Here is a 59670-nt window from a genome sequence, read left to right as displayed (position 1 = left end):
ATGTTCCGCCAGAAAGGAAGGAATTAGCTCGTGAACTTCACCAGCTAGCTAGTTTGGGAGTTCGTTTAATGGAATCGGGCGATACCAGAGTTAATGTGCTTAACCTAGTTGTTTCATCCTTGGACACAGAAATAAAAGAGCGTCAATACGGGGATCCCAAATTGAAGCATTATAAGGGTGTGCAGTTCCCAAAAGAGAAGTCACCATTCTAAGTCTCTGCAGATGGGGTTCTCAAGTATCAAAACAGGTTATGTGTTCCGGATATTGCGGGACTTCGTCGTCAGATTCTGGAAGAAGCTCATTATTCTCGTTATTCCATCCATCCGGGAGCGATGAAGATGTACCATGACCTCAAATTGATGTATTGGTAGGACGGAATGAAAAGGGATATAGCCAAGTTTATAGCTCAATGCCTGAACTGTCAACAGGTAAAAATTGAGCACCAAAAACCAGCAGGACTCTTGCAAAAAATGGAAATTCCAACCTGGAAATGGGAGGCGATCAACATGGATTTTGTTGTTGGATTACCTCGTTCTCGACATAAGTACGACTCCATTTGGGTGATTGTTGATAGGCTCACAAAATCAGCACATTTTCTCCCGGTCAGATCCACATATTCAGCAGAAGATTATGTTAGATTGTATCTCAAAGAGATAGTGCGGCTTCATGGTATCCCTATATCTATCATTACGGACAGAGGAGCACAATTTATAGCTAAATTCTGGAAATCCTTCCAAGAAGGATTGGGCACTCAAGTGAAATTCAGCACGGCGTTTCATCCGCAGACTGACGGGCAAGCTGAACGCACTATTCAGACCTTAGAAGACATGTTACGAGCTTGTGCGTTGGACTTTGGCGGAAATTGGGAGGATCATGTCACACCCCAATCTTGATCAGGGTGTGATGGGCACCCGACCCTTACCTAGGGCCGAGCGAACCCTCTGACTCTTATCCCATACGTAAATTTTTTTTTTTTTCCTAAGTCAATACACATGACAAAGCTCACTAAAAATATTCTTTCTGTTGCTTTCCGAGCAAGTCGAATTTATAACTGTATAAAACTTATATCATAATACAAACCGACACATCGGCCTGTAAGTTCGGCCGATGATCGACTTCGGTACCCACGACTCGTCTCGCAAAGTCTCTCGTAATCGGAACCCCGGCACGTATACTCGACTCGGCTACACTCCGAGCCAAATGGAGCTTGCCAACTTCGCCGGAACACCTTCTATATTAACTTCGATCCGTACGGGTGTACCTACGTGGTGAACGCGCCCACGAAGAGGGGTCGGTACGAGTAATGTACCGAGTATGCAAGACATGAACAAGTAACAACATAGTAAGAGTTGTAGAGCATATCACGTATAAACGGTAACTTTTGTGCGAGTAATAACTATATGGAAACATAGACAAGGTATCATAGGATAAAGGAGTAACTTTGTGCGTGAGTGCCACTCGGGCGGAGGCCATGCATGCCTAGCTTTTTCCTTTTTCTGAACACGGTGTTTTTATTCTTTTGTGCATAGAAAACAGATACTTTTCGGAAAACGGTACTTTTTACTCACCGTTACAGACGCCGAATTCATCGGCTCTCCCACCCCCCCCCCCCCACCCCGACGTTGTCCCAAATATATCATATTATATATATCAAATATCAAATATCAAATATCAAATAACAGACGCCGCGTACGGCTCTCCCATATCCCGCGTCCGGGCATCCCGCGTCCGGGATGATAAGCCAGCTGAATCAGGTGGACACAGTTGCCCTCCCCATTCCCCCACATATACAGTGTATACACATACATTCATTAGGATCAGGTATTATATGCATTATCATATACTCAGCATGCATGGGAGCCCAAGGAAGGTCATGTGTCTATCGGAGTGACGTAAGGTCGGTGACCTCCGATTACATTATGGATTGACCGGGATCGCTTTGTCTCACCTTGAAGGAACGAGTATTTTAAGGCGAGACTATCAATGAAAAGCAACATCATGAACAACGTAGAATAGGGTCGTAAGAGACGATTTCGTGTACTTTGGAATCTTAGGAAAACAAATCATCATACTTTTTCTCATCTCTAGCATCATCATTATCATTATTGCCATGTAAGTATTCTCATTGAATAGGTACAATACTTGTCCGTTGATAACAGAATAAAGATCAAAGGTTTCTTTTGGATTCAGCTTCAAAGTCCGTCAAACAGAACAATAAGGAAAATCCGGGAAGCAATGGGCCCACCTCGGGTCAAATGAGGCGGCGTACCAAATTCACATATGTTACATGTCATGGCATCTCTTGTGAGGGTTTTAGGTTAGTCGGGTCCTATTTATGCGAGTTCTAGAGGTTTAGGAGGTTCTTCCCACATTTTGTACCATTTCTATTTCAATTCTACTGAATGAATAGTGACTAATTTCAATCTTGGATTTCTAGGATCAGAGTAGTCCCCGAGACACGTTTTCAAGCCTAGTATATCTAAGACATGCCAAAGAAGAAAGATGAAGTCTTACATACCTTTTCCGCCTTGTACGCCGCTCCAAATTCAGCTTCCAATTTCACCAAAATCTACAAATTGGTCACATATGCCAAATAGTAATTAGAACCTTTAGAGGTTAAATCTTGAATTGACACTTGTCAACAGAAATTTCGACAAAGATCTCCCCCCGTAAATACGCTATCCCACCAAGTTCAACTTCAATCAATAACAACCCCGGAATTCAACCCGCCAAACTATCAACAATAATGTCAACAATTATTCTAACAACACCATAATTTCTCATAACAATCCAAGGCTACCCGAATCCTCCAACTTCAACAAGAGACATTCATAACACATTTTCTACTTTCAAATTCATAGACTTATGTCAACAATTCCATATGTTTTCAACAATATTTTTATAAATTCAAGAAACTATATTAACATCACATTAAGCTCCAAATCAGCCCACAACACCACAACTTCAACATAAGACATCAATTATTCATTTTACACCATGAAATTCACAACCACGACAAGCAAAATACTAAATGACATTGGTTCATCTCTTGCATACCAAACGCCCCCCTATTCGGCTAAACATCAACATACTCTTCTTGAGTTTCATTCATTTTTATACACATTACAACAACACCTAAACATATTGAATTCACTTAATTTCTTACTCTAACACAACACACACTACACGGCCCAACATGCAAGTTTTCCAACTTCATCCCATTTTCATTCAACTTTCATTCCCAATACAATTCCCATAATAACCACAACTAGAATACAACATAAAATCCAACACACTTCACCTATGTATTGGCACATACAAACGGCCACACACACACACATACAAATACCATGCAACTCCCATAATTCCATGAATTCTATTCATTTCTACGTACTACAACCTCAACAAAGCCTTTATAACCTATAAAGGGATTGAATCATACCTTTTTCTCTCAACTTCTTCACTTGGCTCAAGTGTAACAACGACGAAACGAACGACTTATCCTTCGAAACAATTATACCACGTTGGAGAGGACCCTTGAATTAGTAGGAATACGACAAGAAAATAATTTTTTGGGGACAAATTTTGAAGAGACAAAAATTGAAGACCATGGCCGAATGGCCGTACGGTTATTGCTCTCCTTCTTTCTTTCTTTCTTCACTTAAAAGATGAACTCCTATATATATATAATTCTTCCACCACTTCCACATATTTATACTTAGGTCCCTCAATTAAAAAAAATATGATCACATGTCCCCTTCTCCATTTCTCTAGAATTTTCTTGAAATTAAACAAAGATGACCACTTGGCTTCTTTTATAAGCTTTGGTCCATGTAATTATAATTAGCCCCATTTAATTAAAAATAATAAGGGCATAAGGTGCACGGCCAACATGGCCCTTTCATGAATTTCCTTGAACTTTGTGACATTCCGATTTTACCCCTAACCTTCCACATTATTCCCATGATGCCACTTTGCAAATTTTCCTTTTACCCTTGACCTTTCTCAATATTTCCACCCTAATAATGTTCATAAAATAATATTCGTGGCAACGCGTACATTAAAATAATTCTTGAAAATGATCTTCTCCTCAACTTGCCACGACTACCTTGAAATATCCAGACGTATAAAATACGGGATATAACAGATCATTTGCCACTTATTGAATTTGCTTATAACAACAGTTATCATACCAAAGATTCAGATGGATCCTTACGAGGCCTTATATGGGAGGAAGTGTAGGTCGCCTATTGGATGGTTCGAAGTGGGAAAGGCACAACTAATAGGCCCAGAATTGATCCAACAAGCGGTTGAGAAGATTAAGCTCATCCGAGACAGGTTGATAACAACTCAAAGTCGCCAAAAATCTTATGCCGACAATCGCCGTAGGAATTTGGAATTTTAGGTGAATGACTGGGTATTTTTGAAAGTATCGCCAATGAAGGGGATAATGAGGTTTGGTAAGAAAGGTAAGCTCAGCCCTCGATACATTGGGCCCTACAAGATTGTACGCACAGTGGGCCAAGTAGCGTATGAGTTGGACTTACCCTTAGAACTGAACTCAGTCCATCCAGTCTTCCACGTATCGATGCTTCGCAAGTGTATTGGAGATCCAACCAAAATAGTGCCTGCAAGCGACATTCAAGTCACCGAAAAACTGACCTATGAGGAAGTTCCTGTTGCTATACTAGATAGACAAGTGCGGAAGCTTAGGAATAAAGAGGTCGCTTCTGTCAAAGTCTTATGGAGGAACGACAACAGAGAGGAGATGATGTGGGAAGCAGAAGAAGCTATGAAGATCAAATATCCGCATCTATTTCCACCCCCTACGGAGACCCAAGGTGAAACATCAATGCCCCCAGGTATGAAGTATTCTACTTTATTGCTTTCGGGTCGTGTGTGGCCATATTTCTTATTGTTGATATTGTATCCCCGTGTGGCGATGTTATTTTGGGTTGCTGTGACAGGATGGTAGTGCCAAATTATAGGGGAAACTCTGGCAAAATTTTCACAGGATTCCCGAGAAGTTAACATTCAAGGACGAATGTTCTAAAGGGGGGGAGAATGTTACACCTCGGCCATTTCGTGACGTTGCGTCGCGAATGGACTGGTGACGGTCAAGGCGGACATGAGACCTTCACGACTACAAGAGAGCGATTGACAACCTTAATGTATATGCGATAAGATTCTTAGGCTATCGACTCGCGAAACTAGGCTTGTCGTGAAAGCGGAGTATAAGTTACGTTTGGGAAGGATTTCATGGGCGTCGAGCTAAGGAATGTTTAGCAAGGATTTAAGGACGAGTTATAATGTCCATTAGATCATTAAGAAGGTGTTGCACGAGTACTAAGAAGGTTCCATAAGGATTCGAGATCAAACGAAGCGACGAGAACGAAAGCGGGAAAACTGGGAATTATACGATCAAATGTACGGACCGTATATTTTATACGGCCCGTATGTTTATCCATAGAACTCTTCCAAAGAAAGGGGGAAATTTCTGGAGATTCTGGAAGGAATATACGGTCCAATATACGGACCGTATAAATTATACGGACCGTATATTGTACCGTACATTCCGGGTCGGGACCAAATTTTAATTTTATAAAGGCACGGTTTTCCCTTCTTTTTCTCATTTCCCATGATCCAAACACTCTCCAAACCTCTAGAATTCTCTCCATATCATACTAATACACATCCAAGTAGGGAAGTTAAAGGATCAAACACCAAAAGTTAGGAGAATCAAGGGTGTGAATGCTTCTGAAAGAGTGATAGAGGTTGAAAATCTCCTTGGTAGTCAAGTGGAGTTCTTCTCAAGTGGAGTAATTTTTATCCAAATATCATTCTTACGTAATCAAGGTGAGTATTATAATTATTTTATGATAATAAAGGTGTTGAGTAGTTGAAGAACTTGAATTACAAATAAGTATGAAGTTATATTCTAGCGATGGTTATAGAGATTCGGAAATGAGTTTGAGGTTGAATAATGTTTAACTTGAGGGAAATTTACGTATTATGATATTATGGATGTTGTTGTACTGTTTGGGAGCTGTTTGATTGTATGAGGAAAAGTTGTCGAAACAGACGAAATGCTGCCTAATTTTCGTTAGCTTTATTCACTTTAGCTTAAACTTAAGTATGCCCTCAAAAATCGAACCTTCGTACGAACCCTCTTATATGTAGAAGCGTAAGTCGAAAGAAGAGCTCTTAGTCAACGTCGATAAGGAGGCACAAAGGTATGTGAGTGTCACGACCCAACTAGGGGCCGTGACGGGAACCCGATACTTGTACCGAGCACCCCTTATCTCGCATCCTATTCTCATTATCAAGTAGGCCGTAGGAGCTGTGCCAATTTTTTTTTTTTTGTTACAGAACATTTACATTAGCAACAATATCATAAACATAGACTAGTAAACTTTGCTATCCCGTTATACAAAAGAATACGAACAATCCAAGATACAAACATCTAACTGTACACATCTGTCTACGAACCTCTAATCATAGTACACATATACAGAAGAAGGGCCGAGCGTCGTCGTGCCCGCATATATATATACAAAATAGTACCAAGGGAATGAGGCTCCGGAACAACCGAGCGCCGTGTGCCGTGAGGCTTCTAAGAACCAAAACCGTCCGTCCGCCGACTCGCGTGGCATGAAACGCAACATCCACAAGAAGGGACGCGCACGAATAATGTACCGAGTATGTAAGGCATAAATGATAACATAGTAAATGAATATGTATATAAGTCATAACAGAATAGATATACAGAGCTTATCCCGGTGCGAAGTAACCCGTATACGTGTATGCCCCGTAGGCGTACCACGCAAGCTAGCCCATTTTTCGAACACGCGTGTCCCGTATCCCCGTATACGTAAACGCACATTTCCCGCAAACGTATTTCTTTCTTACACTCACGTACGCCGAATACACGCTCTCCCACCCCCTCCCCAACAGTTGTCCCAATACAACATGTCATATATATCATACATCGCATATACGTACGCCGCGTACGGCTCTCCCATATCCCGTGTCCGGCATCCCGCGTCCGGATGGAATCCACCGAATCGTGGTGATAAAACAAATTGCCCTTCCCCCTTTTCCCCATGTACATTTACATATACATGTACATATACATATACATATCCATGCACATATACGTGTATCATAAGGCGAGGTTACCAATGAAAAGTGTCATTATGAGAAAACATCAAATAGGGTCATAAGGTATAGCTTCATCTACTTAGAACCTTTATAGCAACTATTCCCTATGATAAAGTGGAGATATCAAGAAATCGTTTAACATTTTCATATTTTCATTTTTATAGCAGAATATATCGTCAATATGTCTATCGTAGGCATTTTCTCATTTTCAACTCCATCGTTATCATTATAAGATCATATTCTTCACCTTAGTCAAGGAATCATGGACGTATGTTCTTTCTTAGCATTATCGTTGTCACGGTCATCGTAGACATATTTACATTAAGATAGTGCTGTACATATCGTTTGATATTCGGGATAAGGATCAAAAGTTTCCTTAGGACTCTACTCCAAACAAGTCAAACGGAGCGATAGAGAAAATCCGGGAACAATGGGCCCACCTCGGGTCACATGAGGCGGCGCACACAATTTACGTGTAATACGTTTCATGACATTTCTTATGAGAGTTTTAGAGTGATCGGTCTCATTTATGCAAGTTCTAAAGGTCTAAGAAGTTTTTCCAACATTTTGCACCATTTCTAGTTCAATTCTACTGAATGAATAGTAGCGAATTTCAATCTTGGATTTCGAGAAAAGGAATGGTCCCCGAGGCCCGTATCCAACTTAGTACGTCTAAGACATGCCATAGAAAGAGGAATGAAGCCTTACATACCTCTTTCCGCTCCTTTTGCTATTCCAAATTCACGTCGCAATCTCGTCAAAATCTGCAAATTGGTCATGTTTACCAAAACTCTTATTAGGATTCTTAGTTAGAATCTTAAGGAAACACTTGGCTACCGAAATTTCGGCGCACTTCCTCTCGTAAATATACCATCCTCAACATTCAATATAGCCAAATTTCTCATCAATCACAATCCGGGAATTCAAACCCGGCCAAACTATTAACATAATTCAACAATCACACTAGCAATTCACATATTCCATTCAAAATGCACGATCTCAATTTACTACTTTCTTCAAAACCTTCCGACTTCAATGAACACAATAGCAACCTTATAATATATATTCCAACAACGTCATACTAATACCATTTCTTACTACCCATGCAAGAACGTTGTCTTTCAATATACAAAATCTTCCAATTATCAATATACACCACACGGCCACACACTATAATTTCCAACTTCCACTAATTCATTCAACTTTCACTTCTAATACAAGTTCCACCATAACTACAACTAGATTACCACATAAAATTCAATTCATATTTCCTACACATTGACACATACTCACGGCCAACTTTCAAACAACACACCCACTTCACAAACTTTCATATTTTCATAAATTCTACTCATTTCTACATATCATTTACAACCATAACAACCAAACACTAGACAACATAATTGAATCATGACTCCTACACACATATATATATACACGGCCATGCACTATATTTCTCTCCTTCATGAATTTCATCCATTTTAGCATACCACAACACATATAAACCATATATAACACACAAAACAAGATTAATACTCACCTTTCTTCTTCACTCCTCACTTGGCTACAACTTGGCAACTTGTATGATTGTGAGTTTTTCTTGCTTCAACAACAACTCCACCTTGTTAAGGACCCTCTACTTGGTAGAAAGTAATTTTTGAAGGAATTTTTATCAATTTTCCTTGGAATTTTTATCAATTTTCCTTGGAATTTTTCTCTTGGCCGAATGGCCTATAGATTTTCTCCTTCTTTGTTTTGTTCTTCTTTTCTTGAAAATTCTAGAGGTTATGTGATAAAGATGACTTAGTCATCTTATTTATTGACCAAATTTTGTTCAATGTGGGCTTGGAGCCTATGCATGGCCGGTTGGGCCTTCCATTTTCTTAAAAAAAATGTCAAGCCCACTTTATATTCTTAGCTAGTTCTTGTAATTTATGGAAACAATTTTTCCAACTTCCAACTTTGCCCTTCGTCTTTCTTCCATATTCCCACGAGTCATATTGCGAATTTCCCTTTATGCCCTTGACCTTCCTCATTAATTCCACTTCTAAATTTTCACAAGCAGCTCATATGCCAAACAAAATAAAATGTGGCCTTGCTTATTGTCTTCCCGCGATTGTCTTGAATTATCCGATTGCACAAAATGCGGGATATAACAGTGAGGCTATTCCCTTCTTTTTCCAAAGGCATGATCCCTATACGTTGATTCTGTTTATGTTAGTCTCTATATTTGTACTCCCAGAAATGCCAAAAGCTTATGGTTCCTAAAGAATCTTACAATGACTCCAATCCGAAAGATTTTCAAGTTTAACATTCTAAATGGTTTCCTGACGTGACTGAGTGGGCTATAAAGCATATGGCCACTGCACGTGTCTCAGTGAGCTATATTACATATGGCCCTAGGCTATAAAGCATATGGCTTCAGTTACGTCTGAGCTATATTACATATGGCCGTAGGTTACGTCATGGAGCACAGACACGATCTAATGATGATGATGTCATAATGCACTCGGAGGTTACGACCTTATGTCACTCCGAGAGAGCGCACTTTTATTTGGGCTCTCATGCATGCTACGTATATTATATATATGCTATAGATGCACCGCCACCTGATCAGCTGGCCTATTATGATATTATCCCGAATGCGGGCTATATGGATAATGGATCGGGCCGTACGTTCCACGGAAATATATGGATCGGGCTGCACGTTCCGCAGCAATACATGATATGACATGTTACGCGTATGCATGCATGGCTCCGCCTTAAGAGGCAAGCAGTTACCAGCTATCTTTTCACTTTTGTTTTATCGTCTTGTTCTCCTGTTACTTTATGATATATGCCTTACATACTCAGTACGTTGTTCGTACTGACATCCCTTTCTTTGGATGCTGTGCCCATGCCCACAGGTAGACAGGGAGACGACCCAGCCTCCTAGGAGTCGGACCAGCTTGCACCAGAGCACTTCCATAGACCGGAGGTGCCGTCTTTGATATATTCTTTTGTGTACATATTTGGATATGATGGGGTCCTGTCCCATCGTCATGATCTCAGAGTTTCAGTTAGAGGCTCGTAGATACTTGTATGTGGGTAGCAGTTGTCATGTGCCCTCGATGTATATTTCGTACATTATTCTTTTGCTGCCATGAATGCTGGTATATGTGGACACGTGTACATGTTTATGAAGCTTATATGAGTACAGATTAAGACGATAATGGTATAATGTACGGTGCTCGGTATCTAGCTCCGGGTACCCGTCGCGGCCCTCTAGGCGGGTCGTGACACACTTCTACCTAATTTTTAAAACTTCAAGGACTCACACTCAATTGACAAACTCATTTGTCACTTTTAATTCAATTCCCCAAATAACTCCCTATAGTAAGAGGAAGAGTTATGTGATTCATGAATGAAGTGAGAGTTAAGGAATAAGGGGGGATGAAACTCTTGAATTGAAGTGAAGTTACGAGTTTCAATATTATCCTATAAAAGGGGTGACTTGAGGTCATCCAGAAACAACACAAAAAAAAAAAAAAAAAAAAAAATTGACTGAGTTTCCTTAGATAAAATATTGTAGTTGATGTGGATAATTTACAAGACTCCAATACTGATCGTAAGAAATCGTTCGACAATTGGTGGTAGTAACTCGATCCTAGAGAAGAAGGTATTTATTATTCTGCATAAATCTCTAAGTTTAAATCCTTCATTGGTATTAGAGAATTATGGTTAGATATGTTTATCTTTCACTATTTCATGATTAAGATTTAGTGAAAGACGGATTTTCTCTAATAAAGAAAAATAGCATTTCAATTTTTTTTGAAAGCTAATGTATTGACTTTCTGCTACCTCCTCATATAGACTTCCACGGTGAACTAGCCTTATATCAATGGAAATAAATTCTCTTTTTTTTTTTTTTTACCCCCTCGTGTCTATCCCCAGGAGCTCCTCGTTTTTACTCCCTTGATGACTCGAACCCACAACTTTCGGGTTGGAGTTGGAAGATGTTTACAATCTGAGCAACCCCTCTTATCTACATGGAAAGATATTCTCAATAGCTTTCCAACGATATATTATTTGTAACATTCCGATTTCGCATAAAGGAGATATAAGCGTCAAAAATTGACTGCTTCGAAGAGACAAAAAGCTGAAAGTTTCAGCACAAGTGCCAAGAATTTTGACGAACTTTGTCTCCAACCACTAGCTATATTATAGAGCAAGGCATATATCATTGGAGAGATATTTTCAAGATCTTTCCAATGAGATATATGTAAAATTTTGATATAACACAACGGAGAAATTAACGTCTGAAGTTAGTTCCTTAAAAACGATAGAAAATTGGAATTTCTGAAAATTTCAGATTTCGTAGCAGAATTCATATGCACTTTTGAAGGTGTATCCAAAAGTATTTTTGGTTGTTCTATATATCATTTCAAAGATTTTTTAATGAGCTTTCTTTTGATATTTATATGTGCATTCTTTGGTGCACGTTATGGGTACAAAATTCTGTAATATTCACAAGAAGTAAAATTTCCAGAAATTTGGAAAAAGATTGAAAGAAAAACAAATTGTGATGTTCATGAACATGTTTAATTTTTATTTTTTTTGGTAACTGATTCATGAACATGTTTAACTTTTTAAAATAATAAAGTGTGATGTTAATGATAATAGTTTTAAAAAAATATAAGTCTGCCCATTTTTTTAAATGAATCAGACCCGATCCACCAGAAAAAAAATTATCGCGTGACTTTTAAAAAATAAGTCTACTAAAAAAATGGGAAGACTTATTTTTTAAAGTTATATGACATATTTTTAATTAAAAACAAGCTAAATGATTTAAAAAAAAATTGTCAGCGAACATGTATATTTGCACCATTTGTATAACGGCAGGGTATATATGTACCATTTTTGCTCTTAATCGCAAAGTTGAGGGGGTATATTTGCACCTTTTCTCAATTAAAAATTATATGCATTGCATAATTTATTCAAAGTTGTTTGTTTAGAAAAATACCCTCCACCTTGAGGAATCTCAGGAGTATTTTTGTCATTCTTATTGTTTTATCCCTTGATAACTAATCCTGGTACTATTATTCTATCATCTGGTAGGAATAATTTATCCCGCTATTATTTCTAATCCCGATATAACTTATCCCATGATTATTAGTAACCAACAAGGGATAAGTCAGCACTAAAGTTTTATCTCTGGACTATTTATGCTTCTCCAAAGATACCAAACGACCTCTAAAGGTAGATGGTATAATATTGAGTCGTCTACGGAAACTCCGCAATTACATCGTCACATATTAAAAAAAAAAAAAAAATTGTAGTGAAAATTACAAAGCATGTGCAAGTTTTAATCTCTTAAAATTTTAGGGAAAACAACCATCTTAGTCCCTATGTTATAGTTATATTCTAGTTTTGCTCCTTGTATAATATATATTTAACCTTCAATTAGCATAGACGTGCAAATTTGGTCACTCATGCTAATGGAAATTAAAACTTAATGGAATCATTATTTAAAAACAAATAAAAAGAGAGAAAACAAAATTAAAGATGGGGATTCTTTGGCAACTTCCATCGACATCTTCTTATTGGGAAGTCTTAGATTACATTTTTAAACTTTTTTTTCATTGACGTGATACTTCCAATTTTTTGGTTAAATTATATCTTCTCGGGACTCATGATCTGGCCACAAAAATGTACTCATCCCTCCAGAATGCTAAAGTTAAAATCAATTTTATTGAAAAGTATATATGTCAAATACAGAATTGTAGAAAGTTATTAAAGAAAATTTAGTATTGTTCATTCAAATATGGACAAGAAATACAAGAATAGAGCAAATAGATAAACGGATAGGACCTAACTGTTTATGAGCCAAATACAAAGCTACTTAAGAGCTTAATTGGGTCAATCAACCATGTCATTTTTAGTTTGTAATCAGACAAATGTTCTTGAGAAAAACTTATCTTCAGTGAGGGTATAGCTGCAGGTCCAATTTGGTAGAGCAAGAAGATCAAAGTCTAAAAGAATAAAGATGAAGAAATGTCATAAAACAAAGGTAAATGAAGAGACAAATGAGTTGACAATGAACCAAATCTTCATGGATGCTTGTCAGCTTCGTAACACATTAACCTAGATTTTTTTTTTCTTTAATTCTCAAAATTAATAAAAATAACGATTCCGTTTAGTTTTTAACTTATGTTAGTTTGAGGGACCAAAATTGCATTGAAGGTTAAATAGTCTTAGTCAAATTACACAAGAATCAAAACTCAGATATAGCTATAACACACGGACTAAAATCGCCATTTTCCCTGAAATTTCATTTAGAACTCAATGTAAACTCAAATTATTGGCTTTGATTTCATTCAACCATTTCTTGACTTAGTGATGTGGAGAGATTTATCAAAATTAGCATTAGTGGTTTCCCAAGTGATAATACAAGGCAAGCAATATTTAAAGTTCAATTATATATCAATATACTTGAGATAAAGTTATATGGTTGTATTTCAAGTGAGAAAAACCCGTATAAGTGAAATAATGAAGAAGTCACATAAGCTTGTCTCCAATTTCTTGCGTCTTTCAATTTATTCTGTTCTTCCTCTCTTTTAGTTGAGTCTTACTAGGATACAATTCATGGCGGTCCACAACGACTACAAAGAAGATTCATGAAACTGAAAAGAAAAACAAACTTATTATTTTACAATTCACGAACAGGTTGTGGTGGACAAAATTAGTTAATATTCAAAGCTAGGAATATGTGTCTTTCTACTGACAAATGTCTACTACACGCCCGTTTTAATCGAGAAAATTACTAAAGGAACCAAAGAATACAGCCTATGACGTATATTTAGACCTTCCTATTGTACTTTTCGCAATTGTATCTCTACTTTTGAGTAGCATCCAATATAATTAAATGAAGGCTCTAAAGTACCCTTTTTTGTAAAAGAAGAAAATGAAATTTAACTTTTAAATGATGGGCTCGTTCTTTGCACGGGCTATCGCTCATCTAGTTTAAAAATAACAAGCTAGTATGCCTCATTGGTCTACTATTAAACATCAATATCGATTACTAGTTCAAAGTTTGGTGAGAATTTATAAAAGTTTTAGTATTTTGTTATTATTTTCTTCAAGAAATGACCTGAAAATGGAGAAACTCCTAGTGGGAAGTGCTTTCCCTTTAAATGAGTTCAAGCGGCGCAATTCAAAACATCCTGTCAGCGAATTTCGAATACCAAATGGTTATACCAAAAAAAGAAATGACGTGGTCGGACTTTTTTAAAAATAATTGAACCCAACCGTTGCATCGACACTCATGGTTGTCCCTCAAATTACATGTGTTTGAGAACAAACATTCCAAAACCCATGCCCAGAAATGTGGCAGTGGAAATCCCAAATATCCCAGCAAGAATAGCAGGAACAACCAAAGAGGTCCATCCCTTTGCAGTAGCCATTCCACAAGCTGTTGTAGGACCTCCAACATTAGCATTGGATGCCAAAAGCAACATCTTTAGGTCCATCCCAAATAGCTTTCCTAACCCTAGTGTCACAATAATATGGACAGTTACTTGAACAAAAGCAAACATAAAAATACTAGGTGTTGTATTGATGACATTCCGAATACTCCCGCTGGCTCCCACAACAGCAAAGAAAACCTGTTTCAAAGAAGGAGAATAAGTCCCACAAAAGTTCAATTTATCCAGAAGGTAAAGAGTTAGAAAAACAACTTGTCTAACATGTACAAAAAGGTATTGCCAGTTCTCAAGGTATAAAAATTGGAAGTATGCAAGAAATACATGTCGAGTATAAGACAAAATAATAGTATTTACATACACACTTTATGTGCACAAGATAGAAAAATTTCGGATAGCTCAATTCAAGATGTGTATTTTTTAGTATGCTAAATTGCTTATGTCGTAACACTTAAAGCAAAAGGAAGCTCAGTCATGAAACTTATAAGACTAAAATTCAGTAGAATACACGATCTTACCTATCTAATTGTAAATGATAAGTGTCAGATATGTCGCTCTATTAATCAGAAATGGCCGTTATGAAACTATCTCTGTTGTTTTTTATTTGATTGGTCTCCTAAAATGTGACCTGAGATATGATTTTTGGATTTCTTAAAGAGTAGAATATGCCACAATTACCTGCATCAAGACTATGGCAATTGCATCACCAGCACTGGCAAGGTTTCTAAAATGAGCAGGAAATAATGTCGTTAAAAGAACAACTATTGCTGTAATAGCAGGAAGGTCACATCCTTGAATTCCAAAATATCGACTAATAGAAGTGCCAGCTTTACAAATAGCAAAGGAAACAGCAACTGCTGTAGCAATCTGCAGCACAGGTTTGTTGCTAGGGTCAAACTTCATAACTTGAGTAGCATCTGCAAAATTATTAGAAGAGTAAACTACTCAGCGATCGGACTTGTCTTATTTTTAGGCAACTGAAACATGTTCAAAAAAGCAGATAATATCATAAGAGATAACACAATTAAAGATACAAACATGCCCATATCTTTATAAACTAGGATTTCAAAGAGAAAATAAGAATCTGTCCTTCATATGAGATAGATCTTACAGTGATGGTGCAATACAAAGCATAGAATAAAAAATTCTCACCAGAACAAAGTTGATTACAAGCAGAGCAAAATATCAAAGAAAATGCATACAAATGCGAGGAACACTATATTAGACATCTCATTATATCATTTTTTATGCCCTAAATAGTACTTACCACCACTTGATGCCGAAGCCTCTGAAGGTATTTTGGAGGCCAATGAAAAAAGTGCAATAAAATATACTGCACAAATAACATTATCTGCGGCAACACCTGCAGCCATAACTGATGGAGACACACCAAGTGCCTCACTGATAGCAACATAATTAATGGCTGCAAAAACATACAGAGAACATTATTCAAATAATAACGAAGCAGGAAAAGACATGGACGAAAGTGTAGAACTATATACGATGTAATTCTGCTGAGAGACTATTAATCTTGCACAAACTAGCATTCCCACCCCAACGGAAAGTGATTCCAACATATAATCAGCATAATATACATTAATTTATGTATGTGTGATTGTCTCGGTTATCTTGCATGCAACATCAAATATAAGCACAACATTTCACAAGATTCCTACACCGAATATTTAGAATTAGGAAGAACATTCTGAAAATGTCCAGCTTTGTTTCTAAAAATTAAAGGACTTCGCGATGATCATCTCGGTTTGCAAGAAAGTCTTCAATCAAAAAGCTCTTCTCAAATAGCTCACATAAAACATCAAACAGGAAATTCAGCAATCACAAGTCAAGGTGTAAAAACGTAACCGAAAAATTTCTTAGTTTTCCCAACCAAAACTGGATTTAAAGGGGAAAATTGTACTGAATTTCTAGGGAAGGGCTTCTCATTGCTTTAAGAAATCTATAAATTCTTCAAAAACCTTGTTCAGAAATTTACAAGTTGAATAGCAACAATGAGTTCTTTCATTCCTGGACATCTGTCATTACGGCATCCGAAATCTTTAGTTACTATCCAAATGACATGTGCAACAGTAGGAGAGTTCAGTTAGCTTAAAAATATCAAAACCGCATGTTGCCATTGACCACAAAGTAAGACACCAAAGATTTTGAACCAGAGACCCAAGTTTCCCTTTATTTAGTTCAATTGACCTAATTTTCATCTTGTGTCGTGACCTAGTTTTCCTCTCTGAGATTGGATTCCGGTTAAATGTATATTCATGACCAGAATACAAATGAAACATACAGGAACATGTACCCTCCATGGAGCCCCTAACAAAAGGTCAAGATGATTAGATGTCAGTCCATAAAATATGATATATGATTTCATAAGATTGTCAAGTTTGTAAATTGAGGCTCTAACATCATAAAAAGCCAACGATTGGTTTATCACCTTTCATTCGTTCAAAAAGTAGCAAGAGTTTTTTAACAAAATATATACAAATCCGGTCAAGACATACCACCGGCATACAACTTTTTATTATATAGAATCCGGTCAAAACATACAACTTTGTATGGTATAGAATCCGGTCAAAACACACAGAAAAAAAAGGTTTTTGTTACGCTACTTACTTCCACCAATGTAGCTTCCCATGAGGGCAACAGCTATTTTCCAACTATCTTGACCGAGTGATCTCATAGGCACCATCAGATATGCCACTACAGTCCCAATAATCGTCCCGGCTGTCACATTGGAAGACAAAATATGAAAACAACATAACAACATAAACGCCTGAAAGTTGAAATTAGTAGATTGCCCAGCATATACATAAAAGAAGATGACACAAGCATTAATCTGTCAAACGGTTGCTACAACTCACCATGTTTTAAAAGTTATAGCACATCACCACTGAACTGTAAATATTTATTCATGTTAAGAACTCAAGAATATCTTGATTCTAAAGTCAAAGATGTAGCTTCTCAAAATAAGAGAACCTGAGACATCTTTATCAGATATTAGAAAAACATTTTCATACATCTAACTAAATATGGCATTTCAAAAACTTTAAGAGTTGTGCTTGCTACATTCCTGAAACAATGATAAGTCAAAATCTAGCTATTACTATACTGATAAGATTGATATGTATGTAAGAAGAGCAGTTAATCTTTCTTTTCACTACCTCTCAACTTCTTTGTGCTCCTCTAAATCGCTCAACAGTCAATTCTTCATCAAGAAAAAGGTTCCCCTTTCAGAGGTAATTGTTAGGTAATCATAAAATCTTCTTTTAGTTCCCCTGTAGTGTCTTCGGAAGACCTGTGGGTATATGGATGTCTCTTTTCCCAACGGGCGCTTCTGGTCTATGGTAAATGATGCATTCCTTTTTGTCCTTTGATCCATATATTAATATGTCAATTTGTGCCCATTTATTGGCTAGAACACATCATGAGTCAAAAGTTATTACTCCAACTATATTGGTAAAATTGATCCATGTATCATTCAATATGGTATTTCAAGAAATTAAAGAGTCGTGTTTGTTACATCCCTGAACAGTGATACCTAGAAATTCAGTTATTACTATATTGATAAAATTGATACGCACGTAATTCAATACTCCAAGGTATACAATTCAGACATGTTTCTACATCTCTTAAGGCATTTTTGGATTCCGTCATGTTCGAACCAAGATAATGATGAATCATCAGTCACCTTTAATTGATTGGTCATGTTACACATCGTCCATTCAGAACAATCACTGACTAAGTATTTTTAATGCCATTTTAGCACAACAAAGAAAAGTCACAAATGGTTCACCATCAAAAATTGCAAGAGCCCTTGTGATATACTTGTCACTGTGGAGCGTTATCTTACAGAAACTACTCAAAATACAGTTTTAATGGTTGACCCTTTGCTTCCAAATAAGTAAACAGTAGATATATGCACATCCCTGGTTGAAATACTCACAAGCAGCAATGCTAAGTACTCGCACAAACAACGATCTCACGAAGTAAAAGGACGAAATAATATTTAATTTATCAACTTAATGGATGACCCATATCCAATTAGCTTTCATTCTAAAACATTGTATTTACTGAAAATTCAAGCTCATTTGCCAATGTTTTAATAAATTAACCAAACTAAATCCGGAATCTAGCAATGTTTAGCCCATGATCCCATCAGATAGTGCCTTCACAAGTAGAACTAAAACAAAACAACCACCTGTATTAATTTCAGCAATTCAGGCAAAGGGGTATAAACCAATATTGGATATAAGAGAAAAGAGCAGTACTTTTAGTAAGCAAAAAAGACCTGATCCGAGCAAGAAAGCCAAAAGTAGAGGACCGGTAGAGCGTATCACATGCCGCAAATTTGCTCTGAACAACAGTAGCGGGATTGTCAGTGGCAGCAGGTATTTCAACACAACTGAATATGCCGGCGCTTCATAAGGAATAATCCCCATATTACTTGCAGTCAGCCCCACCAATGTGCTAGCCAATGCAGCACTAACCATACTCCCAAGTTTAGTCTTCTCTGACCTTCAGAGTCCAGTCCATTCTCATACTTCAGAAGTCAAATCAGCATATGTTCTTTGGAATTCCACATAAACGTGTACTAGGCGATATTATCAAAAGCAAAACAAGGGGAAATGGGAGATGTGTGTTGAAACAATTCAAACAGTTAGCTAGATGAGATGGTCATACAATTCAAACCAGGAGCAGATCAGAGTCCCGCTTACAGGTTCACGTACACCCAGTAGCTTTTATTCTTAACTTAAAGTCGTTGCTGGAACTCATAAACTTCAAATCCTAGATTCACCTCTGATTTCAAACATGGTAAGTTCAAACATGACCATCACTCAAAAAGCCAAATGAAGAAACAATCGGGGGTGTTGAGCTGTAACATAATTAAGTAATTAACAAAGTGTGTTATTTCTAAGGACCCGTTTGGCCATGAGAATTATTCATCTTTTTCAGAATAATTTTTTTTACTTTATCTCAGAATCAGTGTTTGGTTATAAAAATTTCAAATCCAACTTCAGATTTGGAAAAGTGCTCCAAACCTGTTTTCCAACTCCATCTTCATAAATTCCAAATAAAGTGTTCTATTCTCTCCTTTACAAAAAGTATAACCAAACACAACTTCACTTCAATTTTAACTTCATAAATTCCAAATAAAGTGAAAAATATTTGGAATCTAGGCCAAACGCCTACTAAAATCCACAAGATATCTATAAATATTTGACTATGGACCCAATTATTATTGTAGGATTAACTTAAAGTCGTTGTTAGAACTCATAAACTTCAAATCCCAGCTGCACATCTGATTCAGCGTGGTAAGTTCAAACATGACCATCACCTAAAAAGGCACATGAAGGAACAATTGAGGGTGTTGAGCTGTAATATAAGTGTCTCAATTTATATGACACTTTCTTTTTTAGTCCGTCCCAAAAAGAATGACCTTTCTATATTTAGTAAGTAAAATTTAACTTTAAAATATCTATTTTACACTTAATGAGATGATATATAGGCACACAAATATTCATCACTTATTTTAGACCACAAGTTTTAAAAATTTTACTCTCTCCATCTCAATTTATATGACACCATTTGACTTGACACAATGTTTAAGAAAGAAAAGACAACTTTTGAATGTGTGGTCTAAAACAAACTTCGAACGTTTAAGTTGTTTATAATTATAAAAACGTGACATTCTTTTTAAGGCAGACTAAAAAAAAGTGTAAAAAAGTGTGCCACATAAATTGAAACAGAGGGAGTACTTTATAATTCTTAAATTCTGTGTTGGAGTAATTAACAATATTGTGTGTTATTTCTAAACGGTCACACAGATTCAACAATATAATCAGAACAATTAATGTTTCTAATATCATGGGAAGTAAAGTATTATTTACCACAAACCAAAAGCGCCAGTTGCGAAAAGTGACATCCATATACCCCAGTGATCATCAGGAGACACAATAGGTGAACTCAAACTCACACATGATTTTACAATTATACAACAATTACCATTTCTTTTTCTGGTTAAAAATTGAGTGTTGAGTGATTTAGGAACGGCCAAACAAGTAGAAAGAATAAATATTCTTCTTGTTCTAGGAATATTAAGAGAAGCCAATGGAGAAGAGTGAAAGGAGGAATGCAATTTTTGAACTACTGTAAATGCCATTAGCTGTTAAAATTAGAGACTTGTGAGTACTATTCGCCGATACGGGACTTATAGATAATGAACTCTCGTTTTCAACTTGAAAGTTTAAAATACAAACAACGACCATAAGAGACAAAAAAAAAAAAAATATATATATATATATATATATGTCACTTGACCTACCTTTGAGAAAACTAATATAAACATATAAAAATTATGTGAGAATAATCTCCCCCTAAATAAGACTCATTAATGACTACATTGTGGATGCTATTGTGTCGTTTACCAGAAGAACGGATCTTCGTTCATCTTTTTCACCAAAAAAACTTTTTTGAAATACAACACAATTATGATAAAATTCAATAAAGATAGAAAATTCAGGACAAACTCTAATAATTCGTAACACCATATCTGTGTATATGTTTCTACTTTTTCTTATTGGTAGTATTAACACTATTTTTATAGTTTTTTGCTTCATTAGAGAAGTCATTTACCTTATTGTTAAGAAATTTTTTTTACTAGAAAAAATATTTTAACCAACTAAACATGAAAACATAAAAAACATTTTTCATCATAAAAATGTTTTCCTCGGTAGCAAACACACCCCATATCTTCACTTTCTTTCTCAACCGAACAGATTTGGATTTGCACATTTGAGGTTTCATCTCGAATTTTTTTCTTCCCATTCTTCATTATTCTTCTTCAATTTTTTGCCAATATTATTGGAAGAACACCCTAGCCTAGCCAAATGAGTTTGCACATTTGGGTTTCATCTCATTTATCCTAAATCTCGTAATGAAAAAAATCAATCACATGGTGAAATCGAAGTTCAGTTGAAATGGAACCTTAGATCTATTTCAAATTCAGCAATTAGAGCTTGGCATGAAAGAAAAATGGAGCAAAGAGATTTAATCTTCCACTTTTTAGATTACTTTTAACCATTCAATTGATTTTTGGTATTAATTACAAGAAGATTTTAATTTTGGGCGGAAGATATAATGCTACGTGTCGTGCTACTTTTGTATTGGAGCGTGACACCACACCTAACTCATATCCAATCGGGTCGATTTTAAACACCTCAAGTCCGGTCGTTGGGTAGACGGTTTAAGGCAGGATATATCGGTATTAAATTTTTGGATTAAATTTATACCATATTTGATTTGAGTTATTAATTAGTCTCGGTATAAAACTATACCATAATCTTGAATAATATTATCCCATCTCCTAGGTGGTATAACTAATACCAAGCATATGCTTTGGATTATACGTGGTATATCCCACCTTTAATCCAATGAACCAAATAAAGAATAAGTACTAAATAATCCAGAGGTTATTTAGTCCCAAGATTATAATCCCAAAGATAACTTTATCCGCGTACCAAACGACCACTACACAGTTTAAGTATGAAACTTAAAAACGGTAAGAACTTAGTGAAAGTCAAATGTATTCACGCTCTTTTTATATAACCCAAAAAATTGCCGAGATCTAGTAGAAGACCAGTGAAATCATCTGCCCTTATTTACCTAAGTACCAAATTTTTATTTCCAACAATATTTGAACTCGTGACATGCGCCTAACTCACAGATCAAGTTTCACATGTACAGTAGCAGGTTTACCCCTCTGCAGCTTTCATTGATCCCCTACAAGAAAAGAAAATTAAAGAAGAGGCTAGTAGAAATCCTCCCTATCTTTTTGCTCTTATTTAACTAACAAATAAAAATGTGGATACATGCATACAAGTATCTGCACTCTTCTGCAGATGAATCTGCACACCTCCTAATTAGGGACATGGCAATGGAAAAATGGGGGCAAAGGCTGGCTATATACTACAAATTCACAAGCAGGCTGGCTACAAATTGAAATCTGAACCTAATAGGAGACAGACTCCCAAATACACCTTACTATCAAGTGCCAAGTTTATAAAATTACAATTGGGCTAAACCATCCTATCCAAAGCTATGCAGCAAGCTAACACGGCGGGGGCTGAAGTTGCTTCAACCGTCTTACTACTTGCTTCATCGTAGGTCTCGTAGAAAGCAAGTCAACTGTGCAGACAACAGCCAAGTGTAGTACCTCAACCAAATCATCATGTGGGCCAGAATCCCATAGACCCGCAGTAAAGAACTCCTTGGCACGCCCCTGGCGTAAAAGCATGCATGCCCACGCAACAATATTGAACCCGTTCCCATAAGGAGAGAACGACGGATCAAGTGCTTTCTTATCCGATATCAACTCAAGCAACACAACCCCATAACTGTACACGTCAGCCTTGTCCGATACGCGACAAGTCATGGCATATTCAGGAGCAACATATCCAAAAGTTCCGGCCACACCAGTAGTGGCATGTGTCTCTGAAGTTCCAAGCAATCTAGCCAAACCAAAATCAGATAAATATGCAGTATGGTCCTCATCCAATAGGATATTGCTTGGCTTTACATCACGATGAAGCACACGTGGCACACACTGATCGTGCAGGTAAGCAAGTGCACGGGCTATGTCCAAAGCAATTTTGTGAAGTACCCTCCAGTCGACAGCCCTCGTAGACCTCTCCTGAATAAACTTTTCCAAATTGCCACCTGGCAAATAGTTATAGATTAGAAACATTTCTGTTTCACTGTTATGATATCCTATCAGAGTTACGAGGTTTGGGTGTCGAAGCCTCCCTAAAGTTCTGATTTCTGCATCAAACTGTTGAATCCCTTGGAAACGTCCTACTGCAAGTCGCTTTACCGCCACTAGGAACCCTGACGCGATTTCCGCTTTGTATGTTGCTCCGAAACCTCCACTGCCTATGCAATTGCTAGCATTGAAGCTCCCTGTAGCCCGCACGACATTCTCAAACGTCAAAGGAACCGCAACTTCTGTAAAAACTGTAACCTCTTTCCTGGTAGATCCAGCAACTCTAGATCTTGGATTCCATTTTCTGGTGTAAAAGAATAGGACTATCAAAGCAAGAAGAACCGACACAATAGCTGCAGCAGATGTTATGGATGCAATCTCTATCGAGTTGAAACGACTACTCCCTCCTTTTTGGGTTGATGAACCTGACGGAGACGCAGCAGAATCTTGTGAGTCCCCTATTCTGCCCTGCTGATCCGTAGGTGTTGATAGAGATAATGCACGGCAAGGTTGCAGAAAGGGGTTACCCTGAATACTATTGCATCTCATCAAATCTTTGTTAAGAGGCAGTGGCCCAGACAGATTATTGAAGGACACGTTAAATGCTGCCAGTGTGGTCACATTGGCCAATCCTGAAGGTATTTTCCCTGACAAGTTGTTGTTGTTGAGAAGAAGGGCAGTCAAATTCCTCAAATTCACCAGATTGTTTGGAATTTCACCAGTCAAAGAATTCGAAGAAAGTTCAAGCGCTTCTAAAGAGTGCAATTGCCCGAAACTTGAGGGGATGGAGCCAACCAGTTTATTGCCAGCTAAAGAGAGGTAATTGAGATCCTTTATCTGGCCAAGACTGCTAGGAATTGGGCCTCGTAGAAGGTTCCAACTTAAATTAAGAGCAACCAAAGAAACCAGATTCCCTATACTCGGAGGAATTGTTCCACCAATCTGATTTTTGGAGCCATCCAACAGCTTAAGAGACCCACAGAGTGCACCAATATCCTCTGGAATTTGACCAGACAATGCGTTATTGCTTACATTAACAATCATACCTTTCAATTCATGACATTTCACGAACAAGTCACCAGGAAAAGGTCCAGTAAACCTGTTACCACCAGCAAGAAATGCGTAAACAATTTGCTTGCCTAACATTTCAGGTGCAATAAGCATGGAAGGCGGTAAATTTCCCGTGAAGTTGTTACCGCCGAAATTATGAAATACTGCATGGTCACCATCACCTCCAAACAATGTAGTAGTGTCCAGAACACTTTTACTGGTAAAATGCGCTAGATATGCAGATGATGTATCAAATGGATCTCCACCACTATGAGCAGCACAACTGTAATTGGAAAAACTTGGAAGTGAACCAGAGAGATAATTCTCACTCACATCGAACACAAACATGCAAGGAACTGGTAGTTTCTCAACAAGCTGTCCAGTCAACCTATTTGAGCTCAAGTCAAGAAAACGCAGCTTCTGACAGCTACCTAATTCCTCAGAGATCTCTCCTGTATAATAATTTTGAGCCAAATTCACCATCTCCAAACTGTCACAAGCACCCCAACTACCAGGAAATTTTCCTGAAAGAGTTGACCTAGGAGCCCATATCATCCTCAAACTAGGAAGCCTTGTAATCTCTGATGGGATTGTGCCTTCAAAAAAGTTGTACTCATCAGTAGTATAAGCCAATCTTTCAGAAGCGTCAGATGCATTTGGAAGAGGATCCCACAAATTTGACAGTACAAGAATGGATAGTTTGGAGCAGTTTCCTAGCTCAGATGGTATCGGCCCACTTAGGCTGTTCCTAGACACATCAAGAATCTTGAGCTCAGTTAATTGACCAAGTTCAGCTGGAATACCCTCTTCCAACAAATTCGAATACAATACAAGCGACTGCAACCGTCTGCAATTCCCTAAACTTTTCGGAACAGCCTCAACTAAGAAATTACCCGCCATCTCTAGAACTTCAAGCTTCTCACAAGAACGCCCAATCTCACCGGGAATAGACCCGGTAAGCTGATTAAACGACAGGTACATTCCCCTCAGATCTCCAAATCCACCAACAAACGCGGGAATGCTCCCGTTCACTCCATTTCCAGCAAGATTCAAGCTTTGCAAAGCAACACAATTCGACAACGAATCAGGAATACCACCAACAATCTTATTAAAGCCCAAGTTCAAAACCCTCAATTTCCTCAACCCCTTAAACTCAGATGGCAAATACCCACTAACCAAATTCCCTTCCAGATCCAAAACTTCAAGATTCTCCATACCCCAAATCCCCAAAGGAATTTCACCACTCAATTCATTAAAAGGCAAAGATAAAACCTTTAGTTGAGTCAATCTTGAAATTGCAACAGGTACTTTACCAACAAGCTTAACACTATTATTATTATTATTATTATTAACACAAACCCTTTTAACCCCAAAACCATATAAAGGAAATTGAGCAATTTTAGCACAAGATAAAGAACCCAAATTACCTCCACTGATGTTCAAAGCAACAACACTTGAGCTACTTCCATCACATGACACACCAAACCAAGAACAGTGATCAGTGTTATTTCTCCAGCTAGAAATCACTCCAAAAGGGTCTAAAAGTGAAGCCTTTAACTCCAAAAGTGCTGATTTATCTGAATCTGATGAAACTACATAACCATGAGCTAAAAAGAAAGCAAAAATAATGGAAAAAAACTGATATCTGTACCACTTGATGACAAAACAACAACGACCCATTACTATAACCCCAAAAGGGTCCTCTAAAATGCAAAAAAAACACAACTTAATTCCACTTATGGAAAATCAAGAATCAAGAAATGGGGTTTTGAGAACCAAAAACCCTAGCCCTAACCCTAATTGTTTTGGGGCAGCTTGAAGAAGAGAGAGAGAGAGTCAAGAAGAGGAGAGAGAAGGCTTAAGTTTAAGACAGACGAGAGAAAACGCGTTGCTGCTGTTTTTTTTTCAATTTTCTATCAACTTCTTAACTCTGTTTTTTTTATTATTATTATTATTTGCTTTTGTGCTTCCTTGTACCTTCTTTTTTTTACCATTTAATTCTTTGCTCCCTACTGTTTTTGTTTTTGTTCTTGTCTGTAAATAATTTTATTTTTTGATTTTTTTTGGTTTTTGGGGGTGTCGTGGGTGAGAGTGATGGTGGGGGTCTGGTCTACGGTTCCGACTCCGGCACCTCTCCATTTATAAATACTTATTAGCATCGGATATTTACATCAAACTCATGTAACTTATTGTAGTTAAGTAGTTTAATGGAGTGCATATATACATTTCTTAACCATGATTGAGTGATTTTATTGTATATTCATACATGGCATACATTTATTGCTTTGATATGAACACCTGATATGGGTAAGTGGAGGAGGAGGAATTTTCACCTAGGGGTGCAAAATTATGAAGAAGTAAATACACGAAAAAGCCAAAGAGGTTTAACATCTACTCTCTCTCTCTCTCTCTCTCTCTCTCTCACTCTATATATATATATATACACATTGTAATTTTGCCTAGCTAGCTCCGCCCCTGGATGTGGGTATGTTTCTATCCTCTCCGTTACACCTTCTCTTTATATCCTCAAGTGGACATTTAGATGAGTGACACATATTCTATTTAAATTTTAAAGGTTCAGGTCATATCACACTAACAAGTATTTTAATCATAGTTAAGAGAATAAAATGTTTTTGTTTTCGTTTTTTTCTGAAATAATATTTCCACTTTTCATTTTTTGATTTTTTTTTTTTTTTTGGGTGTGGGGTCAGTTGAAGAGAGTGTTGGTGGGTTCTATTCTACGGCTCTGGTTCCTTAGATAGGAGGTTGTAAAAGACACAGATTAGGGTAGAAGATTAATAAGTAGTTCAGTGTTGTCTCGCTAGTAGTTGTAATATTACTCATGTAGTTTCTTGTTCATCGATGTTTGTCAAGTATTATCTATTGTTTCTTGTACTTCATGTACTTACTGTTCCTTTTTCATAGGCTATGACATGGCTTCTTCACTTCCGTTATTTATTTTGCTGCCTATTTGGAGTTGCTTTTCTTGAGCTGAATTCAGAAACGGTCTTCAAGGTACGGTAAGGTCTATATAGTGTATGTTGTTGTTGTTTCTTAAGTGCACATTTAGATAAGGGCACGTGTTCTATATAAGTTTTAAAGGTTCATATTATATCACACTAACAAGTATTTTAACCATAGTTAATTGAATAGGTTTTGAAAACTAATCTCCAATTTTGATAAGAAAAAGATATTCCCCACAAATTTGGGTACAAATTAATACATTAATTTCATCATATATTTTAATATTTAAGTTAAATGTTACAACTGTATAACATTCAGCTAAGAGGTTTGTGTTATTCTTTTTTTTTTTTTTTCAATTTCTCAATTTTCAATGAAACTTTTCTCCCTTTTTTTTTCTTTGTTTTTGTACGTTCATTTCCATTAGTAACTCCTTGCTCAAAAAAAAAAAAAAAAAAAATCTTTGCTCAACTGTTTTCATTTTTGTTCTTGTCTGAAAATAATTTTCATTTTTTTTTCTTTTTGAGGCTGTGGGGTCAATTGAAGAGAGTGATGGTGGGGTCAGGTCTACACATACTTTGGGGAGAGAGATGGAGACCATGCCGGTCAATAAATGCATCACCACGTCAATATCTACCTCCTTTGGCCAATCAATATGGAGGACGGTAAAAAAATTAGGAAAATTTTACAAAGATATAGGAAAATAAATTTATATTTATCATAATTAAAAAAATTTGTTCTAATTTATATGATAGTTTTTTTTCAGTAAGTTCCAAAAGGAAAATGATGCAACTATACATTTAGTAACAATTTAATTTAACTTTAAGCTTCTCATTTTACCTTTACTTGAGTCGAAGGTCTATCGGAAACAGTCTTTCTATCATCAAAAAGCAGGGGTAAAGCTGAGTACACACCACCCTCCCAGACCCGACTTATGCGATTTAACTTGGTATGTTGTTGCTGTATTGAGTTGATTTATCGTCTCATAAATATCAATGGCTTGTTTTAGATCAAAGATTTCAAAAGTCTTCCTTTCATTCTTAATATAGACAACATCACATAAACTTAAACGAAAGGAGTAATATTACTTCATTTACTAAAAATAGCAATAATAACTTTACAAAACAGATACACCCTCTGATACGATCCGGCTTGTGGAAGATACAGATTCAACAAATAAATATGCGAAAACAAAAATGACAAGAAATTGGGGGTGAGAATTGAAGAAATTGGGATGAGAATAGAAGGATAGAAGCAAGACCCAACTAGGATTGGATTTATGGGCAAACTTGGATATATGAAATCCAAACCCACCCAATTGAATTCAACCTAAGAGAACCTATACTATTTGAAATCAAGGCAAGAGAAATTCAATTGATATCCACAAATGAACAACTCTTGATGAAATTAATGGAAAATGGTTCATAGCCAACAAAAGAATCTATCTATGATGAACTATAACTATCACTAACTCTATAGCTACCTAGCTAAACAAACTCTCATTCCAAATAATATTCTCAAATCATAATTCATCCAATCTAAGTAATGAAATAAACTAAGTAGAGTATTTATACTACTAGGCTAAAGAAAACTAGACTAACTATTACAAAAATACCCTTAATGAAGTAAAGGCCTTGTTTGGTAGTCTTCTTTAAGGTAAAATAGCCTCTTGCATAGCTAGCCACCATCATGTCCTGCCATCTTATCTTCTCTCCACACGATTAAGCAATCATCTATACATCATATACTTGATTTGGCTCATGTGTGCTCCTCGGGATCGTATCATCCTCCCCTTCTTCAAAAGAATTCGTCCTCAAATCCATACCTTGCAAAATCTAGAAGAGAATGAGTACATATCCTCCCACAAAACAAATAAGGTAATCATCATAAGGCAAATGATAATACCTAAAGTAGGCATAACAAGCAACCAACACACTAAATGGCTCACTCTTATGATATAACCAAGCATCATATGGATCTCGAAAGAACATGTAACAAAATAATGCCAAAGACACTTGCCTATTCAAGGCAATGGAACACAGGAGTAAATCAAAGGAACCAATGCACCTAGAAAAACAATCATGCTAGCTCTCATTGGTCCAAACAATCAAAAGGCCGATATCTCCCATTAAGTCTAGAAACAAGTGAAATATCTCATGGCTAAGTGCAATATCACAAATAAGTCCAACCCAAGTCAAGAGTCTAACTATCACAGTAGCCCACCTAAATAAAGGACTCACTACCAAGTCAACACCGGGGTCAAATACGAAGGTATCCCTCACACTATTTCGCTTACATTCTCTATGCAAACACAAGATGAAATCAAGTAATAACACTAAGAAAGAATCACATATATGGATGTAAGTGCTACTACTGTACTCATCACATAAAGAAGTTACCTCCATGGCTTTAGAAAGCCCAAGAATAAGCATGAGCCACGAATACATACCATCCGTGAAGGAAGTACAAGATGTGACTTCATACTAACTTGTTGTCCAATGAGGTCTCCTCTTCAAGTCTCCTCTTTTGATGAAACTTCACAAACAAGTCAATCAAATAATCAAGATTATCAAAAGAGAGAGTTTTACCATTATGCTCATTCAACCTATGCCAAGCTAATAGTAGCATCTCCTCACCCCTTAGGCTAGAAGATCTAGCATAGTCCTTCCAACATATATTCTCTGTTTCTTTCATATTGCTCCCCTTTTTAAAAGGGCATTATTTATTTTCGAAAGCCTTTTTCAAACACGACATTGGTCCATCAAGTGGGTCACAACCCCTCAAGAAAGACTTTTCGTCATCGGGGATGGTGTCAAGAACTCCACCCACCTCATGCTTGTCATCGATACCAAGCTCATCATCCTCCCATAGTGGATTGCAAAACACATTATTGCCTCCAAAGGTGGCTACATGCTCAATATTGGAATACAATCCACTATGAATATCACCTTCACTAGTCATGTTATCATCGAATAGGACATTATCTTTTAAGAAAGAAGAGTCTATGAACAATGAAGAGTCAAAGCATGCGATTTCACTCTCATAAAGATAAAGGTCATTTCCCAAAACACTTTCATGCACACGAATAGATAAATGACCAATTATATCATTAAGTACACCACAAGGTTCCTCAATTAGTGGATTATCATAACAATCAAATTGATCAACCAAGTATCCACACTAGTTGGACGCAAATCGATCTTGCAAGAAGAATCAATTCGGTCATCGCTAGGATCAACTAGTGGGTGAGCTATCATATCACATGATAATGTACTATCATGCAAATCACAACACTAGGTGGATACAAATTGATCTTATAAGAAAAATGAAGATGGTCATCAATAGGATCAACTAGTGTCGGATCACCCATATCAACTACATTGTCGACCATCAATAAAGATTCACTAAGCACAACACAAGGTAAAGACTCATTAAGCTCAATTACGGACAAACTATCATTCACACTTACTTTAACAACATGGTCACTCACATCATTTAGAGTGTTAATATTAGCTATTTTACCTTGAAGTTCACACACAACATCCTCTTCACCTCGAGTTTCATCTTGGAGGCACATTTGTCCCTTCGGGAAGCCCTCAACTACCTCGTGAACTTTCAAAGTTTGAGGCTCATCATTTGGCTTGCTTACAAGAATGCCTGCACAATTATCAATACAACTACAAAAGAAAGAAAAGTTACAAGGGATAGAATGGGGTTGTGACAACTCCCTCCTATCACTCCTCATAACTTCTCATTTTTCCACTCTAGAGTTGTCACTTTTCACTCCCTTACTCCTCTCAATCTTTTCTCTCTCAATTTTATGGGAGTTGGGACAAGTGCTAAGTACTTCTTTAGAAGGGTTAGGGAAACCCTCCACTTCAATCTTCTCTTTCGCTTCACAAGGGTTGGATTTCTTTTCCTTCATTTGTTGCTTCTTGAGTAAGCGTTCCTTCAATAGGTGGACATGATCTATCATCACTTTGATACATTTGCCTATCCCTTCTCGTTGTAAAGGATCGGGTTCACTCACTATAGAAAGTGGTTCACTGGCGCTTGCTTCTTCTTTAGGGAGTATGGGTGGAAAAAGAAGACTCCACTATTTGTCCACGACATACTTGTACCATTCTTGCCCATATGAAACCTTATGTTCTTGGAACCAAGGATTCCCCAAACACAAGTGACAATTTTCCAGTGGAAGTACATTACACCAAACCTTCTCTTGATATTTGCCATGGGAAAAGGACACTCTTGCGCTCCTATCAACCAAGTACCCTTTTTGATCATAGTAAGGGTCTCATGTCATCACAGACTCTATACCCAATGTCTCAACCACTTGAGGGTCAAGATAGTTGCCGTGGCTACAATCATCAAACACAAGGACATACCCGCACTACCAAGAAGAATTACTTTTGTCTCAAGAATTAGCCTTTTCGGGTCATTTCTTACTTGAAACCTTACATATCCCTTTCTTCTTCTAGGACGACTCCTACTTGATCCAATTTACACACTTATACCATCTTGCTTAGTATAGAAAGTATCACAAAATGATGTGTGTGAATACCCACTAGAAGACTTTTCACAAATTTCATGTTCGAATTCATTATCTCCCCGAGCATATTCACCACAAAGCGCATAGCCATAAGGCTCATTTTCATCACAACTTCCCAATTCATGCAAGTTTTCACCAAGTGATTCGTAACGTAAGTGTGAGGAAGGAATATACCTTAAGTCGCCTCTACGTTCATGGTGTGTAGTATGAGACTCTTCATATCTCTCGTATTCACTATAGGACTCCTCATTATGCTCCTCTACTCCTTCACGGTCTTTATAAAACCCATAAGATCCACTTGTCTCATATTCATCTCCAGAGGTATACTCTTCACCATCATATCGACCATGGTCATAAGTCACATCATCTCCCCCATAGCCTCCTTCACTATCATAGTCATAACCTCCATTGCTAGAGGCATAACTCTCCAAATCATCTCCACAAGATTCTGAAGCTATGGATGACGTCTTTATATCTCCTCTCCTTATGACTTTCCTTCTTGTACCTACAAAATGAGCAAACAAGATTAGTAGTAAAGTTCCTCACATCACTCGTATTTGCACTAAAGCTTACCACTCAATCCTAAAGTTTCTTCCAAAGTTGGCCAAGAACTGCTTATCCAAATCAATTCACAAGGTTGTTAATCTTTGTAGAAGAATAGATTCTTGTTAATTGAAAGACGGACACTCGATTAAACGAAAGGACTTGAGCCAAAGAAGTTTCAATAAGGTTAGAACTATAAAAGCTTGAAAGAATTGGCACGAAATGAAATTCGGACTCAAAAACTAGTTAACAACAAGTAATAATCAATCACTAGTTGTTAATTAGCTAGAAGAATCAAAGAAAAGAAGTTAGGAAAGATTCAAAGCGTTTTGGACACTTAGAATTTTTTTGAAAAATTTCTGAACCTCGTGCGTCGCGGGCCCAACGCACGTCGAACACTTCTCTAAATTTTTTTCTAAAAATTACCAAATATTTGCCCCATGCGCTTTAGGGACGCGTCGAGGGTGTGACGCGCATCTGCTACGCCCGTTGCTCACGAGACGCACGTGCAAGGCACGCATTCTTGTGATGTTTTTCTCGAACTTTGTGTCGGATTTTTTGATTTTTGCTGAACTATTGGGGCCACTCAACCTAGGACCTTTCGTTTTTGGGTTGGAAAAATAACTTTTCACAACTTAGGTTAATTTCTTTGGATGAAACTCCCTTTTTGGTCTTCTTCTTTACTATAAAGATATGAAGATGCTCAAGAACATGAAGAACACTCAATTTTCAAATCAACTCGTTTTTCCTCCAAATTGCAGATCTAGATTCCCCTTGATGAGTAGAACAAAACCCAATACGAATCAAGCCTCAAGTCAACCTCAATCACAAATACCCAATTGGAGTTCTTCAAAAAGCTTGAAGGTCTTAAATGGTGATTTCTTCAAACACTTCCAAATGCTCCCAAATTCGAGATCTAGCTAGATTTGATATCAAGGAACTCAAATCTAACATCAATTTCCCACAAATCAACACACAAAACCAATTTTTCTGGTTTTCAATTTTTTTTTTCGTCCAAGGATTGAAGAATTGATAGAACAACACCTCAACCTTGCTTTGATACCAAATGATACGATTCGGCTTGTGGAAGACATGGATTCAACAAATAAATATGCAGAAACTAAAATGATAAGAAATTGGGATGAGAATAGAGGGCTAGAAGCAAGATCCAATTAGGATTGCATTTATGGGCAAACTTGGATATATGAATGTCACACCTCAACTTTTGATAGGGCATGATGGGCACCCGACCCTTACTTAGGGCCGAGCGAACCCACTGGTTCTCGTTATACTCATAATCTTACTGGACTCTTAAATCATGAAATGAGTGCATAATGAAAGCTTTTAAAAAAAACATGCTTTTCGTCTTTCTCAAATCAAGTAAAATCAGAAACATATGAAATTTGTAACATAATGCATAATGATACATCGAACTTCAGAGCGCTTACAAATCGACATGTTATATACGTGACTCGTTTCGCAAAGTCTCTAACATAAATCAAGATACCATAACATAGATACTCGACTCGGCAAAGCACTCCGGAAGGAAATGGAGCTCGCCAATCCGGTGAACATCTTCTACTAATATCCTCTACTCGTCTCGTATACACGCGTGGCATGAAACGCGCGATGTCCACAAAAGGGACGTCGGTACGAATAATGTACTTAGAGTATGCAAGGCATGAATAACAACATAATATAGATATGGAAGGTAACATGGAGTAAGAGAGATAACACCGTACATCCGGATGCCTCGCCAAGGCGGATGTCATGCATGCTTAGCCTTTAAAAAAAACGTTTTATACATATACATAGTACCATGCCCGGCCATTGAGGCTCGGTGTTATATAAAGTATCATGCCCGGCCATTGAGGCTCGGTGTTATATATAGTATCATGCCCGGCCATTAAGGCTCGGTGTTATCATCATTAGCCCGCGTCCGGGCCTCCCGCATCCGGGGCAATATCATAACATGCCCGGCATGGTGGTGTGCACATCTACGTGCCATGCCGGCCGACTATAGTGCGGCGCGGTGTGAGAAAATACATACATATATATAAAGCATGCATGAGAGCCCAATCAAAAGCCACAATTATATCGGAGTGACGTAAGGTCGGTAGGCTCCGATTATATTATGGAATAATCATCATCGCTCTATCTCGCCTTGAAGGAACAATTATTATAAGGCGAGATCAACAACAATGAATAAAAATCAAGAAAATCATGAAAATAACTTAACATTCTCATATTCACATTGAAATTATAAACTTGGGACTTTTAAACATGAAATCATCATCGTCGTCGTAATCATCATAGAAATATTCTCATCTTTAGCACCGTCATTAATATTGTAAAAAAAACATGTCCGTTGTTGTTGTCATAAAGCTTATAGAATCATAAATCTTTGACTCGAAAAATAGGGACATGTTGGAAAATATTTATGGATTATCAAGAAAGAAGTCATTCTTTGAATCATGAACTCTAACTTAAAAAGTAAGGAGGTTATGAAACATATGTAGGGAATTATAACATAGGAGTTTCTAGAAATAGGATCATCGTCATCATAAAACATGTTTATCTTTAGCATCATAAGAACTCTATAAATCATGAATCTCTAGCTTTTGAGAATAAGAATATTCTTGGAAAACATTTATGGATTCACATACAAAGGGTCATGAAACCATTATTGGGCTGAACTGAAAACAAAGGACGGCGCAGAGTTCCGCTTTCCTTCCGCATCAAGGTTCTGAGGACTTCCGCTTTTCTTCCGCGATGCGGAAGGAAAGCACGATGTCCCGTTTGCGTAGAACTGTTTTCCTTCCTTGACAACGTTCGAGGCTTAGATTTTGAATGAGAAATCAAGGATCTGGTTCTTGGCCCTTCGGGGTGACATAAGGTCGTTAACCCCCGAATAGTTTATGGAATTCATATCGAGTCTAAAGGATTAATCGATGACGATGGGTGAAATAATGTCTTAAAATCAATCAAACGACAAAACCTTAAGATTTAAAATACAAGGCATAGGAATGCAATGGAATTTGTTATGGAGCGCTCGTGTTTATGTACTAATCGTATTCATGAGAAAGGAATCATGCCTTTAAAAGAAAGGGACTAGCCTTAACATACCTGTCCAGCCTCCAGTTATCCGCACTTATTCATCCGAATTCGCGAGTCTACATTTAAGAGGATTCACACTAACGTTAGCCTCTTTATCACACATTTGTACCAAGTTTCAAACTACACTATTTTATATTACGTATTAAAATTGGGCACATTTCCCCATTTATATGCCTAGCCCGAATTCTCAATTCAACAACCAACAATAACAATAACGATACCAACAACAAAAACATCATTTCCCATATCAACGTATTCCATAGAACAGCCCATATGGTGTTCGTCCTATATTTCCATCACATAGCCATTTTATAATGATTTTACAGCTCCTTCTCCGTAAATAAACTGAAATTAATATTAATAAGGAGAAATTCATACCTTATTCTTGATAAAGCAACAATATCTTCAATATTCACTTTGAATCCAAGCCAATTCCACGCAAGACAATACTACAATCGCAACTGCACGTTACCCGGACCTCAATTAATACTTCGTCACTTGGAATTACTCAAAATCCTCACTTTTGTGATGTATTTTTACTCTCTCTTTGTTGCTGAAATTTCGGGAACATTTGGGGGAATTTTAGTGCAGAAAAATGGGGTTTTTGCCCCTTATATAGGTACCAAAGTCGGCATCAAACTTAGCATCTATAGCATTGTGGCGATCAAATCCCTTTTTGTTCATTCGCGAAATTATTTCGAGACCTAAAACTTTTATACACCGATCTCTTTATTTGCATACTTGGATATGTCCAAAACTCCATACGGCCTGTATAAGTTATTCAACATCCCAAACTCAGCGAAACTTATTTTATTTCTTTCCGATTCGTTTAACCTTCAACCTTCGCGGCACTTACTCATCACTTGTTGAACATAACATAAACACTTATAACTTCAAACATAATCCTGTCCTTTGAGCTTATGTGACTAACATATGATACATCTCAACGCACGAGAATACGGGGTGTAACAATGAAATCCAAACCCACCCAATTGAATTCAACCTAACAGAATCTATACTATTTGAAATCAAGGCAGGAGAAATTCAATTGATATCCTCAAAGGAACAACTCTTCATGAAATCAATAGAAAATGGTTCATAGCCAACAAAGGAATCCACCTAGGATGAACTATAACTATCATTAACTCTATAACTACCTAGCTAAACAAACTCGCATTCCAAATAGTATTCTCAAATCATAATTCGTCCAATCTAAGTAATAAAATTTACTAAGTAGAGTATTTATACTACTAGTGTTATATCCCGTATTTGGAACGTCGGGACGATTCGGGTTAACTATGATAAGTTAGGGTAAGACCTTTCCGGGATATGAAGTCGAGACGTTAGACCTTCGATTTTGTCGTAGGACCTAAGTGTGTATGATGTTATTGGTATGGAAACATCAAAGAAACTTTGGGACCAAAGATGGAATATGTGGAAGTTGGCCAATTATTGAAAGAAATTGAGGAAATAAAATAGGCCATGTGGCCGCCACCTTAGGAGTGGGCCATGGCCACGTGTTGGCCATTATTTGAAATAAAAGATGAATAAGGACTCATTTTATCATCATCTCAAGACATTAGAAAAATCAAGAACATTGGAGAACAAAACCCATAACCATTCGGCCAAGGAGAAAAATTTCAAGACCAAGGTTAAGCCATTCCAAAATTATTTCTCCTAAGCAAATCTACTAATTGGAGGGTGCTTGATAACGTGGAGTTGTTGTTTCAAGCGTTGGATTGTTCGTTTTCATTCTTGGCCAACTTTGGACAAGTTGAGGAGTTGTGAAGAAAGGTAAATTCTAATCTTGTTTTATGAGTTATGGAAGGTTTATGTGTGTTGTTGTATGTTGATATGGATGAAATTCATGGAAATTTGGTATTTGAAGTTTGGCCGTGTATATAGGGTTTAGCCGTGTGTGTGTATGTTGTGTTGGAAGCAATGAATTAATTTTAGTTTGCATGTTTTGATTGTTGTAATGTGAAGAAAAGAATGAAATTATCCTTATGTGTGTAGGGTTGGTGTTGGCCGAATATGGCCTTCATGTGTGCCAAGAAATGAATCAAATTTCTTAGAGTTTTGGTTGGTGTTGTTATGTGGGTTTTATGTTAGAAATAAGAGTTTAATGATTCAAGTTGGTATTGTAAATGTTATGGGCTGATTTGGAAGATTTTGTGTATGTAGTGTGATTTTTATGTTTATGGAAATGACATGGTTAGAGTATGGATTGTTGAAGTAAATCATGGTTTGGAAACGAGGAATGTGTTATGGATGTGTTCTCGGGTTAAGGGACAATTTCGGGTGGAATGGAGTATTTGTTGGGTTGTTGGAAATATTGTATGAATTATTTAAAGAGTTCTTGAATGTTGTTTGAATGGTTTTGGATTGATAATTGAATATGCGTTAGTTTGATTACATGTTGGTTTGTAAGTATGAAGTTGTAGTAAGCATAATTGGAATATTGTTGGAATGTGTGGAGAAGGATTACTAATGTTCGAATGTGTTTGAATTGATTATGAATATTGTTGGAATGATTGTTGGTGTTGTTGTGTTGTTGAATTTGGCCGAGTTGAATTCTCGGGGTTGGTCCATTTATAAAGGAAGTCTTTGCCCAAATTCCTACGAAATTATGTGTTAGTTTGGAAATTAGCTTCTAAATGCTTGGTTGACGTTGGTATTTATTGATGTTATGTAGATCTTGGAGAATTCGAGATATAGATTTGATTTGGATTAGCGTTGTGTGCGAGCGAGGTATGTAAAGCTTAACTCTTCTTTCTTTTGGCATGTCTTAGTTGTGTATAGGCTACGACACGAGCCTCGAGGGAATTCTATTCTCATAATCCGAGCATGTCCGGGGTTTGTGTTTGTCTCTTGGTAATCGTATGTTGATGTGAGAAAATATTGGCTTTAATGTTTTTGGAAAAAATTGATTTTTAAAGTTGCATAAAAATTGGGTTTTCAAAAGAGTTTTATTCTTAAACGATGTTGAAACTACGAACTGCCGTAACTTTCGACTAAGGGCTCGGATTGCCTCGATATCGTTGTGGGAGGTTGTATAGCGTGTGATGAGTATGTTTTTCATAGGCGGGCCCGGCTCGGGTCGACACTCGTCCGTGGGTCCCGCGACCTTCCTTTGTACTTTTCTGATGATGTTTGAGAGAGTTTGGTATGACGATTTTCCCGATTCCCAAGTATGGTCATTTTACTTACTTTTTGAACTTATGATAACGATTTTATGCATATGGTTACTCACGACTCTGCTCGTGCGTTTTGTTGGTACATCGTTCGCCGGTTCCCGGGCCGGTTATGTTGTCGTGCGCACTATGATGTATTCCGGAGTTATGCTGTGTTACGGTTCCCGAGACCTCGCCGTAGGGCCGGTTCCGTTTATGGAGTTATCTTTGTGATATGGCTTATGATGTGTTGTGATGATGTGTTGCGTTCGGGGTTGTACGGAGATTTGAAACCTTACGGTGTTATCTTGTGTTATGGCGCCATCGACGCGGGCGACCATATTTTACGTCGTGCCCTTTTGCATGCTTTCTATTTTGAAAATAAACGTTTGGCATTTTGGAAATGTATTTACTCTCGGTACTTCTTTTCGAGTGTGACTCGATTATTTATCGTATTTTACGCTTTGCATACTCGGTACATATTTCGTGCGACCCCCTTTCTTCGGGGCCGCGTTTCATGCCGCAAGTACGGACGACTTGGCGACCCGCCGGTTTAGGAGACCTATCTGTTTGTGTTGGAGTGCTCCTTTTATCCGGAGCCTATATCTTGGTATATACTCGTTCGTTGCATATATGTGTGTGTGTTTAGGGGTACGGCGGGGCCCTGTCCCGTCATATGATTCTGTTGGTTTGTTTAGAGGCCTGTAGACGTATATGTGGGTTATGTGCCTATCCGATACAGATGGGTTTGTATATTATATGTTTTGGGCCAGTGCGCCATCGGACGATACATCGGCTTTCGATATAAGTATATATATGTGTTTGAGTTTGAGATGTGTTTGAAGCAGCGTTTGATATTCATATGTGCATAAGCTAGCTGTGTGTGATTCGGGTTTGACGAATGTGTTTGGGTGCCCAACTCGGGCACTAGTCACGGCCTACGGGGTTGGGTCGTGACAACTAGGCTAAAGAAGACTAGACTAACTATTACAAAAATACCCTTAATGAAGTAAGGGCCTTTTTTGGTAGTCTTCTTTAGGGATAATGGCTTGAATTACGAAAATAGCCTCTTGCATAGCTAGCCACCATCGTGTCCCACCATCTTATCTTCGCTCCACACGACCAAGCATTCATCCATACGTCATATGCTCGATTTGACTCATGTGTGCCCCTCGGGATCGTATCACCCTTAAACAAATCAATAAAATAGGAATTTTTGTGTTCTCTTTCACACAAGCCATTGTTGTTGACGTTCCCATCCCACCAAGCAGCGTTCGACTACTGTCGCTACTCTGCCGAAAGATCTTCGGAGCTTCTCTCTCATAGTTTTTTCCCTTCGTTGTACCTATCTCATCTGCCAACTTTGTATGTTTTCTTATTTTCACTAAAATATTTTTGGTCGGAGTGCTCTCCTATAGCTTCCTTAATATCTTCTCCCCACGTACACTTGTATTGTCATCTTATGTGATGCATATGCAATGTATGCATTTGACATATGCATGATATACATTGATATACACTGGCATACACAAGACAAACATGTACATACACACCATATACAATGATATAAAGACCTATATATATGTCGTCGTTTTGTACTAGTTGTGTGTATGTTATTAATATGTATGGTATAATATATAGGATATACAGTAACATACACCAAATACACACTAAATATACATTAGACATACACCAGAATTAATTTAATTGTACCTTACATTAAATCAAAAGATATATTATGTTATGCCCCGTACTTTTATCCGAAAAGTTTCGTCGTGAGTTAGTTGACAAAGATTTAAAAGGCAAGGTTGTCGTCAAGGTCATAAGGAATTATATATGCTCATTCTTCATACATGAGAGGTTGGTATCATGTTTAGTAAGTATCGGGAAGGTTGGATGTTAAGCAAATCGAAGAAATTAAGTTTGTTGAAACTTTGGAAAAATTTGGCAGAATTCCGGACATAAATTTTGGGTCAACTTTAGAGAGGCATATCTCCTAGAATATGAGGAGTTACGGAATCCATAACCTAAGCATTCATAAGTTCAACGAGTTTACTTTCCAATGCAACTAGCAAATCTGCATTTGCACATCGAAGTGGGAGATATGGGCCGTCAAAGTGTCGACGATCCGTCGATGCACATCGACAACCCGTCAATTTTCAGGCAGTGCAGCTGCTATATCTATGCATCTAGTTAGTGATTTTTCTCATTTTAACTCACACCAACAGACCCTAAACTCTCCCTAATACTCCCCAATCCTCTCCTAACCTTTCTTGATCATCCAAGTAAGATCCGAGCCCTGAAAATCTGAGCTAGTGAAGAGAAAGTTGTTTTTAGGGTTTTATTGAAGTTGTTCAGCTTAGGAGTTGGATTTGGAGTTTGGTTCTTGGAATTTCAGCCCCTTTAAGGTATGTATACTATTCTTATCTTTTCTATTAAGTTGATTATCAAGATTTTTAGTGATTTAAAGTGAAGGAAATATAACTATGGAAGCGATGAGTTAATTGAGTCAAATTAAGATTAGGGGCTGTTTTGGGAGATGTTTTTGCATGAATTTGATTATATTTTGATATGAAAGTATCGACATAAGTTGTTTGTGAAGGAAATCCTTAGTTTAAAGTAAAGGAAAATCATGATATAAAGGACCTAAACTAGTTTGTTGATGTGGCTGCCTTAAAGGCTGTTTCGATTGGAGTTTTAAAGAGATTTCTACTTATTTATGTTGCTGTATATTGTTACTGTTGTTGTTGATGATGTTTTGTATGTTGTGCACCATTTGGGAGTTGGATTGTAGTAAGAATTATAGGGGAAATGCTGCCCGAATTTCGTTAAGTTTCATACGTACTAGAAATGGGTAGTAAAAGATGTATATGGCCTAATTATAATTCGTGTTATCCTGGTTGTAGTGTTACAAGCTCGGGAAGTAAGCATCGGACATTAAGTAGCCTCCAAGGTATTTTAAGGCTATCATTTCTTTCTTTTTGGCATGATCTTATGATATGAATCAACAAGCGAGTAAACAAGCTTTCATATTACTCTACTCTTAGAAGCACTAGGAGTACTTCAGTCTTTGATGTTCCTATACCCCGGTTATGATTGTTCCTTCTGTTCATGGGTCATGAGATTTCTCATATTGATGATGTTAGCTCAAAAGATGTCTATCGGAGGTAGTACGACCTTATATCACTCCGAGGGTTCTAGTTGTTCATGGTATTTGTACATTGCATTGCATTCATTATACGTATGTATATTGATCCTTGACCAGAAGGCGTTATATACGCGTATATTATATGTATATGAGGTATGGGGAAAGGGATAGGCGTTATATACGCATTACCACCTGATCAGCTGGTGCACAGTGATGATGATAATATATGAATCGGGTCGTACGTTTCTCGCCACTATTATATGATATATGGATCGGGCTGTACGTTCCTCGCCACTATTATATATATAGATCGGGCTGTACGTTCCTCAAAGACTATTAGATGATATATAGATTGGGCTATACGTTCCACAACACTATAAGCTACATTATGACCTATGCATATCATACACCCTCAGAGGCATCTTCAGTTGAGCAGAGTTATACAGATGTATTCAGACAATCAGTTTAGCTTATGAGTTCAGATCCCCTTCATGATTCTTATGTATATGTTACTCTTATGCCTTATATACTCGGTACATTATCCGTACTGACTCCCCTATTGCTCGGGGGGGGGGGGGGGGGAGGGGGGCTGCGTTTCGTGTGTGCGGTCCACGAGATACGGAGTTGGTGATCCATTTATTAGGATGTCAGCTCAGCGGATGTATTTGATGCACTCCATTTGTTCTGGAGATGCCAGGAGTCAGCATGGTCTTATGTATATATAGATATGTACATGCATATGTTTATGGGTATGGCGGGGCCCTGTCCCGGCCACGTTATGTTATGTTTCCAGTAGAGGCTTGTAGACAGTTATGTACAGTCAGATGGTGTCCATACTTGAAATTGCATTTGTCATCACGGTCGATTATGATAGCCTTACCAGCTCATATAGCATGTTCAGTATTTTCATACAGATGAGTCTTTCAGAGCAGTTGATATATGCATGTTCCCTATGAGATATTGTGAGTCACATGATGGCCCTATCAGCCCACCTATGTTCATATTCATGTCAGATGTATGTCAGGTGGTACTTGACTAGTACGGATAAGTGCCCGTCATGACCCTCCAATTTAGGTCGTGACATATTATATGCGCGTGTACATAAATTTCTCTCTATTTTCATAGTATTAATTTATTTAATCATAGTAATAAATTGATAAAGTTCAATGTAGATATCGTATGTGAGTAACTATTTACCTAGGCAATAACAAGGTGTAATCCTCTTTCTTCAAATTGAATTATGAATTTCTTTTACTTATCCCGAGGAGTTTGGTGATTACTTATTAGGCGTTTGGCCAAGAAAACCCAATATTTTTCACTTTATTTGGAATGTTGAAGTTGGAGTTGAAGATAGAGTTGTGTTTGGTTATAGTTTTTGTAAAGAATATTTGATTGTTTGAATGTATTGAAAGTGAAAAAAGTGAAAACAAGGTTTTCACGACCAAATGTTGATTTCCAAATAAATTAAAATAATTTTTTGAAAAAAAGTGAAACATTCTCGTGGCCATTTCAAATATTTTGTAAAACCCATTTTATCTTTCTTAGTGCAACTTCATTTATCATATGTAGATGATCAAGCTTTCTAGATAAAGGATGATTTACTATTAATTAGTATAATCTTCTTAATATGTCTAGTCAAGAATGCGAGACTCCTTTACAATTGGAGGAAAGAAGAGTAAGTAAACTGATTTCTTTCACTTAATTGGTTAATTATTTAGGAGTAATCTTTGTTCCTCTCATGTTTTGTGTTCGTCAACAACGAATCGAAGTTCTCTATACGTTTTCATTACTGTTACAAGCTTGACGATATAAGACTATGAGCCTGTTTGGATGGACTTAAAAAAAGCAGTTTATAAGCCAAAAAAAAAAAAAAAAAAAGTTGGAGTAGCCCAATTTTTTTTTTTTTTTTTTTTGCTTATAAGCTGTTTTCAACTTATAAACTGTTTTAGATAAGCTAAGCCAAACGGGCTCAATTATTTTTTTGAGCTTATTTTAGCACAAAATGGCTTATAAGCTGGCCAGCCAAACACTCAAAAAAGTTGAAAATAGCTTATAAGCAACTTATAAGCCAATCCAAACGGGCTCTATATCACATGAATCTTTTTGTCTCAAGTTACCACTTTATCTATGAAAAACATATGCAATGTGTAACATCTGTCGCTCAAATTTTGTGTATGAAAAAGGTATGCAATGTGTATATCTCGATCAAGGCTTAAACATTAAGCTCAAAAATTTATGTAGCTCAAGACTTAGAATTTCATTTACATTTTTCGTATATAAAGTTCATATTAGGTTTTTGGAAAATTAATACAACTATAACAATATTGTAACAACTTTCATACAATATTCAAGGCTTAAAGTTTTCACTCACAATTTTGTGTATGAAAACTATATTAAAAATTTCGCTCACACATACACATTTCATACCCAAAAATTTGAGGTAATTTTTTAAGCCTTTGAGCAAAAAAATTATTTTTTAAAAAAAGTTTTAATTTTTTTAAAAATCATTTTAATTTAAAAAAATATATTTTAAAAAAAATTATTTTCTGAAAAAAATGAAAATATATGAAAATCCATCGTGTTTCGTAAAATATCTTTATGTTTTGTAAATAAGGAAAACTATCTATATATTTTGTAATAAAGAGTCTTAAGTAGGTATCCTATGTCATTTTCCCTTTACCTATCTGATATGAATTTAGAATGGTCGTCAAATTGGTACAAATAAAATGAGTACAATATATATATAATTTATTCTTTCTTAAGATATTTATTCATCACAATTAATTTTGTGGACAGATTATGATTCGTATTTATTAGTTTAAAAATTCTCAAATTTCTGGTGGTACCTCATTCTCGTGCAGTCCTAATTTGATTGGCTCATATAGCTCCTTTTTTATATTCTGATATGGCAGGTGACCCACGTGGATTATCTACTCATATGGTAAAGGTGGCACACGGCCTACTATTTTAGTTTTTTAATAATATTTGTTTTTCTGATTCTAGGAAAAAATATTAAATATCAATACATACACCAAAAGATAATGATTTAGCAAAACCAATCAAACAAAAAGCAGTTATGAAATAAAAGGCATGAGAGCGATCTGAAAAGAGTTCAACAATAATTGAATGTCATCTAAATAATTGGATAGGCTATAATATTGAGGACCAATTATTATATAAACATGAATTTTATATATTTAGAGAACTTGTCAATGTGATGGCTTACGTGAATAACGGTTTGAGTAGAGACTAGAGTTCTATTTATGACTGATTTTTGACTTTTGCTTCACACGATACTCTTTCTAAATCAATTGTATTTAAGCTATTTGTTGACCTTGTGCTTGTGCAATCCAAGAAATATATATAAAAAATTGATTATGTTTTATTAGTAAATTAAATAGATAGCTATTTCGTTATTCGTTTATTCTCTCTTGGACAAAACATCAAATTTAATCCCACATCTTAATAAAATAGAATAAGCTAAGGTTGTATGTATGTGCGAGTTTACAGCATTTCTTTTGGATCCATGGCTTTCTTACATGATTTATGAAAATGCACTCTCTATAAACTAACAAAAACTAAAATTATTTATTAGTTTGGTCATGTATTCATTAGTTATATACGTTGCTATGAAAAGAAATTGTTCAATAAGTAGTAGTAAGTCATTATTTATTTCCATGTTTGTAAATGTAGAAACGGCACCCGATAGTCAATTTCCACCCTACTATTTAAGTTATGTTTACCTTTAAAGTTATTTGACTGAGAGTAAATATTGACAAACTTCGGACAAAAAATTATCTTGCCTCCACTTCTTCTTCTCCTTCTCCTTCTCCTTACTGTTCTACTTCTTCCTTGCATTAATGTATTTATTGGTTATATTATATACATGACCCATACCCCAAAATTAGCAGGCCCCACATGAAAAAATTGAATCAAATTTCCATCCATTGTGCTTAATAATATAGTGATTTTTTTTCGGATGAAGGATTATTTTATTATACCCTTGTCAGACCATATTAAGTCATACACGATTTATCGCTAACTTTTTGAGTTCAAACGTTATTGGTAATTTGCTGCATAGTTCTTTTTCTTCGGTGTTGTTACTATTTGGAGCTAAGATCATGTTTCGAACACTATTTGAGCAAAGAAAGTTAAAGAACCATTTGAAAATCACTATAATTGCAAGTTTGAAGAAGGGGTTATTAAATTTTCGAATTTGAATAATGAGCTCAAATTATATGGGTGTTGTTAGAAAACTTGAAAACATCGGTAAGGATGAAGCCGTCTAGTTCAAATTTATGATAAACTATTTTAGATATACATGTCTAAAACTTTAGATAGGTAGTTCGAACTTCATTAGTGTATGTCTAAAGTTTGATTATGGCAAGCCAATCAGTCGTATATCTAAATTCTAATATTTGAGGTTCGCTTGCACAAATAATATGCCAAACTTAGGAACAACTTCGGACGTAAAATTTGCAACTTCAGTGGGTATATTTGAAGTTGAGTCTAGAATTGTTAGACTTACAAAGTTTATAAACTTAAGTCATGCTTTAAATAAGGATTGCAAAATTGGTTCTCTATGCATTAGCATTCTTTTAACTAACCCGACAAACTAGTAAAAGTTCATTACATTTAAAATATTTTTGTCCTATTTCCCTCTTTTTCTGGGTGTCATGTCGTCATAGTTAATTCCTAAAATTAAGGCCATGCCTAACACGTCAATCTGACATCAACATTCGCAGTTCTTACGTCAGCAAATAAAAATAATAACGTTTGTATATTTTAGTTTTCTTTCTTTGTCAGAATTTTGTAAGTGTCTATCCATAAGAGACAAAATAGGGGAAAAGAAAAATAAGATAAATTATTATTTTGGTCATGTTTATGATCCAACCTATAGAGCCAGAGTCAAATTGTGACGAGTCTAAGTGGATGTGATAAAAAAGATGATGAAATAACTTTTGGTGACCCTTATGAGAGGGAAAAGAAAAATGGAAAGAGGACAGGAATAGTAATAATTAATAAATCAAAAAAGAAAGAAGAAGAAAAAGAAATGGGTCAAATATGGAGTAGTATTATTTAGACTATCTTGGTGGTAGGCGTTAGCAAAGAAGACTTGACTTCAGTAGACTAATTAGGGTTTGAATCTTTTTTCTCTGTTGAACAAATTAAGGGAAGTTTCTCTAAATGGAAACTATTCAAGAACGTTGATAACTAGCTAAGAACCATGAATATATATTGACACACATAGTCTGGATTATTGGGTGATTCAAAATTTATTTGGTCCAATTTTCTTATAGGAGACAATGTTTATTAATCGAGGAGATGTACTCATTTTTTGTAGGACACATCTATTCAGTATTCACGAAAAGATCTATAGCATTATGATTCAATTTTTATAAGTACCTATATCCTTCCTAGTAGAATATTTCATCTTGAGTTTCCATTCATCTTGTCACTCTTCTTGGAAGTCCATTACATTGATTCACTCTTAAATCTACTTGATTGCATATAGAAGATTTCCTACTGATGTCTTGTATAGTATCTTGTAAGTAAGACTTCACTGTGTTATTTGCGCTTGGACAACAACGAAAATCTTCGGTGGACAATGCCTTCTAAAACAGGCCCTGAACCAATTTTCAGATTCAAAAATATATCTTATCTTTCATTATTACTTGTCGCATCTTGTGTGTTATTAAGTTGTACTGTACCTCCAGTTATTACTTCCATTCCTAATATTTTCCAATAAGAGAGATATATTTTAGGTTAGAAGTGTCATAAATCTTATTAAAAATAATGCAATTCACACACTTTGACATTATATCAGAATAGCTAGATAGAATTTCTAAGTTTGAAAATATTTTCACATTGTTGCCCCTCACATGCGACAAGATGAATTAGACAGATACTAAGTAATACATGAGAGAGTATTAATGGCTTCCAGTAACGCAAAGGGAAGAACGTCAATATCATTTTAAAACAATGTGCAATTAAGAGAGTGGGGTTACCATTCACGTGAACTATCTAAGAAACATCCTTTACAAAGTATAGAGCAGCAATATGGTTAGTCCAATAAGAAATTAACCAATAAATCAAAACAAAGCCAACTTGTCAAAAAGTTAAATAAATTAAAGCTGCATGACCTTTTGTTCCATTTCACATTATGTGCATATACTTCATAGACCAGACGACCAACCCTGTAATTACTCCAACATAAAAACAAACCAATTATTTTACAAAGGCGACTCTTTTTTGAAAGTGGTATTATCCCTTTTCCATTCAATTTCTTTTTTACTGATTTTTAAAACCATTTCCTCACAGAATCAGTCCTAGATCCGCTTGTGCCTGCCGCAGAGCTAAAGCGTCGGCTGTGGGTTTGACCAAACATAGTAGCTTTAGTTCAAGCTCTCTATTTTATATTAAAAAGTTCATTAAACATGTATTAGTTATTATTTTAGAACCCAGTAACTTAAAAGCATTTAAATCCATAATTCATAAGCTTCAAGTTCTGGCTCCGCCTCTGTATATAGACTGTAGAGCCAGCTGAAGAAAGGAATATGCAACCTGTTGTTGACAAAACAGATGGAAATGTCAGTGTTTAGCACTTAAAAAGGGTCAATCAGTCAAGGGAAAATGATAGTCCAAATTTTCATTCTATATACGGTCGATCTGAAAGAATTTCTACACTATCAGTTCACCAAAAAGATAACTACAAATAACTGTCCCATAATAAGTGAAACTAGTTACCTGAAAATAAGACATGTAACCTGCTACAATAGGTAAATTTCACTGGCAGAGTAAAAATTCGTTACATGGTTATGGTATAGATCTTAAATCCATTTTTATTATGTGCAGTGAGAAAAGAAGTCATCACAAATCTCGCTAACGCACTTAATATTAATTCTCCAGCAGATGGAAGTTTTCCTTACCTGACACTTCAGATGTTGTATCTACATTATATTCTGGCTCATCCCCAATTCCCCATAATTTGCTGCCAGCCATGACCTTAAAATTCCACTGGAAAGATGTATTCAGCTGAACGAAATATATGACGATGAATGAGGCAACCTAAACTGTTGCCGAGTTGCATAGTTAGATGTATAGTCAAAACCTCTCTATAGCAAAGATTGTTTGTCCCGATACTTTTTGGCTGCTATAGCGAAATGCTATTATAGAGAACATATAATATAACATAACATGAAAGATCGGTTCCATAGAAAACATGGCAGTTATAGTAAGATGTTGTTATAGAGGATGACTGTTATTGAGAGGTCTGACTGTGTAAGCACTGATAGCGTTAAAATGTAAGAAAAGAAGTAATGTAAGAGATGATGGACAGAGGTCTGACTGTATAAGCACTGATAGCGTTAAAATGTAAGAAAAGAAGTAATGTAAGGAATGATGGACAACAGATTAAAAAGAAAGCGGCAACAAGTTCTTATTACAGTAGTGCATCTCCGAGCTAGGAGAGTTACAGTGGTGTGTTAAAGCGGCCAATAAAAGATAAAAACTAAATAGGTTCAGCAATGTGTTTTACAGCAAAGAGAACTTATAACAACGAGAGACTCAGAGAGATTCAAGTAAGCAAATTTCTAGTGTCCCTCAATCTGCATGCTGAAGGATCCCCCTTATACAGTGGATTGACATGCCCAAATGACCCGACCAAAATGGAGGCGATGGCAGAGAGTTGGGCAGAGCCATGTCCTTGGATTTTAGGGAGTTTGTTACTGATATCTCAGGCCAAATGACCATTGAGGGTTGATCTGGTCTTGACAGTGTCAAAAGGCGTCTGTGATGGAACATCATGCCATCCCATAATGGAACGCCATGCCATCCAATCGGGCATGTTTGGGTTGGACTTGGTGCCGGATACTGCTGGACCTGGCCTGCGCTAGGGGTTGGCCATTAGAATCTGCAAATAAAGATTCATCCTAGAAAAAGAATCTCCTCCCTTACAAAGTTGTACAATTTTCTCATAGCTGAAAAACAACAACTCCTTAGCCAAGATCAGTTCAAGGTGACTAATTAAGACCATTGCAACATGTTCACCACACAATTCTTGAGAGGGCAATGTTAAGACTTTAAGAAGATCAACCGGTCAACATTTACAATATAAAGGATCTTCAGACACCTCTATATTATCAGCAAAGCTTCTTCATCAAGACTATATACCATTTTGTTAGACTGACCTCTCCTGATTTGATTCCAAACCGATTGCTCTCACATGCCGAAAGAAAATTCAAGATTAACCATGAAGACCAGTCCTAATTTCCAGTTCTCCTCAAGAAGTGTGATTGGTGAAGTGCAAATGATTTAGTCATTCTTGTCAATGTATAAAGGACAGAGAAACATATATCAACAACAGCGAGGCCAACAACTGAAACATGAACACCAACTTTTCTCTGCTGCTTTAGGCTGTGATTCCGATTGCTTTTGTTGTGGTGGATTTTCAGGTTGGAACTCTCGTTGAGGTTGAGATTGAGGTTGTGGTTGAGGTTTCTCTACTTTCTCGGAGGCACCTTTCAGCGATTTGCTTTTCGCACCATCATTTACTAGTCTGGAATGAAGAAAAACTAATCATGTAGAGTTCAAACGTATTTCATGCATGGGATAGACTTCTGGCGACCAGATTTCACAAAAGAAATGTTTTCTAGCAAGGAGAGAGAGAGAGAGAGAGAGAGTAAAGAATGATAAACATTGCAAGAAGAGAAGTTATTCTCATTTAGGAGATCACTAAAATGACTAAGTCTAGATCCAAAAACGAATAAAAGGTTAAATCCATTTCTCAGAAGATTTTTGAACTTTCTTGGAGAGATGCTTGGAGCTAATGTACATATTTCTCGAATTGTTAACAAACATTAGGAGGGTCACTACATCAAAAGCCAACAAACATGCTGAACCCAATCTGTCAAATGAAACATTTTTAAAACATCACAAGGCAGAATTCTAAAACTGATAAAATAATTTGGAGAACAAAGGACAAAAGTGTTAGTCAGATATTAATTAAAGCTAAAAAGTGTTGTCTGAAACTCTGCTATTGTCCAGACTTACCAATGTCTAATTAGCAAAGCTAGTTAAGATAACAATTACTCTTTCTAATACATAAATTTAAAATATACTTAGCGTTCTCTAAGAGGAGTGATACCTACAGATAAAATACCAAAAACCTATGAATCATGTAGTCTAAAGTTATTCACTGAAAGTAGGACGGCTTTAGATCCTCAGAAGGATAAATCTTATATTTATCTTTAACAAGCAATGCACAAAATTGATAAAATGGATAACGTTAGACCGCAACTTGGTATCGAAATGTCTCGCAAAAAAAGAAAAAAAAATAGTGCGTGGTGCGACCTTGATGAGAGGAAAATTAGTGATTTAGCGCATACAGTTGAATAAGAGAAACAACAGCAGATTCAAAAGGTAAGCAGAAAAGCTGCAGTTCACTTTTTTGCACATCTGAATTGTAAAACAGAGAATAACTGAAAGTTCTATGTTTCTTGATGTCATATGCGTCCCTTTTACGTGATAAAATAAGTTGATGCTTTAACCTTTTATCCCAGATGTTATTTTGACAAATATTCTCATACTTTTGTAGGACAAAGTTGTTAATGTATCCAAACAAATTTATGTGTAATCCTGAAAGGAGAGCTTACACTGGGAAAGCAAAGGAACTGCTGCTATTTCCACTCGCCTCGGAGTGGCAAGGTGAAGAAGTATGAACAGGTGAAGATATACGAGTCGCCTCAGTTGGAGGAACAACTTTATCATCAGGTCTGTTGGAGGTGGTAGCAGCGGGCTCTTCAATGACATTAGTTGTCTTTTCTTTGATATTATTCACAGTTTTTTCCTCCGAGACCACTTTGGGGTTCTCGACATTCTTCTCTTGTATACCGGTACCTTCCGAAGCTGTTGCATTTTTTCCCTCGTTATCTCTGCTTACTTCGATGAGAGGGGGAAGGGGGGAAGATAAGTTCTTACTGTCATTGGATTTAACTTCAGATGCATAATATGGATTGTTAAGTTCTCCTGATTTAGGTACCAAGTAAGAATAATCTGTAGAGAAGCTATTGGCTCCCATCTGAATGCTAAACAATGACTCGTTTGATGCAGTACTCCATTCCGCTCCGGTAGGCTTGCTTGAAAAAATGGATTTTGGAATACGATTAGGATCATAACCTGGAGGATGATCTATCATAGTATGTGACGGAGGGGATTTCATTGGCTCAAGATTCTGAGGAAAAGGATCGGGAAATAACGGACTATTTCCTGTTTCAGCACGCGGAGAATTACTCATCATGCTCCATTGAGCTGCCTGAGAAGAAACATCCGGAAAAGACGAGGCAGCTGGACTAGGAGACAGAGAAGCATCTTGTTCGAGAGATTCCTTTGGATGAGTACTTAGTTCGAGAGAAGAATCGGATGAAGAAGAAGCTGATACATGAGAACCAGGATGCTGCCTTACAGGCTTCACATTCTCCATTCTTAATTCCCGTTGATTAACATAATTCTTCTATGCTATTGGCAAGTCAAGCAAATCTTTCTCCTGCAGAACGAGGACGATTCAACAAAACATGTACTACTTGTTAGAGAAAGAAGGAAAAAGAAAATATATCAAGACAGAAAAGGCTTGTGGATAGCAGACAACAATCTTCGGGAATTAAAAAGCAAATCAATTTCTAGAGTTATCTAAAAGTAACTGATATAGTTTTGTCTAATCTAATTCTCTTTCTCTAATTTTGAAGTATCAACAATGTTCTTATTTATAGAGCATATTTTCAAAAGGTTGGAACCTTTTCAGAGCATATGTCTTTTTATTATTACAACTATACACTAATTAAGCTATCACATTATACTAAGATGGATATGTTAAAAATACAGAGAGATTTCAGATATTATGAGCTCAGAACATACTCTTCAGGAAAGAAGTTTGGGATTAAGGAATCAGGTATTGCTTCTTATAACCAATTATATTTTCCAGTTCTTTTTGTTACATGCTTTTATCTTAAGCGCTTAGGATGAAGTGAAAAATCCAACTGTGTAACATTAAGACCAATAAACCACCAAGGCTAATGCAGATGAGAAGAAATCACTCGTCTCGATTTGAACCCTGCTCGAAGGGTTTTCACCTAATTCATTGGCTGCCAGGCCACTCGTTTGTTGTGTCGGTTCCATACTAAGCCCCATGATATCACCAATTTTGTTTCACCAAAATGGAAATGAGAAGGTGATTTTTAACATTATGGGCAAATGGAAAAACATTAATGTATTAAAGAGAAACATGCAACAAATTTATTTTCAAACCCTGAATTTGCAAAACCGAACTAGCGTTCATAAATCTTTTAAACTGAAATTATACGTAACATAAACCATCATGACGTTAGCAATTAAGCAATGTATTGAAGGCGTAATTCTTTGTGCATAATCTGGCTTGGACACCAAGGTTATAACAACAAAAAAAAAGAGCCCAATTCTTCTTGTTCATTGGTCTCATAAAAAAAAAAGTTCTGCTCACCTCCAAATCAAATGTGTATATGAGAGACAGGGAAACAACATAATATAATTGCATGCAATTTCACAGGTTTTATTTGGGCAAATATTCATACTCAAATAGGCTTTACAAGAAAAAAGAAAGTATAATTGTTCAAAATCTGAAATAAAAATTAGAGCAATTGAAAGTACCTAGATCTTTTAAGATATCTGTAGCACCTTCATTAGAATCTTAATAACTAAAGCTGTTTCATGTTTGCATGTAAATTACCAGTATAGAAGTGGTATTTCTGCAAATAAAAAGCTAGAGATTGAAAATCAACAACTTGAATAAAAAAGAAAAGTTTATAATTTTAACAAGAGGAATCAAAATGGAAAACAAAAATAGATTTAGGTAGAAAAAGGATAAAAAAGGAAAATAATTTTTTTAGGGATTTTATTTTTAGACTAAAATTTTTTGCATAAAAAAGAAGGGCTAAGCGGCAATTTCGGTAATGTCTGGCTTTGTAACCAATCATTGGCGCCATTGCTATTTACTGTTTACATGCCCCTGTTGAGGTTACTATTTAGATTTTGTGTCAGTTGTAAAATCCGAAAATCATTTCTATTTTAATTTTTGAATGAAGTTAAACGATACAAATCTTATTAATTTAATGGGAAAAGGGTCAAATTTACCCTGTACTTTGAACTAAGGGACAAATTTACTCCTAATACTTTAAACTTTTCATCCTTACCCCTACCGTTATCAAACTTTGTAAAAATACCCCCCGACCCTTAACGGATGCTGATTGGCTGCCCGGCTGAATTAGCTGACATGCCTGGGCAGCCAGTCAGCATGCCAAGTGGATTTTTTTTTAAATTATTATTTAAAAATTAAAAAAATTGATTTTTTTAAAGAAATAAAAAAATATTTTAAAAAAAACGTATTTGTATAATTCTTTTTTAAAAAGTATATTTTTTATAGGGACCTATCATCTTTTGTGAGATACTCACAATCTTTAGCCTAAAGGGACCTATCATCTTTTGTGAGATACTCACAATCTTTAGCCTAAAGGGACCTATCATCATTTTGTCTTCTCTATACCATGATTTTTATGTACAAATTTACTATGTTTTCTTCATTTTTATAGTAGAATGAATTAAAATGTAGGGAAAAAATAATGCCTAATAACTAAATATTTGATAAATAATTGAATTCCCTATGAGGAGATATTGAATTTTCGGAAGGATAAAGTATGTATATATACATATTAAGGAGAAATATTTGTGAAACGTGATGATAATTTTCTAATTACAAAACATAACATTACAAATCCTATAAAAAACATACTTTTTTAAAAAGAATTATACAAATAATTTTTTTTAATTTTTAAAAAGAACTCTAAAAAAATTATTTTTATTTTTTTAAAAAAATTATTTTTTTATTTCTTTAAAAAAAATCAGTTTTTATTTCTTTAAAAAAAAAAACCACGTGGCATGCTGATGGTCGCCTATTTGACATGGTAAGCCACCTGGCGGCCAGTCAAGATGTCATTAGTTTGTCAGCTATTTTTGCAAAGTTTGTTAACGGTAGGGATAGCGGTGAAAAATTTAAAGTATTAGGGGTAAATTTGCCCCTTAGTTCAAAGTACAGGGGTAAAATTTGACCCTTTTCCCTAATTTAATTTGGTGCAATGGGTTAAATTTTTTGCAATAGTTGAATGAATTTTTCTTTTAAAGATAGATTTCAAGAAAATGTTCGAGGAGTCCCTCATAGATTTGTTATTTACATTTTATTCTATATTTGTATATCTTGCAAAAATAAGCGTGCTTTGTTTTATGGGCAAAACAAGTATCATATTTGCCCTTCAATCTAAGTCGGTGTGCTGCATGACTCTGCAACTAATTATGGCGATGTGCGGTATGATTTGTGGATGATCCAACAGAATAATTAGGTCGCATATAGCATGAAATCATACCGATCTATCATAACTTGTATTAGTTTTCACTTCTTTGTTTGTTATAAGTTTGGAATCATGACGATACGACATGATTTATGACAATACGACATGATTTGTGAGTAATCAACAACTCGATTAAATATAACATAAAGTCATACTGATCAATTAAGACTTGCATGCATTATAATAGTCCTTTTTTTTTTTTTCAATAAAGTCCACTAGGCTTTTGGCCTAGGGCTGATTTTATATATTTTCTCAAAACAAAATCCTTAGTCTTTACAAATGTAGCCTAAGGCTAATAAGTAATGCGAAATTAAACTAAAGATCAATTTAAGACTTGTGATGTGTCTTAAATTGATTCTACAAATTGCTAATAGATGAACTAGGAAAGCAAAAGCAATGTAACATTGTTTAAAACTGTTTCCCCGACTATTGTGTTGCATGCATGGCCTACTTGTACTTGTCCATGATGATTTCAAGCACCAATGAACCAAACCAAGCCTCAAAACCATGCATAACAAATTCTGTTGTCTCCTTATGCTGCTATCTACCACAATCTCAATGTATTTGAGTGCAGCAGTCCATGTCTCCAAATTACAGAATCTTCCTCTTGTTGGATCCTCAATGTTGTAGCTTGTTAGCCATCTTCCTTTAGAAAGGTTGAAACACTCCACATATTGACATATTTCCCTCAGAATGAGCATAAAATGCTAATACCACTGAGTGAAAATAAGTCCCTACATGGATCATATTTGCCTTTGCATCAGTTATGTGCCAACTCCATGCTAGATCCAATGACCTGCATCTTCCAAACTTTCCTCGCATATTCCCTTGTAAAAGCCGTGTCCGCCTCCTCGCTTCTTGCCAAATCCATATCTGTCTAAATGCGTAAGATCAATGGATGAATACCATATCCAAAATAGTACCAAATCATGTCCTCTATGAGAAGGATCATTAATACAAATTATGGACGAATCTCGCAAATGTTATGTGAACACTGTAATACACCTTTTTGGTTGCTTTCATATCATCTCCTGTGCATGTAAGATCAATGAAACAGTAGTGAAAATATAAAGTGAACCATGTATACATCAAATCATATCCAACAGGATCAATGACATATACAGAAGTATTTGAGCTTGCAGTCCAGGTGGTCCTATTCCTCTATCTTGTATGAATTTCATCAATCACCAAAGTGACAATGTCTGCAAAACAGAAAAATAAGTTAGTAGAAAACACTATCACTATATTCTCCTCCCTAAGGACTTGAGTATAATGATAAAGGCCTTTCCACTTCACACCACCAGATCTCTCCTTCGGTATCTCCTCTGAGTCTTGATTCTCAAATAGGGACATTATAGCTTACCACTATTGAGAATCCTGTTCCCTTTTGAATCCAGTTCTGCAAAGGAGTTGGCTATCACTTCTCCATGATCAAGAGCATAATTTTCCAAGTGACCAGCCAGCTGATTGCCCTTTCTCAATATGTGCAGTACCTGTACATCAGCATTGTCAATTATGTCAAGTGTTTCCTTCACCACAAAAGCAATATTCCAAGAAGGATTCCACTGTCTATCCAAGATATTCTTCATTAACAAAGAATCAGTTTCAAGTATGAAAGAATAAACATGCTGAGAAAGGCAGTATCTAGCAGCTTCAAGTAATGCTAGTGCCTCTGAATCAGTATTGGTACTAGTCTCATCCCCCATCTCCTTTGCATGAGCATGAATCAGATCTCCATTGCTATTTCTCACACAAAAAGCAAATGAGCTCCTACCAGGATTGCCCCTAGTAGCACCATCTGTGTTACACTTCCAAGTTCCATCATTTGGCAAATTCCACATAACTTGAGTAACTTGTAATTTAGGTACAAATTGCTCAAGTATTTTGAGAATATCATGCCACCTATGTGGGACTGTTTTGATTCCTGGTTTTCTCAATTTAACAAGTTGTTGAATAGTACTTGAAACTTGATAAATGATTCTGCTAATGGTAACTTTATCCCTATGCTTATCTCCATTTCTTTTCTTCCAAAGCTCCCACACTATGATAGAAGGCACAACATAGAAAATAGATTTCAATCTAGGCATGATATTAGCAGTCCACCATTTCAAGATTACCTACTGCAAATGCATTCCTGCAATGTTAAAACCAACAGCTGAATAGAAATAGGACCATGTCCTTTGTGCAGCTTCACAACTCAAAAAGATATGAGGTACTGATTCCTGTTTTGGTTCTGCACAACAACAACACTTAGAAGGCATATTGTACCCCCAACTTCTAACCACATCATCTAAGGGTACTTTGAAGTGCCAAACTCTCCACATCAGTAGTGAAATTTTGAATGGTAATCCTTTCACCCATATCTTCTTGTACACCTCTCTTTTTTCACCCTTGCTCCTTATGTATTCCCAAGCAGACTTAACAGAAAATTCCCCTCTAGTTTCAAGCATCCACCAAGGTTTGTCAAGTTCATCAGGCTTAGTACGAGGCTGTACTTCATTGAGAATGTACTCAGCTAGTTCCTCAGGAAGATTGTTCCTAATGGCTGGAACATTCCATCTTCTTTGAGTCAATACATCAAATACATTATTAATCTCCTCATTGCAATAAAAATCTGATGGAGTTTGAAAGTATAAAGGGCCTTAAACACGACGGTTATCAAACCAAAACAGATCTTGAACCCATTCTAGGTCGCCATTTTGCCACGATTGATGATCAATCGAGTCCCTGGCAGAAACGATTTCACTCCGGATGTGAGATCCTCTCTTCTAAGGCACCGGGATAGGATTATTTTTTTCTTCAAGTATTTGTTGCTGCATGAATGCACTCCACAAAGAAGGTTTAGTTCGAAGTTCCACCACAACTTAGCACACAATGCCATTGACATGTCAGCTAAGGATGTTTGAATCCTAGTCCACTTCATCTTGAGGCAAGCCTCACAGCGTATACCACTTTGTCCAATGTGTACCCCTCTCACCAATGGTATTGCTCCAAAAGAATTGGGCAAATATCTTGTGAAGCTTTTCAATAACAAAAGAATGTGGATCAATTGCTGAAAGCAAGTGCATTGGCATTGCTTGTAAAACATGTTACAGTAAAATGGCTCTTCCACCAAATGATAATAATTTTCCTTTCCATCCTTGGGCTTTGTTTCTAACATTGGAAATCAACTGCGACTAAAATAGACATTTGTGCCATGCAGCATAAAAATGGGACATGACCTAAGTACATTAAAGGAAAGTTCTTCCTTGCAATACCAGGATCCTCTCCCCACCTTTTGGAACACCTCATTATCCACCATTGCATGCACCAGTATATAAAGCTTTTGGACTTGTTAATCAACTAGCGGCTTGTTCATAATCCTTCAAACATTCATAATCAGTCCCAATGATATCTCACAAGAGGATGAGAAGATGATGGTGTTATCTGCATATGATAAGTGGTTGATTTTTGGACTCCATTTGGGCAAGCCAAAGCCAGTAAACCACAGGTTCTCATGTAGTGCATTCAATCCCCTTGATAACACCTCAACAGCCAATATGAACAAAGTAGGTGACAAAGGATCACCTTGTTTGACACCCCTAGTAGAATGGAAAAAACCATGAGGTTGTCTATTTACTAACACTGAGTACCAGTTATTTCCAATAATCTTATAAATCAGACTAACGAATTGTTCCCCAAATCCCATTTGTCTCAGCACATTTGTAAGAAAAATCCATGACAATCTATCATATGCCTTTGTCATGTCCAACTTCATGACTACTGTTACACCTTGGAAATTTCCCCTTAAGCGTACAGTGAATAGACTAATGAGGGGTACGATGTATACGAGGTTTGGACAAGTAAGAACTAGTATGTGATGATGCTAATTAAGATTTCAAAGGCATTAGACTTGAGGAAAGAAAGTTGTTAAGAGAAGCGAGACTTAAGTTAGTGTATCGGACGAGAATTATGAGCATTGAGTTAATGATGTCCCAAGAAAGAGTTATAACGTCCCTTTGAATGATATTGAAGTGTTGAACAAGTGTTAAGAAGGTTCCATAAGGATCGCAGATCAACGAGTCGACGAAACAAAACTCCCGGTTTCCCCAAAAATACCCCTTTACCGGCCCTATAAAATTCCCCCGTATGTCCCAGATTTGACCCGAAAGGCATGAGGAACGGACCAATTATACTTTTTAAAATACGACGAAAGTTTTTTTACGGGCCGTATGTTGGGGCCCTATATTCCCCCTCGGGGGTTCCCTTTTATATAAAGGGGCCTTCTCCTTTCTTTTTTCATTTTCCCTTCTTCCCCCCCCACAAGAA

The 59670-nt window shown here is 36.5% G+C and overlaps 3 protein-coding genes across 4 annotated transcripts; all 3 read right to left on the bottom strand.

Annotated features, from left to right (window-relative positions):
* Window positions 1-14391: 14391 nt before the first annotated feature.
* LOC132036910 (uncharacterized) lies at window positions 14392-20880 on the bottom strand. Its single transcript, XM_059427327.1, has 6 exons — window positions 20522-20880; window positions 18922-19148; window positions 17247-17357; window positions 15889-16044; window positions 15300-15538; window positions 14392-14804 (listed from the first exon to the last, which is right to left on the bottom strand). The coding sequence occupies exons 1-6, from the start codon at window positions 20791-20793 to the stop codon at window positions 14481-14483; spliced, it is 1329 nt and encodes a 442-aa protein (XP_059283310.1). The 5' UTR covers window positions 20794-20880; the 3' UTR covers window positions 14392-14480.
* Window positions 20881-22441: 1561 nt separating this feature from the next.
* On the bottom strand, window positions 22442-26365 carry LOC132036684 (LRR receptor-like serine/threonine-protein kinase RPK2). Its single transcript, XM_059427062.1, has one exon. It carries the CDS (start codon window positions 26119-26121, stop codon window positions 22741-22743), a length of 3381 nt encoding a protein of 1126 aa, XP_059283045.1. The 5' UTR covers window positions 26122-26365; the 3' UTR covers window positions 22442-22740.
* A 22920-nt stretch (window positions 26366-49285) lies between these two features.
* On the bottom strand, window positions 49286-53894 carry LOC132037328 (uncharacterized). Of its 2 annotated transcripts, none has more exons than XM_059427825.1 (3): window positions 53612-53891; window positions 51586-52475; window positions 49286-50489 (listed from the first exon to the last, which is right to left on the bottom strand). In XM_059427825.1, exons 2-3 carry the CDS (start codon window positions 52410-52412, stop codon window positions 50288-50290), a joined length of 1029 nt encoding a protein of 342 aa, XP_059283808.1. In that variant the 5' UTR covers window positions 52413-52475; window positions 53612-53891; the 3' UTR covers window positions 49286-50287. The 2 variants fall into 2 exon arrangements, with proteins under 2 accessions (XP_059283808.1, XP_059283809.1); XM_059427826.1 differs by lacking the exon at window positions 49286-50489 and adding an exon at window positions 50500-50837 and having other exon boundaries at window positions 53612-53894.
* Between the last annotated feature and the right edge of the window lie 5776 nt (window positions 53895-59670).

Source organism: Lycium ferocissimum, chromosome 11 (assembly GCF_029784015.1).
Source record: "Lycium ferocissimum isolate CSIRO_LF1 chromosome 11, AGI_CSIRO_Lferr_CH_V1, whole genome shotgun sequence".
Classification (NCBI taxonomy): domain Eukaryota; kingdom Viridiplantae; phylum Streptophyta; class Magnoliopsida; order Solanales; family Solanaceae; genus Lycium; species Lycium ferocissimum.
Note: the sequence above shows the minus strand (reverse complement) of the source record. Positions and strands in the feature narration are given on the sequence as shown.

Coding starts and splice junctions, on each gene's coding strand:
- LOC132037328 (XM_059427825.1), bottom strand. CDS start 52,412: ATGGAGAATGTGAAGCCTGTAAGGCAGCATCCTGGTTCTCATGTATCA. Junction 50,490..51,585: donor AGTTCCTTTGCTTTCCCAGT/GTAAGCTCTCCT, acceptor TCTTCATTCCAG/ACTAGTAAATGATGGTGCGA.
- LOC132036910 (XM_059427327.1), bottom strand. CDS start 20,793: ATGGCATTTACAGTAGTTCAAAAATTGCATTCCTCCTTTCACTCTTCT. Junction 19,149..20,521: donor ACTGGCGCTTTTGGTTTGTG/GTAAATAATACT, acceptor TGGACTCTGAAG/GTCAGAGAAGACTAAACTTG. Junction 14,805..15,299: donor TTGCCATAGTCTTGATGCAG/GTAATTGTGGCA, acceptor TCTTTGAAACAG/GTTTTCTTTGCTGTTGTGGG.
- LOC132036684 (XM_059427062.1), bottom strand. CDS start 26,121: ATGGGTCGTTGTTGTTTTGTCATCAAGTGGTACAGATATCAGTTTTTT.